The sequence below is a fragment of the Pyrus communis genome, chromosome 9, assembly GCF_963583255.1.
Source record: "Pyrus communis chromosome 9, drPyrComm1.1, whole genome shotgun sequence".
Lineage (NCBI taxonomy): Eukaryota > Viridiplantae > Streptophyta > Magnoliopsida > Rosales > Rosaceae > Pyrus > Pyrus communis.
The window spans coordinates 19,330,182-19,402,270 of NC_084811.1; the positions used below are offsets into that span (position 1 = coordinate 19,330,182).

Genomic DNA, 72,089 nt, shown 5'->3' on the forward strand with positions numbered 1-72,089 from the left:
TTACACCCTACAGTTGCTTCATGGCCGTTCGACGCATGGGGATTGGACGTTGTAGGACCAATTACGCCAAAGTCATCTGCAGGGGAAGCTTACATCCTAGCTGCAACAGATTACTTCTCCAAGTAGGCTGAAGCCATACCTTTAAGGGAAGTAAAAAAGGAAACTGTTGTTCGTTTCATCAAGGAGCATATCATCCACCGATATGGGGTGCCTCGCTACATTATCACTGACAACGGAAAGCAGTTCTCCAACCGACTCGTGGACGAGCTTTGCGACAAATACAAGTTCAAGTAGCACAAGTCTTCCATGTATCATGCTCCGGCCAACGGCCTCGCGGAAGCATTCAACAAGACGCTGTGCAACCTCCTGAAAAAGGTAATCGGCTGAACAAAGAGAGACTGGCATGAAAGAATAAGTGAAGCACTTTGGGCATATAGGACTACACATAAGACTCCTACCCAAGCTACACCTTATTCTTTCGTATATGGCGTAGAAGCTGTTCTACCGCTCGAAAGTCAAATTCCCTCACTAAGGATGGCTATACAAGAAGGCTTGACTGATGAAGAAAATGCAAAGTTGCGCCTTCAGGAGTTGGAAGCACTGGATGAGAGAAGGCTCGAAGCTCAACAACACTTGGAATGCTACCAAGCACGGTTATCCAAGGCATTCAACAAGAAAGTCCGCCCAAGGTCTTTCCAAGCCGGAGATCTCGTGCTGGCATTGCGTAGGCCTATCATTATAACTCATAAGACAAAAAGCAAGTTCACATCAAAGTGGGATGGACCCTACGTAATACAAGAGATCTACACCAATGGCGCCTACTTAATCATGGCAGAAGACGGGTTAAAGATCGGCCCCATCAACGGCAGATTTTTGAAGCGCCACTACCCCTAAAGCAAATGCACCACGCTCCTGGCCCGCAAGAGCATAAACTGTGTACGGCAAAATCATCAAAAAAAAAAAAAAACCATCACTCATTTGAACTACGTTATTACTTGATCTCTTCTTTGGAAGAGTACGTAGGCAACTTGAAACTTCAAAACTTCAAGTACAGTCACATCAAAATAAATAAATAAATTTTTTATTAAAGAAAGTCAATTTTATTACAAAAAAAAAAAAAAAAAAAAAAAGTGCATATGTTACTATGTATTAGAAAAAATATATATATTCTCTATCAAAAAAAAAAAAAAAGTACATACGTTGTTATGTGTTAAAAATAAATAAATAAATAAATGTATAAATGATAGAGTGGGTCTTTCTACACTTAAAATCCGTGCTGAATCATGGAAAACATAAGTCGAGATCCTCAAAAAGAGGAGCCCAAATGCAAGGCCCATCCCTTCTCAAACACACATTGTTTTGAGCTTGCTGTACAAGGAGCTCTGCTTCCTCCCCCCAGGCTCAGGCCCGGCCCTCAAAGCCCAATCCGCGTTTTCTGCTTCATCCACGCCATCGCAAGAACCCTCACCACCGAATTCATTCTCCACAGAACCTTCGATGTGCCTTCTACCCAATTGATCAGGGACTGTCTGATTCAGACCACCTTCGAGGAAGCAGAAATTCGAAGACGCCGTCGCCGCCCTGAATTCGCTGCTCCGCGACCACTACTCCTCCGCCTCTCCGTCCCTCCGGAAACTGTTCTACGGCGTCGTTTGCAGAGTCGCCACCGTGTTGAAGGGACTGAAAGCAACTGGTTATCCACATTTTATGGAGCAATTAGCATCTGGTGCAATAGCTGTTGAATCAAGAGTGCAGGTGGATGGCAAAGTTGTGACAAGTCGTGGACCTGGTACTACCATGGAGTTTACTGTTGCACTGGTCGAGCAATTGTATGGGAAAGAAAAAGCTGATGAAGTTTCTGGGCCACTGGTGATGCGGTCCAACCATAGGGATGAATATGTCATAACTGAGCTAAACCCAGTTGAGTGGACTGCCAGTGATTCCCCTAAAATTCTTGTACCCAAAGCTGTTGCACAGAAGGTGTTTGATAAAGAGGTAGTCCTCTCCACTCCCTGCCATTTCACCGCCCAGCCGATGACGGAGGAAGAGCACAAGCTTTTCTTGCTTGGATTGCAGAAAGTAGGGAAAGGAGATTGGAGAGAGATCTCAAGAAACTTCGTGAAGACTCGCACCCCGACTCAGGTTGCTAGCCACGCACATAAGTACTTTCTGCGCCGGAACAACCACAATCGCCGGCGCCGCAGATCTAGCCTCTTTGACATCACCACCAATTCACACCGACCCCACAAACCTGGTCCTTGAGCTTGCTCATTCCTCTTCTCAGCTTCTCAATCCCCAGCTTCCTGAAACTCGAGTCCACCGTCCCCTTCCTCTTCACCGCAGTCCAATGCTCGCGTTGGGACGTGGACGAAGGGTCACGGAAAGAAAGACACAGTCGAGCTTGCCACTCATCTGCAATCCGAGATGCAAATGTGGTTTCTGCAGTTTGTTGAGAAGGCGCTGGATGCCGGTTTTCGTGTGTTTGGAGAGTGCACTGCTAATGGCGGTAAACTGCCAATCGACTGTGGCTCCATTGCAGCTGTTCTTTCGCAGTTGAAGCGAGTGAACGAGTGGCTGGATCGAGCCGTCTCGAAAAGGAATGAACTGAAACAGGGTTACAAAAAAAAAATTGTCGACATTAGAGAAGAAATTCTGCGCAAGAGAAGAGCGGGGAAATTGCCAGGCGACACAACTTCTGTCTTAAAATCTTGGTGGCAATCGCATTCCAAGTGGCCTTACCCGACAGAGGAAGACAAGGCCAGATTGGTGCAGAAGGTGTTGAAAACCAACGTGGCGTCCCTCTGTGAACTTAACATGCTCAAGAACCTTACTGGGTCTGCAATGGCTGGAGCTCTCGGTGGCTTCAATGCACATGCCAGCAACAGCATCCACTAACTACCTCCAAGCTCGACTCAAGCTATCTTCGTTCTTCGTCCATGCTCTCCATTCTGCCCATCTACCCCAGTAAGATCTTCATGCTGCTGTATGGGCAGTTTGTCTCTCTCTAAGGTTGAGCAGCGCGGCCTTCTCCCTTCGATCATCGACCTCTGCCATGGCTGCTGCCTCTGAATGTGATCAACAAAACCAAAGTTTGTCAACTCACACCCAAAGACCTCATCCATCTTCTTGCCTCTGCTGCTGCATTTGAATTGGAGAAGAACTTCAACGACCGCTTTCAAACAACTAGCCGATCGTGAAGCTCGACGCTTTGCACTACCTCTGAGCACGGACACCCCTTCCTCCTCCGTCTTCTCTCGAACTCGGCCTGGGTTTTCACCCACAAACCTAGCCTTGCAGAGCACCATATATATATAAAAAAATATAATAATAATAAATAAATAAATAAATAAATAAAATAAAATAAATAAATAAAATAAATAAATAAACAAAATAATAATAAAGAAGAAAAGTATTAATGGTGCCAGGCGCACCGAGAGCAATTGTACAGAAAGAAAAAAAAAAAAAAAAAAAAAAAAAGATGATGCATGCTACTATTAGCAAGTCAAAAGAAAAAGGAAAAGGGGAAACAATGATGATATTGGGAAACAATGATGAAGGTAAAAAAAAAAAATAAAAAAATAAAAAAATAATAATAATAAAAAGGGGACACGCCAGTCTGGAAAGAAAAAGAAAAGGTGGAATCTTGGTGGATCAGCACCACCGAAAGCAAAGAAAAGAAAAAAAATAATAATAATAAAATAAAATAAAAAGGAATGATGATGGATGGCATCAAGTGAAAAAAAAAAAAAAAAAAAAAACATCTTGATGATATATATGTTTTATCTATATTTAGCACAATACACTGAATAAAATAAAGTATGTCCATTGATCTCCGAGAAATTACAAGTGCGTACAAAAAAAAAAAAAAAAAAAAAAAAGATGGAGCTTTCACAAAGGATGTTCACGTGAAGCCCCATTACTTAGCAAAACTCTAGGAGCGGGAAGCATCAGAGCGGGAGGCATCGAAGCAGGTGGCATCGAAGATAGATCATTCGAGGCCTCAATACTTGGTGGAACGCTGGATGACCCAGGAAAAAGGTGCCTCTGGAGATAAGCCGCAAACCTTTGACGGTCACTTTGAATCCGACCTTCAGATTCTTGCAGCTCATCAAGCTTCCTCTTCATGCCTGTCGAATAGTTATTTGCAAGCACGTGCAAACTTCTATTCTCGTACTTAAGCTGTTTGATCTCTTGCTTGAGATTTTCCACCTCTGCCATCAACGATTCAACTTGACGGGAGCGAGCAAGTAGGCGTTGGCCCATGTTGGACACAGAGCCCGCACACTGAACGCTGAGAGCTAGGGACTCTTGAACGGCCAACTCATCGGACCGTCCTGAAAGCAGCCTACTATCTTTAGGAGTGAGGAGGTTCCTAGCTACTATCGTAGCTGTTGTTGCATCCGTCATCATGGAGTCTTCACCTGTAAGAGGACCATTAGAAGATAAGAAAGACGGGCACCATACCTTAGCCTGACGCGGCGCAACTAGATCGCTGCTGAGACTCAAATCTAAGCAAAGGTTAGATGGGTTAGCCATTTTTCAAAGGTGTTCAAAGAGAAGGGTGGATGGAGTTAAATCTCAAAGGGCCGGAGACGATTTTCAAGAATGGGCAATCTTCAAAGTGTGCATGTTAGAGGTGATCGATACCTCTATAAAAAGCCAAGGCGACACGACCACCGATTCAAAAAACCGGAATTTCCTGCGTAAAGTTCGGCGACGCTCTCTCGGCTTTTCAGAAAACGCATTCAACTTTGTCAAAAGATCTCTGACAAAGTTGAAAACACGTGGAGGTCATCATCGCAACTACACACTTTTGCCGACAAGCGTGAAGTTCGGCGACGCTTTCTCTGCTTTTCAGAAAACGCGTGCAACTTTGTCAAAAGATCTCTGACAGAGCCGCATCCGCACTACTCCTTGCCGTTCAGAAATCGAAGAGGCGTTTCTTCATAAATCAAAGAGGCGCTAGCTCAGAAATCAAAGAGGCGTTCGTTCAGAAATCGAAGAGTCATCACTCTGATTTGCTGGATCAAAGCTTTTGTCGACAATGGTAAAAGAACAGTACCACCACTTGCTATCCCTATATATGTCGACCTTCATCTTTTATGGCAAGACAGACCTGCAAAAAAAAAAAAAAATGCCCAACTCTTCCTCACCTCTGAGGGCGCACTCCCAGCAAAGCCTCTCGAAATACTCAATTTTTTCTTCTTCCCCGAAGAAGACACCAGATGCCTGGAGTACAGATGAGGCAGGAGGAAACGGTAGATCGAAGCATGTGGAGACAAGCACAACAAATATATGTGCTGATTCATTCGCTGCTTCTTCAAAAGCAAAAGTATCTCATATCATCAAGGGCGAAAGCAAAGGTATCTCATATCATGCTTTTTCCCTGTCTTTTCCTTTGCCCTTGTTCTCACCTGCCAAGACAAGGACAGAGAAAGCAATATGTCGGAACCTCCACTCAAACTTGCACTGCCACCAAGAAGTGATGGTCCATTCAAATGCAAGGTTTGCATTCCACTCCTGCATCAGAGGACAAATACTACAAGAGAAGATGCTAAACTTGCATAAGGAAATACCACTTCTGCAAAGGGAGCAAGTAAGGCAAGTGAAAATGATACATCGAAGCATGTGGAGACAAGCACAACAAATATATGTGCTGATTCATTCGCTGCTTCTTCGAAAGCAAAGGTATCTCATATCATGCTCTTTCCCTGTTTTTTTCTTTGTCCTTGTTCTTACTCGCATGGCAAAGTGAAAGAAGCAATCAGCCGGCACTTGGAGTCAGTCTTCCGATCTGGAACCGACTGCCTGGAATCTATTCCCTGGTTGCTTACCTAGCGTTGCTCTCGAGTAGTCATCTTCAACGGTTGATACACTTCCAGAGAAGGGACTACTTCTGCAAATGGGAGCAAGTAAGGCAAGTGAAAATGATACATTGAAGCATGTGGAGACAAGCAACAACTGCATATGCTGAGCTATCCTCTAACCCTCTTCAATACGAATTGGAGAGATTGAACAAAGAAACAGAAAAAAGGAGTAAGCTCAGACCTTCGGGGGAGACCAAAAGAATCCTGCTGCCCAGTTCAAGAGTAGCACAAAGGAAAATCAACGATTGGAGGAAACCAAAAGAATCCTCCAGCCCAGTTCAAGATTAAGCCTGTGGAAAATCAACGATTGGAGGAAACCAGAAAATCTTCCAGTCGAACTCAAGATCAAGCCTCGATGGCCCTTGAAGAAATTTCCAGCCCAATTCAAGATCAAGCCCCGACGGCCCTTGGGTTGACATCTACATTAAGGGACTTCAAAACGCATCTTCTACACGTGACAAGCACATGTCTACGACGCACCTTGAAGTGGGGGCATTTGTAGACATCGAAATTTCGGTGAAATAAATGTTGACCAATAATTAAAATTTCAATGCTCACGTGTCACATAAATTTTACATGTAGCGTGTGACTCAACGAAAAATCGAAATAAATTGGAAAAGTCATCAAATAGGACACGTGTCAATACCTGGCAGAAATGATTTATTTCATCTGATTATTTAAATCCAAAAATCAAGTTTTGGAATTCTATAAATAGGAAGCCAAGGCATTCAAAAAAAGAAAGAAAGAAAGAAAGAAAGGAAGAAAAGAAAGAAAGGAATTTACATTACACCAAAACTTTGAAGCTTTGAAACTCTAAAGCTCTCAAGCAAATCTCGAAGGACCAAGAAAGCTATCTTCGTTCTTCGTCAAATCTGAAGAGAAGTGTTCATCATTCATCATCCGTTCATCCTAAGATCAAGCCCCAACGGCCATTTAGATCAACAACCTCAACAAATCCACACATCCAATCGTTTCTTTAAGATTAAGCCCAAAAGCCCTTGAAGATCCGCTCATCCATCAACCTTCAAGATCAAGCCCAAAAAGCCCTTGAAGAAATCCATACACCCAGCCTTCAAGATCAAGCCCAAAAGCCCTCGAAGATCCGTTCATCAACTGTTCATCCCTAGATCAAGCCCCGACGGCCCTTTGGATCAACAGCTCATCCACAAACCTACACCCTACGAAGATAGAATCAGAGGACCAAATTGCAAAGAGATTGTAACCCCAAAATCATTAAACACAAAAATATATATTTTGTACACGTATTCTTGTTTCTTGTTTCAGGAATTTTCCGTGTTTATAGTTTTGTTTTCGTTTTTTCTTTTTCTTTTTTTTTTTTTTTTTTGGTTCTTGAGAGGGTCTTCTTGGGTAAATCCAATTAAATTAAACAATCAGTTGAGTTTCTTCAGTACAAAAAAAGGCAAAATATAGAATATTTGAAAAGAGGGGAAAAGTTTTTTCAGCCTTCGAAAAAAGGCTTCTAGAATTCCAAATTCTCCTTTCAATAAACCAAAAAGGGGTTCCCAATTTCCTGTGTTGCTTAATAAGATAAATTGCTCTCCCAATCACCCTTAAAAACCTCACATCGGAGAGGGCAGTTTTATGTTTTTCGTCCCACCTTTACTCATGCATGTAAAAGGGATGTGAACAAAGAAATTCGCTCACCCAAACCAAGCATGACCCAGCTAAATAGTGTTGGAATGTGATTATGATAACATGGTTTGCACAATATGCGTAATCATGTGTGAAAGTACAGTTGTATTCAACGGGTGGAGAATACAACTCCTCTAAAAAGGTTATTTCATTTCTATATATTCACCAAATCCCTTTCTTATCAGAGCAATTCAATGCCAACGTACAATTGTTCTCACTCTCTTATTCATATCCTCACGCCATACTGTGATGGATATTCTAAACGAGACATCGGTTTCCTGCCCAATTTCCATCAAATAGTCACTAGTAGGAAAAACAACTTGCACAACGACAAAACAAGAAAGATCAACAATATACAAGAAGCAAAGTTATTAACGTATAGTACCTCAAATCCGCATTCAGATTACGAAAAAAATTATGATTTGCCTCGATGTCAAACAAACATGTCTACAGGAACTTCTCCGTGAGAGAACCTAAGGTCCTTGTATCGAAGCACCAAGGACAAAAACGTTGTCAATGCCTGAAATGCCTCACGTTTGTGAAAAGAAGTGCAACTCCATACTTGTTACAGCAGTCTATAGCATCCCCATCTCTAATGCTCCCACCGGGTTCTGTGATTACACAAACTCCGCTTTGGCAGGCTTCTTCCACTGCATCTTTCCATGCTGCTTGTAAAACGAGCATCATTCAGATTATTATAGAGGTACTTCCATGTATTTTCAGTTTAGCATAAGAAGAAAGTGATTTCGTTGAACTTGGTCTTGCGCTCCACTGTTAAATAACATAAATAAAAGTTGATGCATGATCTTGTAATTACCGAATGGGAAGAAGCCATCACTGGCCAAAGCTGCACCCTTAACCTCTTCTCCAGCTTTCTTCAAGGCTATTCTTAAACTCTCCAGGCGGTTAGGCTGCCCACTCCCCATGCCCAGCATGCAGTTATTCTGCTCATAAGTCAAGGATCAGATATTTGTCCGAAAGTGCAAACCCTCAAAATAGCCTACCGAAACTATATTAAATGTGAGGGCGCGGGGTAAAACAAAGAACGACAACCTTTGTTATAACAATTGCATTGCTTTTAACATGCTTGATGCACAACCATGCGAATTCTGCATCAGCAAGCTCACTTTCTTGTGGAGCCTTCTCAGAAACAGCTTTGAACTGTATATCTTGGGGGGTCAAATCATCCGAGTCCTGGGCTAACCACCCACCACCAACCTGTCTAGGTGAAAGCTTTCCCTTCTCATTTTTCCTTGCCCCAAGGATCATTAGAGTCTTTGATTTTCCGCGGAGGATTTCAAGCGCCTTCTTTGTGTACTTGGGTGCAACCACAGTCTCGTAAAACATCCGAGCTTCACCATCTGTCGGGCTTCTAAACTCTTGGATTTCCTTAGCAAGAGCCTAGAAACACAAAAAAATTGACTTATTTAGGAAACGGAGAAACTGCAAAACAGGCACATATATTACCAAGTTAAACTTCTGAAGGCTAGCCTTTCAGAATAAATCAGTTGGCATTCAAGTTCACCACGGTGCCAGAACTTGAGTGCAGTTCAACAGCGAACAACATTTTGGGAAGTGCATGGTAATCACAATCTCATTTCATATCATAAATTCAGGTCGGATCCCAAAACTCCAACTCACCTCATCAACCTCGATGTTGAACGATACAATGCCACCAAAGGCACTCACGGGATCTGCTTTGACAGCAAGCCTGTATGCTTCAAGAATATCATCACGTGAAGCTGTGTCCACAAGGATTTGTATGCTTTACAACTACACAGGTAGGACTCTGAAACTCACACAATTCCAAGCCGCATCGGCATCTAAATAGTTATTATATGACATTTCCTGCATGCGGAAACTAAAAGGTTTAAAGCCGATGAGATCTGGTTAATTTGTAAACATTCAAAACAGAGCCCAACAATTCAAATATTTTGCCTCCCACCAATTAGCATTCAGAATATCAGAGAACTCCAAACATGGTGCTACCATGCTGCTGTCAAAAATTAATATTGGAAAGCAAATATGTTAATGAACTCACTCCTTTCAACAACATGCTACTTCCAATGATTTGCATGTCCACAACAACAACAACAACAACAAAGCCTCATCTCACTAAGTAGGGTCAGCTATATGAATCCTAAAACGCCACTGCGCTTGGTTTTGTGCCATGTCTTCCGTTAGATCCAAGTAGTCCAAGTCTTTTCTTAGAGTCTCTTAGTGGGTGTATATTCCAATCTTGATCGATACTTTCAAATAAAAAAGTATCAAGGTTTCCTTATCAACCTAAATGCCACTAAAGATTCAGAAAAATAAGGATGCATGGTCATCACTATCAATTCCTTACTTTAAGTGGAGTCCAATAGCTAAAGGAAGATGTCTATCTTACCTTCCCATGGTGTCAGATATCAGTTGCAATACCCCCAGCATTCACCTCAGAAAGACTCTTGTCAACGTAGAATGCAGCCCTCTGATGAGAAGGGGACTTTTGAGCAACATAGGCACCGTTAAGCTCTGAAGGAATTTCTCTTGCAAAAACAGAAAAAAAAAAAAAAAAAAAAAAAAAAAAAAAAAAAAAAAAAAAAAAAAAAAAGTAAAAGAAGTTTGTCAATCAACGCATCCCATCACAAAAGGGCGACACAAGAAAATTAGTTTTAAGTACAATTTCAAAGAATGTACTGTCTATGGGGTCCAACCCCCCTGTTGGAAATTCAAATCAAAACAGGTTGTAAAATGTTGCTGCTAGCTGTTTGTTTCTTTCCAGCTACAAAGAACAAAGTCTCCTCCATGTGCTAGCCGAAAGGTGTTGAAAGACAGCAAGGAATGATGCAGAGCATGTGTATAAAAGTGTCTAGCAGCTGGTGCATATGTGAAAGGGTGTAAAGATGGTAATCACCATCTGTCGCTGCATGTGTGTGTGCCAGATTGTTCTAAGTTCATTTGATCTGTTTGAATGGTTGTATGTGTTGTTGTATTTTTTTATTTAAAGCACTTGAGTGGTTCTTTGCTGTTTGGAATGTATAAATAAGCCTCTCGTAAGGCTTTAAATGAGTGAGTGTATCATCCGAAACATTAAATCCAATTCCCATTTCCATTTCAGCTTGTAAGCTCCAAAAGAGTTGTAAACCCTCTTTCTAATATTTCAAAGTGTTTGTTATCCCCAAGCTTGTTATTCCCTTTCGTTTGTCCAATATTATTGAGAGTGTAAGTGAGAGGTGTGATAGAGTTTGTAAACCTATCACCCACATCATTTGGTGTTGAGTTAGTAAACTGTCAAATACCAACATTTGGTATCAGAGCCAGAATACCTTTCTGGCAAGTGCAGTGGCTATGGCGTCAAATCTAGTGCAACTCCAAGTTCCCGTATTGAAGAAAGAAAATTATGAAAGATGGTGTATCCAATTCAAAGCTTTGTTTGGATCATAAGAGTTGTGGGAAGTTGTCAGTGGTGGGTATGTTGTACCCACTGCCGAGCAAGAAGCCGCATATACTGCAGAACAAAGGAACACGTGTTCAAATGTCAAAGAACCGTATGTTCCCATTGAAGTTAAACACAAAGATTGGGAGTTGTAACATCGGTGAGATTGAAAATGAGTCGTGGAGATGGCATCTTCGTTTTGGTCATCTTCATTTCAATGGCCTGAAATTGTTGTCAAGTGGAGGAATGGTGCGTGGTCTACCCCAGATTGAAACCACACACCAAGTATGTGAAGGCTGTGTGCTTGGCAAGCAAACACGATTATCATTCCCTGTTGGTAATGCATGGAGAGTAAGGGCACCACTGCAGTTGGTGCACACGGATATATGTGGACCATTAGATCCCATGTCATATGGAGGTAATAGATACTTCATTACCTTCATTGATGATTTTAGCAGAAAAACTTGGGCTTATTTTCTTAAGGAAAAGTCGGCTGCCCTAAGAGTCTTCAAGGAATTCAGGGCATTTACAGAGGCTGAGAGCAACCACAAATTTGTGGCCGTGAGATCAGATAGAGGTGGAGAGTACACCTCCAATGCGTTCCAAGCATACTGCAAGGAGCAAGGAATTAGGCATCAAATGACTGCTGCCTATACACCACAGCAAAATGGGATAGCTGAAAGGAAGAATCGAACTATCCTTGACATGACAAGATCCATGCTTAAGGAGAAGAATTTGCCAAAAGAATTGTGGGCAGAAGCTGTAGCTTGTTCGATTTATTTGTTGAATCGATGTCCAACAAAGAGTGTCAAGAGGATGACACCACAAGAGGCTTGGAGTGGATACAAGCCGAATGTTACACACCTCAAAATTTTTGGATGTGTTGCATATGCTCAAGTTCCAGAAGCCAAGAGGAGGAAGCTCGATGATCGAGGTGAAAAGTGTGTGTTTGTGGGCTATAGTGAAGAGTCCAAAGCTTACAAACTCTACAACCCACTAACTAGCAAACTAGTGGTTAGTAGAGATGTCATCTTCAGTGAAGAAGAGACATGGAAGTGGAACAACAAAGAAGTCAATAAGGAGAGGGTTTTTCCCACAAACTTTGAAGAACAAGAAGTTGTACCACTAGTCGAGCTGCAACCTACTCAAATAGGCACAACAACTCCAGTGCACAGAAATGCAAGGAGTGGTCCTACATCCAGTGAGGAAGGCAGTTCATCAACTCCAGTAAGGTTAAGGAGTCTCACTGAGATCTATGGACAAGAAGAGGGAGAAGAAACAAATCTTTTCTGCCTATATGCTGATCATGAACCTCTATCATTCAATGAAGCTGTGGAGGAGGATCATTGGAAGAAAGCCATGGAAGAAGAAATCCATGCCATCGAGAAGAATGACACCTGGAAGTTGACAAAACTTCCACCAAATCAGAAGGTTATAGGTGTCAAATGGGTGTACAAGATCAAACGCACTGCAGATGGAAGTGTGGATCGGTACAAATCAAGGCTTGTAGCAAAGGGCTACAAACAGAAGTATGGAGTGGACTATGATGAAGTCTATGCTCCAGTTGCGAGACTTGACACGGTAAGATTGCTAATCTCTCTTGCCGCACATCATAAATGGAAAATTTATCAACTAGATGTCAAGTCAGCCTTCCTTAATGGAGTACTTGAGGAAGAAGTGTACGTGGAACAACCGGAAGGCTTCCAAGTACAAGGAGAAGAAGATAAGGTGTATCGTTTGAAGAAGGCTTTGTACGGCCTCAAGCAAGCACCACGAGCTTGGAACTCAAGGATCGACAACTACCTTCACCAAAATGGATTTCAGAAATGTCCATACGAGCATTCAGTTTACATGAAGAATGGTGAAAAAGGGGAGTTCTTAATTATTTGTCTCTATGTAGATGATTTATTGTTTACAGGAAACAATGAGGCAATGTTTCATGAGTTCAAGCAATCAATGTTCAGTGAGTTCGAGATGACTGACAATGGATTAATGTCATACTTTCTTGGCATAGAAGTGAAGCAAGAAAGTGATGGCATCTACATCTCTCAACAAAGGTACATGAGAGACATATTGAAGAAGTTCAATATGGACAAGTGCAACACTGTCAATACCCCAGTCGCAACTGGATTGAAGCTGTCCAAAGGAGGAGAGGGTGAGTTTGTAAACTCAACAGTGTACAAAAGCCTCGTTGGAAGCCTAAGGTACCTCACAATCACAAGACCAGACATAGTTTTATGGTGTTGGACTTGTAAGTCGATACATGGAAACACCAAGGGAGTCTCATTGGCTTGCTGTCAAGAGAATTCTAAGGTACATAAAAGGTACTCTAAACTTTGGTCTATTTTATAATTTTGGTGAAGATACAAAATTATATGGCTATTCGGATAGTGATTGGGGAGGTGACCAAGATGAAAGGAAAAGCACAACTGGCTATGCCTTTTTTCTAGGTTCAGCAGCTTTCTCGTGGACTTCAAAGAAGCAGTCAATCGTTGCCTTGTCATCATGTGAAGCCGAGTATGTAGCTGTAGCCTCAACCGTGTGTGAGGCAATTTGGTTAAGGAATCTGTTGAAATCAGTGTGTCATTCACAAGAAGAATCGACCTTGATTCATGTGGATAACATTTCAGCCATCAAGCTTGCTAAGAATCCAGTCCAACATGGAAGGAGCAAGCACATCGATACCAGGTTCCATTTTCTGAGGGACCATGTGAAGCAAAAGACAATTGAACTTGTCTACTGTCACACCAGGGAACAAGTGGCAGACATCTTCACAAAGCCATTGCCAATTGAATCATTCCGGCTACTGCGTGAAATGCTAGGAATGAAGGCGTTTTGATTTGAGGAGGTGTGTTGGAAATTCAAATCAAAACAGGTTGTAAAATGTTGCTGCTAGCTGTTTGTTTCTTTCCAGCTACAAAGAACAAAGTCTCCTCCATGTGCTAGACGAAAGGTATTGAAAGACAGCAAGGAATGATGCAGAGCATGTGTATAAAAGTGTCTAGCAGCTGGTGCATATGTGAAAGGGTGTAAAGATGGTAATCACCATCTGTCGCTGCATGTGTGTGTGCCAAATTGTTCTAAGGTCATTTGATCTGTTTGAATGGTTGTATGTGTTGTTGTATTTTTTTATTTAAAGCACTTGAGTGGTTCTTTGCTGTTTGGAATGTATAAATAAGCCTCTCGTAAGGCTTTAAATCAGTGAGTGTATCATCCGAAACATTAAATCCAATTCCCATTTCCATTTCAGCTTGTAAGCTCCAAAAGAGTTGTAAACCCTCTTTCTAATATTTCAAAGTGTTTGTTATCCCCAAGCTTGTTATTCCCTTTCGTTTGTCCAATATTATTGAGAGTGTAAGTGAGAGGTGTGATAGAGTTTGTAAACCTATCACCTACATCATTTGGTGTTGAGTTAGTAAACTGTTAAATACCAACACCCCCCCCCCAACAAAACAAAAAGAAAACCCACCCGTCCCCATGGTCTTTGTACCCCCTCCCTCTCTCTCACCATCCCCGAAGGTAATTCCTCGCGCTATATCATGAACATCAAAATGGTGCATTATTACAATCTTCTTGATGAAACTCCCTCTTCTCTCTTAAAGGTCATTTTCCGCTTACTCCTAATTCATTTTTATGAATCTAAAATTGTTTGCTCAATAAATTGCATCCTACTTGACGATTTGGCATGTTAATTCTGACTCTAATGTCTACTTAGATATTAAATTCACAAATATGTAAATAAAAGTAAAGCTATAATCCTTGTCTTATCAAAGTAAATTTATAACTAAAAACATGACCATCAAAGACGTAATACCTTCAGAAGTCTGCTTCCAAAGCCATTCTGAAACTGCAGAATCATAAGAAGCAACATGCTGGAAAGCCTTCCATGCAAGCTTCCTTCGGAAATGTTGATCATCCTTGTCTCCCTTAAGAAATTCTAGAAGTGCAAGATAGTCTTCTGAATCAACCACCACCAAGACATCTTTGTGATTCTGTTTGACAAACATATTTAACTTGGAACATCAGATAAAGATAATGAGACAAATTTAGGTACTACTAGTGATACAAGGATTGTGTTTGAGAAAGCAGATTATGGGCGATATATTGAACAATAAAAATAAAAAAAGATGTCCCAGCATTAAACAAAAATAAGCAGTAATATAAGGATCGTGTTAAAAATGTATGTCACATTCCCTGTTAGGCCAAAAGCAGAATCGATATGTTTCATTGTTTCTCGGATCAATATGTATCAAGATTTCTGCAGATGGTGTTGGATTGAATACTAGCACCAAGGATGCAGCACAGAGTTCATATCTAGATATCTACTAAATGAGATTCACTTGGATAAATAAAACGAGAGAATTACGAAATAGCAAGTTCAATGAGAATATTTGGTTCATGACAATGATTCTGAAAAGCAAAACCTATTATGATTTATAAAATTATAGAACAACAATATGCTACCATTTCCATTCAGATAAACAACCTTTGCAGCTGCTCTTTTCATGGTAGGACCACCAATATCTATATTCTCAATTCCGTCTTCAAAATCTATTCCTCCCTTTGAAGTAACTTTGTCGTAAAGGGGGTATAAATTCACCACAACCACATCAATTGTACCTGTACAAATATTTTGAAGTAAATTATTATTGTTACAATATATTCACACAAAGAGAGAATGAGAGAGTGTGTGTGTGTGTGTGTGTGTGTGTCGTGCAAGCATGGTAAAAGAATTCACAGCAGAAACTCACCAATTCCATGTTTACTAAGAGCTTCCATGTGATGCGTTTCGTCTCTTCTAGCAAGAATACCCCCATGTACGTTAGGGTGTAAAGTTTTTACACAACCATCAAGCTGTAACACAATCTTAGTCATGTTTTAATATGCATAACAGAGTTAATATGCCCAACATTAAATATTTCATAAAGTGATGGATGAGATACGTAATTTCCAGAGAAAAATAACTTGCCTACCATCTGTTTGGGCCCAAAATAATATTATTGGGCCGAGTGTAAGTTTATGTTCGGCCCAAAGCTGTTTCAAATATACTATGGGCTGCCTGGTGGTCTCGGGCCATTCAACAAGGATGGTCGAGTCCTATCACAAGAAGGAGTAGTTCAGATGAGCAAAGGGGTCAAAGAAGTCCTAGTGCAATTTGGATTCTCGACCAACAATGAACATGGCCTCAAAAAGGGGGTGAGTTCAAAGTCCTAATAGGGGTAGGATTGGTCGAAGTAGAGTTGGAACAGAACAAGAAGTCCCAATCCAGATATGATTTTGACTCGATCTCAAGGAGGATTTGGTGCTATAAATACAAGACATCATGCAACAATCGAGGGACCTCCAATTCAACACACAATTGCCCTGCGCAAACTTCTCAAACACCTTGAGATTTTTTTATTTTCTTTTTCCGCCGACACATCTTCAGTTTGGATAAACAGCACTGTGTAGGCAACCGAGGAACACCTTCAGTTTGGATAAACAGTATTGTTGCCGTAGAATCAGCCGACCGCGAAGCACCTTCAGTTTGGATAAATGGCACTGCATCGAGGCCGACTGGTTATCTATCCAAGTCTCGGTCGAGAAGGGTTTCCAGATCCTTATTGGCAGAGGTTATCTTATTAACCTTTTCGTGAAGTAAGGTGTTACGAGTTACGACATTCGACGCATTAAACGCCGAGTGGTTTTATGATTGGACCGAACCACATTAAACGCCAAGTGAGTTTCAGAGTTCGGCATTCTGAGGGCCGAACCACATTTACCATCAAGACACACATTACCTTTGAATACTTGTGTCCATATAGTTTGGTGTCGATTCGACGTGCTTATACTCTCACGAATATAATCACCGTGACCGAATCTGACGCCGACGATTCATGAACTTCGCAGAACTAGTAACCTTGTCTTCAGGCTCGAGAATCCAAAGGTCGAGATTTGTTCCTTCCTCGGCCGCAGTCGCAAGATCAAGAAGTCAGCAGTGCACTCAACGCAACATCAACAAATTTTACTCCTCAGCCGAGCTCAGCCGACGAGTTGGCAAGCCCTGCATTCAACCGAAAGATGTAGTTAGCTTATTAGTTTCTCGGCCTGCGCATCACGTAAGCTTTGTAATTTTTAGGGTCAACATTTTGGCACAACCATTGGGACCCAGTGCTAAAACTACGAAGTTCATTTTATATATCAAGATTCCAATCCGGCTCCACGTAGCCGATTGTACGAGCTCCTAGAGGAATTGAAAAAACACAATGAGGAACAAAAAAGATCTTTGGAAGTGGAAAAAATTCTTCGTGGCCATACAAAGATGCAAAAGTCATTCGCTTACATGTTGAGAATAAAAGATCCTATTACCCTGCAAGAGCAATGGGTAAACGAAGACAAGGCTCGATTTAATACCTGGCTAGATGGAAAATATTTTCCTTACGTTTTCGACTACAAATCGACTCCATTTGAGGATGGTTGGTTGAAAAGATCGGGGGGCAATTTTCCGCTCCGGCCGTAATCAGACATTGGCTTAAGAAAATTGTTACTTTGGCCGAAGAACAAAGGCCACCTATTTTTTCGGTCGAGACTGAAAATATGGTCGGCCAAGACCTAGGCCTCCTATTTTTTCGGTTGAGGCTGAAAGTGTGGTAGGCCTAGAAGAAAATGTTCAAGTTTCTGAGCCAAAAATTGACTCAGAAAATAATTCGTCAGAAAAGTGTTCTAATTAGGGGTGGAAAAATTTCCCAAAAATCCCGAACCGAACCAAAAAAATCCCGATCCCAAACCAAAAATTTTCCAAACCGAAATTCCCGAAATTTTCGGGATGCTATCCCGAACCGATCTCAAAATTTCGGTATGGGATTCGGGATTGGCTTCTCGATATTTCGGGAATCCCATACCAAACCAAAAATATATAATATTAATTATTATATATATATATATATTATTCTTTTATAATTGATGCTAGTAGTTTCTAATTCATGCTCTGCAACCTGGAATGCCCTACACCTTGCATATTTTTCATGTTTTGTTTGATATTCATGTGGATTTTATTATTGCTGCTGCCATGGCTGATGATTTTAGAAGGCTTGATTCTTTTGTCTCTCAACATATTGCAAAAAGGGTTTAATTAATTTGAATTTTGACTATGATAAAAACAGTCAGGCATGCCAGTGTTCAATTAAATGGTAGTGTGAATGAAATGAAATTCCTAGTTCATGAATGTGTTCTTGAATTATATATTTGAAGAACAATTCATAATTTCATATTTCAATTTGGGATTCCCGATTTGTCCCAAAATCCTGAAAATATTTTGGGATTCCCGAAATTTGGGATTTCCGAAAATTTGGTTTGGGATTGGTCTTCAAATTCCCGTCCCGAAAAATTTTGGTTTGGAATTCGGGATACTAGTTTCGGTATGGTATCCCATACCGAACCACCCCTAGTTCTAATGACGAACAAGACCAATTCATGGTTTCAGTTGAACAAACCACACCAATCGATATGATTATTGGTGATAAAGCAGATATGGAGCAATCTCGTTCGGCTCAGTTGTTCGGGTTAAAAGCCGAAATTGGTGAAATTATTATGCATGGGGGGCATAATAATTGTCCAACACATTCGGCGGCCGAAAATGAAAAATATTCCGCCGAGTCAAAAATAATTGGAGAAAATTCTTTTCTTGGCCTAGAGCGAAATCAATTTGAGAATTTTGATGTAAAAAGATCTCGGCTCGGAATAAAACATCGTTGGCCTCTTCCACTTTATGGTTCGGCCACTTTTATTTTCGTTTGCTAATATATATATATATATATATATATATATATATATATATAATGAATAAATTATTTTCTTAACCATTCGGTTTTTCAGCCGATACCTAAGAAAATAAGGGGGGGTGACAAGATGGTGTGCTGGGCTGAAGGATTGGAATTTTAGTGTCGAATGCATTTTTATTCGGCGGTGGTTTCTCAGTAGTCCTCGGCCACATGGCTCGGCTGATTTTCACATCTTCTAAATCATGTGATTATTGATTATTGGTGATCTTTGGTAGACTCCTCTTGGCCGAAACCCACAACTTGAACGACTGTTAAGATTTGGTATCCTCGACGGTTAAAAAGAATATTTGTAGCATGCTCTACACCTATCCATCTATAATCAACAGGTTAGACAGAAAATGTTCGGCAAGGGAGAATTAGTTTGGAAAACTGTGCTGCCCACAGGAATTAAAGACCCCAGGTTCGGTAAATAGTCACCGAATTGGGAAGGGCCGTTCGTCGTACATAAAGTTCTCAGCAAGGGGGGCATATCATCTTAGAGACCGAACCGGTTTAATTCACAAATTACCAATCAATGGGAAATTTTTAAAGAAGTATTATTCGGTCACGTGGGAGATGCAAGAATAGTTTATTTCATTAATAAGCTCGCAAAAACGAGTATACAAGTACAGATGGTCGATTCATTTATAGCTAAATGTCCCTAAGGTGAGGAGTGAATGAGAGTTTCAAGAACAGCCTTCAATTCCAACCACCTCACCTCACTCATCGTGACCTCGGCCTGCCGATTCCTCTTGTCCATCTTCAGCTGCTTGACATGCCGCACACTAGCCGCATATTCAGTCAAGCAAGATTTACCACTAGACTCGAAATCTCTTGCTAGCTTGAAAGCAACTCCAACCTCCGGTTTTGAAGTTCGGTAATTTGACGATCGAGGTCGGCTAGCGCTTCCTTTTTCGTCTTAAGCATGTCGACCCGTGGACGTAAAGTTTCTTGAACAACCATCGCAGCTTTCAAGTCGTCTTCGGCCTGAAGGGCTCTCTCGAAAATACTGAAATATTCTCGAGTTCGTTCCAGAGTAGAAGATACTCGAGTAATGGCTTCATTGCTTAGCTGACCATCAGCCGCAAGATCGTTCAGATATGCCCCTACGGAGTCGAGGCCCTAGCATTCAAGAATTTGTGACGTCGAAAGGGACAGTAGTTCCTGTAACTTGACGAAGGCATCTAGTTCGACCGTTGACACGGAAGGTTTGGTTACGGTCGTTGAAGAGCCATTCGCTCCCGATGTAGTTGCAATCAAGGCGTCAAGCTCGACCTCCCATGAAGGCTGCACAGAAAAAGAAAATTTGTAAGCAAAAGGAAAATTATAAGGAATGCATAACAGAGGGAATTTGTTTCTAAACCTGCCGAGAGAATACTTCAGCCATGTTCTCTGGTTCATTGCTCGAACCTAGAGAACCTAGGAAAATGTAGATAACGCCCTTCGGCGCATAGAATTGTCGGTGAAATGAACGATCGGACACTAACATTTAATATTTTCCTGAGTTCAAACGCGTTATAGTAAAATTAATGAAGAAAGGGGATTGATCCTTACAAAAGCCAAGGTAACTTCTTGTGGAGGAATGTCGAGGTTTTGGTCTTGTGGATGGAGCGGCATTTCCTCCGTTGCCTCAGGCTCGACCAGGGGTATTTTCCCACGATCGGCCACAAGAGGATCCGGTTGAACAGCCGCCTCGACCACGGGAGGAAGATTGGCAGAAGGAAGCTTGGTTGGTCGAGGGCGACTCACCAGCGGGATCTCATCACCCTCGTCGTCATCATCATCCTGAAATAAAAAGTTGTTAAGACTTGTAAATCTAATAAAATGAAGAAGATCACTAGCGACATAGTCATACCTCTTCCAGGATGATTGCTGACTGTTTTGGATTTTTGGAAGAAGTTTTCTTCACCGATGAAGCCACATCCTCCAAGATTGGGGCAATGACTGGCCTCAAAGTTGTCGCTTCCTCGACTGGCGGAGCAGTGGCTGGCTCAGTCGACTTCGGAGCTATCGTTTTGTCAACCAGCGAGGCAGCTGCTGGTTCGATCATAACTGGAGGGACGGGTCGAGCTTTGGGCAGCTGGCCAATCAGAGATGGTTGCACGACCGTCGAAGTGCGTACGGTAGGAATAGAATGAGAAACATTAGAAGTGGTCGTTCCTGTCGACTGACTAGAGATGACATGGATTTCCCATTCCCCTTTCTTTGCCAATTTGTTGACACGTTTTGAAGGACGAGGGGCTGCACCTGCCGTCTCAGTCTCCTAGTGAGCTCATTTGCTTGTCTTGGAAGAAGGGATTAATTTTTTCTTGGCCGTGACTGAAGCCACCACTTATACTGTTTTCAGCACTCGACTGCTTGAGAAAGTGAAACCAAGTTAATAAAAATTCGAATGACGGTTTACAAAGAGGAGGTAAAGGTAACCATATATCTTGAGTTGTCCCTTTGGTCTGGAGAGCAAGAGCCCTATTTGGTCGGTCGTTGCGGTCGCTAAAGATCTTGTTAATGACCTCTTCGACTGGAGCGCTAAAAAAGTTCTGGATATACTCCTCCCACCTATCACCGAAAATGTCAGTACTGAGGGTTTCTGGAATAATTGGTCGAAGACAGAACTTTTGGCATCGTTCCTGAAACTCCTTCTTGGCGTCCGTACATTCCCTCTCTGAAAAACTAGATAGGCGTCATCGGCTTAGGAGAGAGTGAGAGGATAGAAGAGGTGTCGAGCAGCCCTGGAGATAGCCGAGCTGTCGAGCGGTGAAGTGGGGGTGGTATACTTCCTAGCCTGCTCGATGAGCATTGCAGCCGAGAGGAAGGTCGTGGGTAAGCATGAACGATCCCCAGGATTGACGGAGATCAACATCTTCATCTGCATTCCATGCAGATGTGGAAAGGTTGATTGACGATGGATATTCTCGACGGCGGCAAATCAAGAACTCATCGTTGGAGAGAACGTCGAGGCTGAAGAAGTATTTAAACACTTCTTCGGCCTGGTGAGGATGTCGGCTGAGAGGCCAGTTGAAGATCGAGTGCTTCAGTGGGCGAGAAATTGACAATCTCTGGCCGAAGGGGAGCAAAGTAGACCTACAACCAGAGTTGGAAGACCCAAAGGGGGCCGTTCTGGTGTGGATCAATCTTGTGGAAGGTCATCTCGGTCAGGCAGCGCAAAAGATTAGCAAGAATGGCCAGGCTAAGCGCCAGTGTATGTCCGCTAGCCAGGGTTTCGGCTACCGGCATGTTTTCAACCAAACATTTATTGGACTTGGTACAACAAATAAATTTGTTGTACCACTAGAAAAGGAAAGCCTCGTGTTCTTCCTCTCGCAGGTTTTTTTCTCCTCGGCCGGCAAAGTGAAGATAAAGGGTGTTGTAGTTGAAGAAGTTTTTGTGTAGTTTCTGAACTTCTTCCTTTGAAAGTGCTTGACCTTTTCCGCTCAGCGCTTCGAGCTCCCGTTTATCAAAGAGCACCTTCAGGTCAAGATTTGACGGATACCCAGAGAGGGTGGCGTCAACTGGTATACCAAAGGGAAAAGTCCCCAAGATGGCAATAACGTCGAGAATAGTAAGACCAACAGGGCCAAAAGGGAGGACCATAGTATTGGTGGCCGAGCACCAGAAGCTTGAGGTCGCGATAAGAAGCTCTTTGTCCATGACAATTTCCATGGATGAAAGGCGAATGGCGTCGTAAATGCCAAGAGCCTTCCATTGTTCACTGAAGATTCTCTCTATTCATGCAACCCAAGTTGCCCAGGTTGCAGTGGTCGAAGGCCAGGAACTTTGGGGTCTTGCCAAATCCCACTTCAACCATTCAAACCCTTGCAGTAAGGGTGTTAAGCATTGATCCTTGAAAAGTCAGGTGATGGATGGTGGTACTGCATCTTTGAAAAATAGAGCAAGGATCCGGTGAGTGGTGCTCATATCGCTTTCAAAGCGTATGGTCTTGATTGAGCATCGATCAATAATCTTCTTGCATTTGTTGCATTCCTTAGAGAGCTTAGAAACGAAGGATGCCATCAATGAAGATTCAAAGATTCGTCTGGGTCTAAAGAAGGTTTTTCAGATGTGAGCTTGAAACTTTATGGTTTTGAAAAAGAAGGAATGGCGAAGGGAAGTTCAAAGTTTCTAAAGGCGTAAAATGCGAATGAAGGAAATTCAGGTATTTATAAGCATTTCAAAAGAAAGATCAAACTTTTGATCTTCAAAAGCGTTAGATTTTCAAATTTCAGGGCGAAATCGACCGGGAAAATCCCTAATCATTTTGGATATTTTGGGACTCTCCAAAGATAGGATCGAGCTTTCCATGGTTCAAGGACGTACGATTGCGTGCTGCGGTGGAATCAATGTATTAATGTGGAAGAGACGTTTTGGCTGGCGCATGTTTTCGAGGATCATGATTGAGGGCTGCTAGGTTAATCAAGGGAGTGAAACACGGCAGGACGTGCAGGAGAATTTGGGTCGTGTGATCACACTTTATAAATGCACTCGATGGATGAGACGTGTGAGGCTTTTCGTTATCCCATAGGTATCTCGTAGAGTTCGCTTCTTCAAGGTCGAAATCGGCTAAGGATTCTTGGCTAAGGACCTCAGAAGCAAGGGGGCAATGTTTGGGCCCAAAATAATATTATTGGGTCGAGTGAAGGTTTATGTTCGGCCCAAAGCTGTTTCAAATATACTATGGGCTGCCTGGTGGTCCCAGGCCATTCAACAAGGATGGTCGACTCCTATCGCAAAAAGGAGTAGTTCGGATGAGCAAGGGGTCAAAGAAGTCCTAGTGCAATTTGGATTCTCGACCAACAATGAATATGGCCTCAAAAAGGGGGTGAGTTCAAAGTCCTAATAGGGGTAGGATTGGTCGAAGTGGAGTTGGAACAGAACAAGAAGTCCAATCTAGATATGATTTTGACTCGATCTCAAGGAGGATTTGGTGCTATAAATACAAGACATCATGTAACAATCGAGGGACCTCCAATTCAACACATAATTGCCCTGCGCAAACCTCTCAAACACCTTGAGATTTTTTTTATTTTCTTTTTCTGCCGACACATCTTTAGTTTGGATAAACAGCACTGTGAAGGTAACCGGCGAACACCTTCAATTTGGATAAATAGCATTGTTGCCGTAGAATCAGCCGACCGCGAAGCACCTTCAGTTTGGATAAACAGCACTGCGTCGAGGCCGACTGGTTATCTATCTAAGTCTCGGTCGAGAAGGGTTTTCGGATCCTTATTGGCAGAGGTCATCTTATTAGCCTTTTCGGCGAAGTAAGGTGTTATGAGTTACGACATTTGGCGCATTAAACACCGAGTGGTTTTATGATTGGATACTCCCAAGTGAGTTCATCTCTTATGGAAAAGCTGGATGATCAGAGTTCAGCATTCTGAGGGCCGAACCACATTTACCATCATGACACACATTACCTTTGAATACTTGTGTCCATATAGTTTGGTGTCAATTCGACGTGTTTATACTCTCACGAAGATAATCACCGTGACCAAATCTGACGCCAACGATTCGTGAACTTCGCAAAATTAGCAGCCTTGTCTTCAGGCTCGAGAATCCAAAGGCCGAGATTTTTTTCCTTCCTCGGCCGCAGTGGCAAAATCAAGAAGTCAACTGCGCACTCAACGCAACATCAACAAATTTTACTCCTCGGCCAAGCTTGGCCGACGAGTTGGCACGCCCTGCATTCAACCGAATGACGTAGTTAGCTTATTAGTTACTCGGCCTACGCACCACGTAGGCTTTGTAATTTTTAGGGTCAACACCATCTCATGGAAACAAGTAAGTTCTCCCACTTTAGTTACTGACAGTCCAGCACTTTCTAAAGCAAATGCCGTTCCTCCTGTCGAAACAATTTTATATCTACAGTTTTCGAAAACAACCAAATTTAAAGGAATATGGCACTTGCCAGCCACTTAAGTGGAGATAAGTGTTTTCTATTGAAATGAAATTGAAAATATGTTATATAGACTTGTATGTAACTATTGAGAGTGAAAATCTTAAACATGACATGACTATTTTCAAGCTGACTAACAGGTAAAAGACAATGATTTACAACAAGAGCTCCCTAATTGAAGGTTTCTTTGCAAAAGAAAATAAGGACACATTATGAAGTAATGATCCTTAAAAAACTGCGGCAAATGTAACAAGATTTTAATAAAACAAAGTAGGTTCCTCAAATTAACCCAAGTTCTGAAGGCCATTCCCTAAGACAGCAAGATCCTTCTTGTCTGATAATGATATCTGAGCCTGCCTATTACCTGAAACAAAGATTTAATCACATGAATCACAAAAAATAAAGAAGAAAAATAACGAAAGCAAGAGAAACCAAATTCATATAGCACAGACATGCATACATAGGCACATATACAACCATCAAACTCACACAAATTCTCTCTTGGAAGTATATTTTTTAATAAGATAAATATATTGCATAATTATCTTTTAAAACACAACTTAAATTTTAAAAATGGCTAACTACATTTTTCACATTTTGCACCATGCGGTTTTGTAATTGTTCAATATATATATATTTTGTCTCTTTGAACGTCTAAACCTCAACTAGATTGATGAGTGTTTTTGTCAAAGTGGTGCAATACATTTGCCCCCTATAAACGTCTCACGATTACCATGTCATCAATTTTTAATGAATGATAATCCGACCAAAGAAAAATTGAAACTTCATGACCTATCTTGAATACCACCCCCAACCGTCGAAAGGGCGTGAAATGTAGTTAGCCCTTTGAAAAATCGCACGACGCAACAAAATAATCAAACCGGAGACGGAGCGAGGGGTTGAGAGTCAGGGTTTGTAACTGTAAGGGTCTCCCCAGCCGCTGCCATGACTTTAAGTGTTCTGCAACTTGAGTGCAGCAGATATGAGCTCCTGCCTGAGCAATACTGTATCCCACAAAGAGGGAGACATTGCATATATCCACAAACACACATGAGATAAATAAATGTACACACACACACACACATACCAGAAGACAAGAAATAGAGAAATGTGGTCGGGGGAAACTGAATTTCATAACGTTAAAGAAGAAGATTGGTGTTCGGAATAATACAGGAGGTTGTGGTGGCGGCCGCGTTGGGTGTTGTGGCGGCAGGAGCACCAGCCAGACAGCCGAGCATCTCTCTTTGTAAGAGAGAGAGAAGAGAGAGAGAGTGGGAGTGGTGTGGTGGATGGGTGGCTTTCGGCAGCAAACGGCAAAGGCGACACGGATTCTCTCCGGAACTCTTCCAGACCAATCAATATCCACCGTTCTATACTGAGCATGCGGTCATATATAAAACTGGTTTTTCAAGTAAAACTTCCTAAACGACGCCGTTTTGCTCACCTTTCTCTATCGTCTCACACCTGTTCTGGCTGCTCGCTTGTCTCCCTTTTTGCTGTAGCAACTTCACCGCCCCGCCCACTCTGCCATCCCACTCCCAGTAGTTCCTCAGTCCCATTCTTCCCAGCGAGCCAGAACCTCCTCCTCCTCCTCCATTGAGTATACTGGGGCAAAATGTTTGGTATTTCGTACGGAGAGCTCTTTCTCCTCATCGGCGCCACCACTACTTTAGTCGGTGCACACAAACTCTCTCTCTCTCTCTCGAAAGGTGATCTGGTTTGATGTGTTATGGGTTGCAGGACCAAGGGAATTTCCTAGAATTGCTAGAGGAGCAGGGAGGTTAGCGGGTCGATCAATCAGGTACGTTCATTTAGCTCGAGGCCAATTCGATAATGCCATGCAGCAGTCTCAAGCTCACCAGGTAAGGCACTTTTTCTAATTACTTTAACCATTTATTCCTGAAAACAAAAAGGGATTAATTGTTTTAATATATTAGGTTCATAAAGAACTTCAAGATGCATCATAACTGGAGTCAATTCGTTACGAAGTTCGAAGTATGTCACTTATGAATCCGGGTCCTATGACTCGAAAGCTGATGGATAATCCTCAATTCCTGGCTCCTCCTGAGTAATGGTATTATGCTTAGCACCCATACATTGTTTCCAAGTTATGTTATGAGTCTCTCGTGAGTATTGTTTTATAGGCTTTCTTGTTAGGAGCCGGCATTTCTCTAGAGAAGGCGAAGGAGGACGTGAAGTCAATAAATTCCGTAATGAAGGTTTGAATAATGCACAATTCAGTTCCTTTTTATAAAATGGCCCACTTTGCATCAGCTTGAAGTCCTTGTACATGTGTTTTTACGGGATAATACTTTCGGAACCCCAACTCACCTAACTTTCATAGTCAAGCAACTTCATATGCAAATTTGGCCAAATCTGATGCTGTGAAGATTCACTCTTCGAACAGCAGAGCAGAGAAATAGAACCTTAATGATGAAAGTGGTCTTTTCATTCTTCTCCCACTTTCAGCTGAAAGCACTGGGATGATACCAAATCGCAAGGGTAATAGTCTACTAGGTAGAAGTTAACGATGTTATCATTATTTTGCGGTCATACTTTAAATTTTCTTATGTAAAGACTTACTCGTCTGTATTCCCAGATTATCTTGAGTTATAGTGGTCAGATCATCAGTTTGTGCGCGGCACACGTATTCTTGATTTCTTATCTATACCTTGTGTGGTTATTCAACAAAGGCGTTTGCTCATGGTTTTAGACGAGTTGTATATGGCTCCCATATCAAATTGATTTTCAATTGCCGGTGGTTGTATCTGTGTTGTTGAGGCCCCACTTGGTGCCGGTGGGCTATTGGTTTAAACACGTCATATGATTACGCATGAAAATTTCCTTGAATTCAATTCTTGATTGCATAGTATGAAAAATCTTGCTACTTTTCTTTCTATAAGCCTTTCTCTGACCCACGCACGCAATATTTACACTTGTTTTATTGTATAACTGAACACGCCTTAGATTTTCCTGAGAATTTGCAAATAGTTCTGCTTTTCATCTTCGATGTAGATGTCCAATTGAATAACTAGTGGTTGTGGTGACTGATAACATTAAAGGATCAGACCTTGTGTTGGAAGCAGTAGTTGAAGCAAAGGTAGCACGTAACGCCAAGGAGTTCTTTTCACAACCTGAAAATCAAATACAGGGAGCTGAAAAGTGAAGAGGTGATGACACTTTAAAAAAAATCTTCATCACTTCGTTTATGTAGGGGCAAGGAGGGTCTGAGTTTGGTTTTTCTTTTTATTTGTATTAACAGATTTTTAGGTTTGTTGGGATTGTTGAATTGATGGTTGAACTGAATTGGGATTTGGCTCATTTATTGTATTTAAGTTACTGAATCAGGAATAAGCACTTAGAGAGATAAAAGTCGATATAATTGCTTTTTGGGTTTTGTTTGGATTGTTGTATTGATCATACACTGAATTGGTTTTGGTTTGGTTCAATCTTGTTCCCATATTGAATTTACTAAACAAAGCACAATCATTGAGAAGGTACAAGAATATATGTAATTGCTTTGTGGATTTGTTTGGATTTATGTTTAATTGAAGTGGACTGATGATGAATTGAATTGGGTTTTGTTGGATTGGTGAGGAGCAGACTCTGAATGGAGGGGTACGAGAAAAGGTTGAACTGGCCAAGAAATTTTATCAGCTTTGGGGATAACAAGAAGAGATATGAGGTGACCCTGCTTGTCTGAGAGTTGCTGTTGAGGGTAGCTTGAATAGCCTTAGTGTTGATACTATTGGTCTCTAGCTTTGGATTGACATCTGTGTCCCCAGTGAAGGCACGGTATGTTTCTTGAGTTTTAATCTACTTTTGTTCAGGAGTTGAATTCTATTAGGTTGATAACGTCATATTGATATAGTTTCCATTAAATTGAGAAAACAAGAGACCTGTATGTTTTTTAAGAATTATACTTGAGTAGAACCAATTAATATCACTGCATGCGTTTGCTTTTGCAGAAATTTAGATATGATCACTGCATGCGTTTGCTTTTGCAGAAATTTAGATATGACCAGAAAAGAGCATTCTTTTGCTGGAACTTGAGATAGTCTAGAGTCCAGAACTTTCAATGTTTTGAATCCCGAATTAACCAAGGGGCTTAACAGCCCACCATCATCTAGATTCAAAGTCAAGGTGTTGTTCGGATATTGATCGTAGCAAGCATCACTTCCTTCATTGGATGGGTTCAGGCTTGCTTGTCTCGCTCTCATATTGGAAGGCTAGGTTTGGAACCCTCTAGGAACTGAGTCGCCAGAAAGATCTCTTCTGTGTTCTTAGTGAACCAACATGATTGACTGCTAGGTTCTATTATCCCTCTTTAGCTAAGTGCATATTCTTATATCCAAATTAGTCAGTTTATGTAAGTAGCACAATTAACTTGTAGGCAGCAGCTGTGCCACTGTACTTGCAAGACTGTTCCTCTCTCTCTCTCTCTCTCGTTTGAGCACTTGGCATGCATGCATCACGATTCCCTTAGTTTTAGCGGTACTTGTCATTTTGGTAAAGTCATTTTAGTCTTGATGCTTAAACATTATGTGGTAATTGGTTGCTGTATGAACCCAGGTACCAAGCTGAAAACCTAGAGCATAATAAAACGTTATTCGAGCGGATTAGTTGATGTTGCAGCAAGGAAAGGGTGCACCCAATAATCCCCATCTCAGCTAGCACTAGCCTGGGTTCATCACCGACGGAATGATGAGTGTCCTATACCCGGAATCACCGAGATTGAGACAGCAAATATTTTGTATTCAAATTTCATCATGTTGTACGAGTACCAAAATCTTTAGCTCTTTTTCACTTAAGAGATTAATTGTTTTGACTGCGGTTTTTAAGTGTGTTATTAAACCCAATTTTATGCAAATTTCATAGTTTCAATCAAGATTAATTGCCATTACATCATTCCAAATTTCTAGTTTTCCTTGGGAAGCAAGTTTGGCGACTTTGACGATGGAGTATTAGCCTTGCGACAACACTTTTTTAAAAATATTTTTGGAACCAATCCTTAGTAAATAGGCAAATGTATCTCGGAAAACAATTGAAGTGCATGAAGCACATAATTGGTGCTTCTTGTAAGAAGCACTTTAAGTGCTTTTCGAACTTAAAAACATTTTTTTCTAAAAGCAATTTCAGTCATTTGCAAAGCACTTCCAAAAGAGAGTTAAGGAATGATCAGATTAATATTATTATAATAGGGTTGGTTTGATTTATTTCGTTTTAAGTTCTAAGTTTTTATTAAATATAAACAATGTTGCAAGCTGCTGCATCATCAAGATTAACAACATAATGCCACGTGAAAACATTAAAACACGTAACCTAAATGTAATTATATGCATCATATTCAAATAGAACAAAACGTAAATGATATAACGGCAATATAAGCGTCACAAAATAATTATACGACGCTATTTTGGAAAACTAAAATATAAATACGACTCGTAATAAAGTGACACAGGGCGAATACTGGTCCTATTCCTTTGACTGGGCATCCAATAAGATTGATAAATATACTGATACAAAGAACTTTAGTAACATGCGTCGTTGAACATGTTTGGTGTGTTGGATCAAATATATGCATTTTGAATGGGAGATGTTCCACACATATCGCATGTGATCGAAATTCTTTGCATTATATTCCAGTCTTCCTCAACCTCCTCTACCTCTATTACTCAACACTAACTATAGTACACAACAAATATTCCATGATCTATCAGCAAGAGCCTAGAGGATTAATGTAAAGCTAATTGTGTACAAAATTAATTGCTAACGGTAAAATTCTTTTTGCCTTTTGTTCTTTTTAGTTTCGGTCCGAGATGTCGGAGAAAACCAAAATAGGAATTTATCTATGCCCAAGTTGAAGGAGAATTGGCTGTAGCTTAGCTTGGTTGTAGCTTAGCTACAGTCATGAAATGGCCCTTCGATATTACCATATTTACAATAATGCTAGCCAAGTGGGTCTGAAATTTCTGATTTTGTTTCCTTTAGCCAAGACAAACTCTCTCCTTCAATCTCTCTCACTTGGTTCGAAACACCTTTTTTCTCTTCTCGTTTTTCTCATAAGTCCTATTTGGGCTGGAATAATTAAGGCCCAGACATTCAAAGCTATTGGAGCCATCGGTATTTGATTTTGGCAAAAGCATTATTTAAACAATATGATGTAGCAGCGACTAGGCGGCAAACCTACAATGATCATGGTTGGGGGAATTTTGCAGAGAAGGTTTTGCAAGAAAATGTGGTTTTCAATGGCAAAACTTGTAAATAAAAGAAGATCAAGTGTGAACTCACCCCTTGCCGAAGACAGTCACATCAACCACTTGACAGAGAATGAGATTAAGCCAAAAAAGGGAGGGTAATCTAAGTGAAAAAGAACTTTATAAAAGCAATTGGGAATTAGTAGGAAAGGACACTCAACTCAACAAAAGAACTCTCAGCAAACACTCTTAAAAGCTCTATCACTTTCTCTATATTCCTTTAGTAGTCAAGTCATCCCTTCATAGCTAATAGCTTTGCTACACTCTTTGTTGTATTATTGATTTCAAGTTGTATTCACATAGTATTTATCATTTTGTAAGCCAATTCATACTTTGTTGCCTTTAAGAAAGGTGCACGACACGCCACAGGTTTTGCCCGACAAGGTTGAAACTTTGCCCGAACTTCAATATTTGTTTTTTGTCGTACTAAATACTGTTTTCTTAACACTTTGCCTTGTTATTTAAGTTGGTTTTCAATGGTTTCAAATAGTCTATCTTTCTAAGTTATCATTTATCTCTTTGCACTAATTACTTTGTTTTTTCCTTCCTACGCAAGTAATCTTTATAAACAGTTATTTTTACTGAACTTGAGCCTGATTATGGGCATATAATGCAAATCAAAAGTACTTGATCAAAAGGCATAGAAAAGAACCTTTTTATGAATTTAACCCATCCACCTTTGAAATAAGAAGTTGCGAGTAACGTGTGGTGCAAGAATCCAACATAGTTCTGTTTAATAAATCACATCTGTTGGAGATTCAGAAAGATGAACGATTCAAATTGTTGATATTATGTTCAAATTTTTACAGTTAATGAAAATATTGCTCAGAGTTTATAAAGTCTTTAGAAACTATATAACATCAACTCATATTTCGATTAACCGTAAAAATCAGAATGTAATATCAATGATCTGAACCATTCATTTGTTTACATCCGCCAAAAGATTGTGTTTTCAAAAAAGAAGTCTAAAAAATGAAATTGGGTGAGAAGAATAGAGCATAAACAACAATCAATGGTTGAATATGAATCTAGGATTTATGGATTATAGTTTCGAATTTTGGATTTGCCCCCTTCACAAAAGCTGTAAAGCTTGCCCTTACGAGTGATTATATATATATTTACATTTTTTGCACTTCTACATCAATTTATTAAGTTTGCACTCAAATAAAATTCACTATTCATGAGGGTTTCGAGGGTTTAAAAAATCCAAATGACAATGTAACGATCGTCTAAGCATAGATGCTGCAATCACGAGCGTTTATATATCCTTTCACATTTTTCATAATTGTACATTAATTATTATGAATTTTTATTTATTTTGAACTCCCCTAAAAACATTATTCATGATGGTTTGTAGGGTTTTAAAAGTTCAAACGATAATGTACCCATCATTAAAGCAAAGAGGATGCGATCATGAGCGTTATACATATTTTTTCACATTTTTCACACTTGTAAATTAATTATTATGATTTTTTTAATATGTTTTGGTATTTTAAATTGCTTTGGTATTTTTAATGTGCATTCTAAGAAACTAGTTTCAATGATCCAACCATCAAACTTGCTTGTATATACTCCGAGATCGCATACATAAAAAAATCGCAAAAAAAGAAAACATTCAAAGATTAGGTAATAGACGAAATTTTTCGACAGTTATAAATGAAAATTTTGGATTTAACAGTTATTTTAGCCCCAATTTTGATGTTTTTTAGAACTACACTCCTTGGCCCTATAAGAATACAATGAACTAATTCGATATTCAATTTGAAATATTTACACTAGTGGATACTTAATCAATTTAAAATACATAGTTATTTTTTACGACCCCTAGTTCCTCTAGCAAATACACAATCACTTCCAACAACAACTAATCACCCTCGAAAAGAGAGAAATTACTACCGACAACCACTTATTGCTCTCGGAAATAAACAATTACTTCTGACAATTTAAACGCACCCTCGAAAAAATATAACTATTACCGATAGATACAAGTTTCGTCGTAAATAAATGTGGCACCAAAATTTCCCTAAAAAAAAAAGCTATTTTCGACGGCGATGTAACCTTTTTTCCAAGGGAATTTTGGGTGTTGAAAATAGTAAACATCTTGTCAACATATTTTCGACGGAGCATAATTTTTGGTTGGAAATAGCATTTTTTACCAAGGGTATTTGTTGGTCCTCGGCAAAAGTTGGTCGCAAATGACCATCTTTTTTGTAGTGTTCAAAGCATAATGGTCAAATACATTTACTATGCAAGGGACTTCAAAACACATCTTCTACACGTGGCAAATACATGCATACAACGTGCCTTGAAGTGGGGGCATTTGTACACATTGAAATTTTGATGAAATAAATGATCACCAACACATTGAACTTTGACATGCCAAGGCATGAGCCACGTGTCACACAAATTGTACACATGGTGTGTAACTCAACAAAACCAGACAAGTCATCAAGGATATATGTCAAAAATTGGTGGAAATTAATATTTGATTTAATTTAGATTAAACAAAATAATTAATTTAAATTAAAGCAAATAGAAATGCCAAATTGGGCAAGATTGATTATTTGATTTTATTTAAATTAAATAATTGATTTATTGATTGATTGATGGAAATAAATCACGAACCAAACCACAAATCAACTACAAGTCCATCTGTAGGTAAAGCTCAGAAAGTCTATAAATACAAGGACCCAAGGCAAAAGAAAGGATCCAAAAAATCATTCATGCCCAGACGCTGCCAAAGCTCAAGCACCCAAATCCTCAAACAATCAAAAGAATTCAAAAAGCTCTCTGTGTTCTTCACCAAATATTTGAAGAACCACCAAACACCCCTACACGTGCCGATTCCTCCATTGCCAAGATCCAAAACCTTGCGGCATCAGTTCATCCAAGATCAAGTCATCGGGACATTAAATCAACAACACTACACACCATACATTTTGAATTTCGAATAAGAGGGTCCAGTTGTAAAGAGATTATAACCCTAAATTTACATTAATGCAAATATTTCTTTGTACGCATGCTCTCTTGTTATTTGCTACAGGATTTTCATCTTTACAGTTGTGTTTGTCCTAACTATTAAAGAAAATTATTAGATGGTTTTTTTTGTTAAGATTCAAAATTTTGAACCATTTTCATTAGCTTTCCTTGAAATCATATGATTAAATGTAAAGGTACTAGCCGTGTCAACACATGCCTTTCCTCTGAATGTTGGATCAATCCATCAATCTAATTACCATCTTTATCATTTCATCATTCTCTTCGGATTGTGACTCACCATTCGCCTTTTCATTGTCTTTTTCAAATGATCACAAAGATCCAATTGCCACATATTGGGTAAATTACACAAAATTACCTCAACTATAGGTTGAATTATAATCTCATATCTCATGTTTTAAACATTGCAATGTCATACCTCAACTTATGAATTTGTTACAATGTTAGACCTCCGTTAATTTTTCTGTCAATTTAACTATTAAATGCTGACGTGGCAGAAAGGGGTCCAACTGAAATAAAAAAAAAATTATTTATTAATAAATTATTTATTTTTATTTAACCTTTAAAATTAATTAATGTAACCATTAAAATTAATTAAAAAAACCTTTGGAGGAGGACACAAACAACACATCTCTTCTTTGAGGAAGACCAATCTTTCCAGCCCTCCCCACTGTAGCTTGCGCCGCCTCTCCTTAATCAAACAACACACATTCCACAGTATCGTCACCGCGTGCTCCGTCGCCGCACTCGACACTTTCAGCAGCCTCTACATGATTCCCGACACGCACTTACCGTCCTTGCATATCTTCCCCCACCCTCCTTCACTCTCGACACCATTTCCAGCACCTTTAACCACTGTTCTAAAAATCCCCGCCTAGGGCCGCCTAGGTGCTAGGTAGCTGGCCACTACCCCGATTAATGCTTAGGCGTTTGAAAATTAAGAAATGGCACCTAGACCGACTAGACACCCGCCTAGCTTGCCCAAACATGCCTAAGCACCTGCCTAGGTTGCAACTTACTTAAACAGAAAATAGATAACTTTCATTTTCCATTTTATTTTTTACAATAAATTATTAAGGACTTGTTGTATACTTAAATGAACATACATTATATACTTGTTCCCCGTGTTTTCATTATGTTTCAATACTTCATAATATGTATATATATATATATATCATTCTACTTTGTAGTTTATGATGAAAGTATATATATTTTAAGTATAAACAAACACTTATATACAAGAAATATAATAAATTTACTTAAATCCGCCTAATCCGCCTAGGTGCTCGCCTAGGCCCTGCCTTGCCGCCTAGGCGCTAGGCACTAGTATGCCGCTCGACTAGCGTCTAGCATCTTTTAGAACCTTGCCTTTATCGCTTCCTCCACCATCGCCATCGTGGAATTTGGGTCCCACGTTAACTTGGACAGTAGTTTAACTGCTCCTAAATGTTTAACTCTAACCTTCATTCTCTTCAAGGTCAACAGGGTAATCAAGCAAGAGAAACTCGCTTCAATGTCCATCGGGTCCTCACTGAAATGGATGGTTTGTCCAAGTCCTCCTTTGTGGCATCAGTAATCCCCAAGAAAGATTGGTCTCATCCCTAATCAACACCGTTTTGACCCGGTCCAACTTCAATAAGCACACCGGTTCAATCAACCCGGGGAGAACTTCATTATGAATAAGATTTTGCAATATGGGTTTTCTTATAAGCTTGTAAAAAAATGGGAAGAGAGAAGCGAGGAGAGAGGAAGATGGAGTGAGGTGAGGACGAAGGAGACCTCGTATTGAGGAGGAGAATTTTTTTATTAATTTTAATCGTTAAATGAAAAATTAATAATTTATTATTAATTAAAATAATATTTTGCTTCAATTGGGCTCCGCTCCTACCATGTCATCATTTAACAGCTAAATTAACAAAAAATATAACAGAGGTTTGACATTGTAACAACTTCACAAAATTGAGGTATGACATTGTAATGTTTTAAACATGATATATGAGACTGTGGTTCGATCCATAGTTAAATAGTTTTGTGTAATTTACCCCCACATATTTTATAACTTAACCATCATACACCTCATTAAATACGTATAGGCATGGTTCTTCAATTTCAAATCACCACACGTGTTTGAGATAATTATTAGTCATTACACAACCCGAAGTTGTAGGAATGACACATCATCATAAGTACATTCACGTGTAGGGATTGAGATTGGTATATTTTTCATCATTGCATCTCTTTTTGTATTGGTAGGATAAAGTCACATCCGAATTCATTCACTTTAGAGACGCTATCAAGTAAATTGTTTGATTCAATCGTCTCTTTCTAGATTGGGCCACATAGGCCTTCAACTTTTCCTCTCATATGTGTAACAACATACTAGTCTAGGGCTATAGAGAGACCAGGAATAGTCTTGAGTTTTTTGGAGCTTAGGGCGAACGCTTAAAATGTCTTTTTTTAGATACACGAGTATATGGTTAAAAATAAATATTTAAAGAGCACTAAAACTTAGTCAAAGTTGGGAGGCTAGACCCTCATGCCCATATTATTTCACTTGAAGAAAAAACATATAATAAGGAAACATAGTACTTAAAGGCCGACGATCAAAAGCAAAATTATCTTGCATTTTTTTTTAAGCAAATAACTTGAACTGATCATTTCCATGTTGATTAACTTTAAGCTAAATGTTAAACCAGCATATTGTCGAGCCTTATGATCACACCGTCAAGGAATATTTTCTTAATCACGTTCCTATTGTTCATAAAATTGAAAGTCCCACCTTTTCACTTTTAACAGAATCAAGCTAATGAGATAATGAAGATTACATTAATAAAAGATTACTAAAATGAAAGTCCCACCTTTTCACCTTTCCAGTCTAACTTAATAAAGGATTACATTCTTAATCCAATAATGATTTACAAAAACAAAGACAAAAAAATGAATTTTTTAAATTACCAACTTAATCCAAATGATAATTGCACTCATAGTTTTGATTTGTCAACTTAAAAGAAAACCAATCTGAAGAAACCCAATCTCCCTCGCAAGCATCTGAACCCTGGCAGTTTCTCTGCGCTTCCAATACAAATAAGGATACTGCGGCGGCGGCGTAGTGGTGACAGTGACGGCACAGAAGCACAACAACCAGAAGGAGCTGCCATTCCAAATAATAACCAAAATCCAGTTGCTAAATCACCTAAAACTTAGAGCCCAAATAAAGAAAACGACATCGGAGATTGCAGAGAGAAAAGTAGTAGCAGTAAATCGGCTGATAGAATCGCTGCAGTTGCAGCCATTAGTAACTTAAAAAAAAGCTCATCAATCAAATACACTCAGCAGAAAAGCACTTATGGACGGGCAAAGCAAATGATAGTAGGCGTAGAAATGAAACGGTAGAAAGTGGGTGCAAACAAAGACGGGATTAATGGGAGAAGAGTAAAGTAATTAGGGTATTAAAGACCGAAGTGAAGGTCAGTGGTCATTAGAGTTTACGGAGCGTCGAATATACGGGGAACACTGTAGCAATTTTTTTTTATGTCTATATATGTTCAAAAAAATTTGGTGCCCCCATTAGTTTTGGGCCCTAGACAAAAACCGTGTTAGCACTAGGCCAAGACCGGCCCTGAGAGAGATACAGTTCGACCGAAGCCTACAATAGATAATCGAATATGATATGATCCCCCATTACGAATTAACCAAGCAGAACCACTGCTAAGACCACTGATAGGCCGTAATCACCCCATGCAGATTAACCAGGCGTTATCACCCCTAAATTACGTATACCCATACCTAGGTAATGAGGATCGCCCAATGCGGATTAACCAGGTGCGATCCTAGGGTTGCCCAATGTGGATAAATTAGGTTTAACCTTGAAACAGTATGGTCCCCAATGTAGATTAAATAGACGGGACCATTGATGTACTACTGCTACATGGTGCAAATTTTGATTCGACGTCACATCACCCCATGATACTGGGTTAGCGGTCCTTTGCTAGCCCTCACAGTTCATAATCCTTTGAACTATAACATAGATATTTTTTTCGATCATACTATAAGGTAAACATAATATAGCACACACATTTCCATAAAATATTTTTTAAATTCATGTTATATCAACATAGTATATAACAAGGAAGTTTCATGGGTAATAACTATATAACAAGGAAGTTTCATGGGTAATAACTATGTCACATAATATTAAAATCACTCGCTTGAGTCCTTCACATTTCTAGATCTATCGACACCGCTAAAAAAACCTAATAGATTACACAAAACCCCACTTAGGAAACTTAGTAAGACTGACACGTAAACCAAAACCAAGTGCCACTTGCATGTAATTTGAGACGCACGCCAATCGGGAACAGCATGTCATTGTGATGAGCGCAGGTTGACTAAAAAGTCAACCATCGCATTAGAATAATTCAAGCCACGTTGACTAAAAAGTCAATCGTCGGTCAAAATAGGCCCCACTAAGACCTACTCCAACCCTTGGAGTAAAACTCAAATTTTAAGTTCTAAATATATCCCAATTTACTCCAACCCTTATAGCAACTCCAACGTTGCAAAGGCCCCCTAGGGCAAGTCACTATTGAATAGCCTCCAATGAACAGTAACTGTCATTTGCATATCTACCCCTACACTGAATAGTCATGGCAATAGGCAATAAAATATTAGTATGTTTTATTTTATAAAATAATAAAAATATTTTTATTTGTAATTTCGGATAAGATTTTTAATCGTTCTCGTTGCACCACGTGTCATTATCTGATAAGATAATTTTTGGTGATGGATTTCGATAAGATATTTATCCAATATCGCCATGCCACGTGTCGTTACCTTTTCAGAATCGAGGAGGATAGATTTCAATAAGATATTTATCCAATGCCAATGAGCCACGTGTCGTTACCTTTTCATAATCGTGGAGGATAGATTTCAATAAGATATTTATCCAATGCCAATGAGCCACGACAGATTTCCGATAAGATTTTTAACCAATCATGGGGCACCACGTGTCACAATCTATTTACAATCTTTGAGGATAGATTTCGATTAGATTTTTAACGAATGACGGCATGCCTCGTGGCATTATCTACAATCTAATCATTTCTTTTTCCTCCATATAACCCACCATCCACCCTAAGAAATCACACACCAAAATCAAAATCTCTATCATTATTCATAGTTTCTGCTTCCTTCTTACAATATCTTCTTCAAGGATGTTGTGGGAAATCGATGAGCAAGAGAAAAAATTGTTTAAGTAAGGGGAAGAAATGTTCAATCTCCAGGTGGGTGAAAATGTGATGGAAGAGGATAAGGAGCGTAGAATGAGAGATGACAAAGCAAGAAGCCAAAGAGCCTCACATTATTGTCGAATCATCCAAAATGTGGCTCAGATTTCCAGGCTCAACCGTTCCGAAAACCTTGATAGAAACCGGCAATGACGAGGTACAGATCTCTTGGACGATTATTTTGTCCGTAACAATGCATTCCCTGATACGTACTTTAAACGTCGTTTTAGAATGGAATGACATTTGTTCAACAAATCATGATTGCTATTTGCAACCATGATTCTTACTTTGTGCAAATGAATAATACTTTTGGTGTTATGGGTTTCCTTCTTGAGCAAAAAATTATTGCTGCCTTGTGGATACTTGCATATGGAGCATCTGCAGACCAAGTGGATGAGATAGCAAGGATGGGGAAATCAACCATTCTTGAGTCCCTGATGAGGTTTTGATCCACAATCGAATATATCTACACCGCAGAGTACCTCCGGAGACCAACTGAGATGGACTTGCAAAGGCTTCTGAAGAAGGCCGAGATGTGAAGTTTTCCTGGGATGATTGGAAGCATCGACTATATACACTGAACCTGGAAAAACTGTCCAAGTGCATGGCAAAGAGCTTATGAGGACAGAAAATGAGCAAAAAGTATTATTTTGGAGGCGGTGGCATCATTTGATACATGGATTTAGCACAATTTTTTCGGTGTTCTGGGGACTTAAAATGACCTCAATGTCCTTACTCAATCCCCAGTGTTCAACGATGTCCTGCAAGGAAAAGCATCAAGTGTCATTTATTGGGTCAATAGATGTAAATACCACGGGCCATACTACCTAGCAAACGACATTTACCCAAGGTGGTCATCGTTTGTCAAAACAGTGCCATGTCCGCGAAGTGCAAATGAAAAACACTTTGCAAGCTATCAAGAGGGGTGTAGGAAAGATGTGGAGCGTTGCTTTGATATCCTCCAAGCTCGTTGGGCGATTGTTAGGGGTGCTGCCAGAATATTTGATTTAGAGTCGCTTTGATCCATCATGATGACGTGCATCATTCTTCGCAACATGATTGTGAAAGATGAGTACAATTATGATGCCGTTGATGAATATGAGCCAGACACGATGAACAATTCTAGAACACAAATATATTGTGCTCATGACGCCATCGAAGAACTCGTGCAACACAAGCCATTACAAAGGGATGGACATTACAATGAAAGGCTCATTCAACGATATACTGCACTTCAGGACCCATATATGCACAATGCCCGGTAATTTGACTTGATAGAGCACCAGTGGGAATTGAAACAAGCTGAAGAAACTTAAGTTCATTTAGTGAGTTTTTTTTTATTTGGTGTGTTTGTAATTTTATTTGGTATGTCACAATCTTGTTGAGCCCTTCTTTCTTCTTTTAGCTCTTCCCTTTCTTGCCTAAGTAGCTCTCTTTCTCTCTCATTATCCTGAAATAATCTCTCAGTAGCTGCAACTTTTGCCTCATCTCTAGCCTTATCAGCCTCAAATTAATCATTTCCTGCACCAAAGTCAATTCACCTTGGCAAGCAAGTTTTTCCATATATTTTCCATAATCATTTTTGGAAGCACTCCCTTTTCTCTTTGAAGCCTTCTTACATGGATGCCAAATTGGATATCGGGTCGACCCCGACGCTTGTTCAGGGGGCGTTTCCGGCACTTCGGGCGTAGAGTGTAGATAGGTGTTGCTTATGACAACTTCTGGACCGACAGGCACAACTCTAAATTTAAGACAATCTTTGACAATATTCCAACATTCACACCGGGTGAATGATTTATTTTTGGTTTTGGCATTATACCAAGCTTGTGCTTGAAGTGTCTACACAATGAAGGAGAAGAAATAATTATAATCAACGTAGCTAATCTAAATTTGGGTATAGTATAAACAAATAAATACTATATTGTTGTTACCTGATTTGCTAAATTTTCCCCACTTCAAAGATTAGAACTAGTTTGTGCCAAGGCGTCTCTCAAAAAAGTAAACGATTGGCTGAGTCTTCTCCAATGACTGGATATTGATTCTTTGGTTCTTTTCCCACCAATTTTCTCAAGATAATTGGTATGAATAAGACTCCACATCTCTCGCAACTGCATCTCATTACCCGTAATCGGATCATTAGTAACTTCAACCTAGCTAGAACACAACGTAATATCTTCAATAAGCGTCCAATTCATACCTGCATCATTAGTCATTTTGTTCGAAACCAATTGGATTGAAACTTTGAGAGAAAGATTGGAATATGGTTGAAAGTATTTGAGAAAATATGAAATTGTGGTTGAAACTTTGAGAAAATATGAAATTATGGTTGAAACTTTGAGAAAATATGGTTGAAAGTATTTGAGAGAAAGATTGGAATAAGGTAGAAGATAATGAGAAGGTATTTATAGAAAAGTAAAATCAATTTTTTTAAAAATTTAAAAAAAAATTCAGATTTTTTATTAATTTTTAACATTTTTTATTAACTTCATTAATTTCTGCCGTTGGATTTAAAAAAATTTGAAATCCAACCCTCTAGATTGTGCCACGTGGCACAATGGTAACATTTCAAAATTTTTAATGTGATTTTTTTTTAATTTATAAAGGCGAATAACGTGGACCGTTGATCTCAAATCCAACGGCTAATATTTAGGAAGGTTTCAAATTTTTTTTACCATTGGAAATCCAACAGTCTAGAACAAGTGAACATTGAAATCCAACGGACTAGAAAAAGCCACATGGCCACCAACGGTAACATTCTGTCATCTGCACCACAGGCCCCAGGCTTCTGAAATGTTGTCAGGATGCGCCCCCATGCGCACGTGTTGTGCACGCGCCTGACGCAAAAATAATAAAAAGGTCGCTGACGCCACCCTGACGTCAGCGTTGCATCATCTGGCCCTCAGGCTCCTTGGCCACCAATTCGTGTCGAGCCTTTCACTCGGGCCCCCTCCCTCCCCAATCGCCTGCATGGGCTGGAGGTTGTTGTCGGGGCGTGTGGTTCTTCAAAGTAGCCTATCCATCGGGCTCCAACATACGATGGAGCTGCTCTTAGGCCAAATATGAGTTTTGACCCAAAACTCGTTTTTTAGGCTAATTTAGGTCAGAATCCCCCCTAGGTTAGTGAGCTAACCCCCTATATATGTGTAATTTTTTTAGTTTTATATTTATAAATCCATTGAATCAAACAGCTAAGATCTAATATGATTAAAATTCAATTGTAAAAAAAAATAAAATCTAACGATTCAAATTTAAATCCAATGACTAAAATATTTTTTTTTTCATGTGTTTCATATTCTTTCATAGTGTTCCTCAAGTTTCATGGTATCAGTTTAGTGGTTTTTCAATATTTATCAAGATCTAAAAATATTTAGATTAAAATGTTCATAAAATTAAATTACAATAGTGTACGTAAATTTTTTTTTTTTAAAGTTACTTTAAGAAAGAAAAATTATTCTAAATTCATTCTTTAATTACAATAGTCTACATAATTTTTTTTTTTAAGTTACTTTAAGAAAAAAAATATCCTAAATTCATTCTTTAATAATCTCGGGCTAAAAATTTAACGCGTAAGGGTTAGAGCATAAAAACTGTTTCTGAGTTAAAAAATTTAGGTTTTAACCCAACGGTTGGAGATATTCTAAGGTCAACAATCCTAGGTTATTCAATCCGAAAGATCTACACATCAAATTTCCAATTCGTAAATTCCTAAGGGCATCAATATGCTTCCACAACAACATATTACAAAAAGATCACAGTCGTAATTTCCAATATTGATTTTTGAAACCTATATTTATAGCATTTTGTGGATTAATGATGTAGAAGGCAGATTTTTGTATAAACTTGGAACCGATGGGAAAGGTAAAGCTGTTTGATTGAAACTCAACTAAGAATCTCAACGGTCCAGAGTCCAGACAGCAGCATAGCCATGTAAATCCTTGGGTACTTTGACTTTTGACACATTCATGAATTCTTAGAGCAACTCCACCCCTATCCACTTTGCGCCAGCACCCAGCCCATTTATCCACTTAATTGAACAGTAATAGACCCAATGAACAGTAATAGGCCAAAACATCTCCACCCCAAAAAAAATGTGCTGGCACCTAGTCTAAAAATGCGCTGGCACAAACGATCTCCACCCCTACAAAATGTGCTGGCACCCAGTCCATTTAAAATATTAAATAATTTTTTTTATAAAATAATTAAAAAAAAAATAGTTTTAATTTCGGATAGGATTTTTAACCAATCTCGTCACGCCACGTGTCATTATCCGAACGTACTATTTTTTTAATAGATTTCCGCTAAGATTTTCAACCAATCCCGACATTCACACAACGTAACATCTTCACTGAGCTTCCACGAAGTCATTTTTTCTCTCAAAGTGTACAAAATATTCAAATGTAGAAAGTGTAGAAAGTGTAGAAAATATTGAAATATGGTGTAAGGTGGAAGATGAGGGTTAGGTATTTATGGAAAAAAAAAATTAATTTTTTAAAATTTTTCTGTATTTTTTTAAAAAATTTTGACATTTTTTAATTAATTTTTAATAAATTTTAATGTTGTAATTAATCTGGACCGTTGGATTTGAAAAATAATCAAATCCAACAACCAACACGCCGCCACGTGGCCAACGGTCAAATTTCTGACCGTTGGGCCTTTTTTTTTTTTTTTTTTAATTTTTGGTGAAAAAAACGTGGACCGTTGATCTGTGATCGTACGGTCCAATTTAAAAGTGAAATTGAAATTTTTTTTAGCGTTGTAAATCCAACGGCCTACATAAACTAGCCGTTGGAGATCCAACGACTCTGAGGAGGGCCACGCAGCCCCTTCACAGACGCAGCCCACTTGCCCTGCACCGCGGGCCCCACTGCTGCAGACGCTGTCGGCTACTCGCGCTTTCCACCGCGTGTGTTGCACGCGCCAGCACACGGACCGGCCTCTGGGTCTGTCCATTTTGGGCTGGCCTCTTGACTGGCACGGGCTGGGTGCCAGCCTATTTTCCGGGCTGGAGCTGATGAACACAGTGCCGGACCATTTTCTTCACTTGGTGCCGGGCCATTGAAGAAGGGCTGGACTTGCTCTAGTGCCCAAGTAAATCCAAGTTGTAGATTACTTCCACTTCTAAGATAGATCTAAGAGGAAGGCTAACCCGCTTAGTTTAGTTATTAACTGTCCGCAAAAGCAGTTCTAAAATGCTGCACTGATGTGTTAGAATTTACTATGGATCGTTACTTTAATGGAGGGAGGCACTGGTGGCTACTTGAAATGACCGCTTAATTATGATTCTTTTGTGGTGTGATACAACATGGAAGTGAAACTGATCTTACCCAGGTGAGAAATAAGCTGAACGAGAACTAGGGAGATCCGCTGGAAGAATATGTTGGCGTGCTTGTTTCGCAACCTTGAGCTACAACATTGGCCACAAAGAAGATCCCTACTTTGGCACTGCAGTAACACATCAAATTTTGAGAATTTTACAATTATAAGCAAAGCTGTCTTTGTTTAGACTAGAAGAGCACAATGTGATGTAAACCAACTAATCGCCCGGATTCTCTATCACTCCTACGTCAGTTGTAAGAAATATCTTTGGCTTGCTATTGCAGGAAAAAAGATGCTGCCAGTCCCAATTGAAAACAGAATTCATCTTAATTGGTTTGGTTAATTATATTAGGCCGTTAATACTAATTTTGACGGACTCAAATTCCCGGCCAAACCCTTGCAATCTTTGGGAAAAGTGTTTTCAAACAGGAAAATTTCAGATTTTGATTGGAAGAATGCAGTTAGAAGTTTAGAAGAAAGTAATACTAATACCTTAACTGAAACAAAAGCCAGTTTGAGTCTCCTCTAAATGAAAACACCTTACTTCTATCTTTCCACTGTCCACATAAGACCTGCAAACATAGTCATACGGGGGTGCGATTAGAATTCAAAGTGACAAATCAACTTCTAAGAAAGATTTCCAAATGATGGACAACAGAAAACCATGACGAAAAGAGAACCAAGGTAACTTACATTCTGCAGTTAACTTGCAAATTTTGAAAGAATTTTTCAAAATGCCCTTAACTTGCAAATTTTTTCTCTCTTCTTGGTTCCACTCTAGTTTTGTGACTCTGAGGATTATTTTGTAATATTCGTTTTTCAATCTTCATTCAACAGGTTATAGCTGCTTTCACTTTTTACTATGGTTTAGTGATATTTCTCTTCACTTGTAAGTGAGAGGTTTTAAGTTTGATTCTCACTAAAGACAAATTAGAACCATATTATTGCTAGCCAATTATGAGACTTAGCCATTCCTCAACCTCTTAGACTAACACACCCCGCCCTACCAGAACTCACACGAGAACTTCCCGATGGGTCACCCATCCTGGGAATGCTCTTGCGGGCTATTCGCTTAACTTCGGAGTTCCCATGGAACCCGAAGCCAGTGAGCTCCCAAAAGGCCTTATGCTAGGTAAGGATGGGAATAAACAAAACCGTGAGGGCATAGTCGGGGCCCAAAGCGGACAATATCCTGCTACGGTGGTGGAGCGGGCCTGGGAAGTGGTCCCCCCCCCGGGCCGGGATGTGACATAGACGATCTCCAACGCTTGAGTTAAAATGTAAAATTTTTGACCTAGAAAATTTAAATTTTAACCGAGAACAGTTTTTTTGCTCCAATCCTTCTGGGTTAAATTTTTAGCCCGAGATTACTAAATAATGAATTTATGATAATTTTTTCTTAAAGTAACTTTTTCAAAAATAAAAATTATGTGGACTATTCTAATTTAATTTTATGAACATTTTAACCTAAAAATATTTAGATTACGATAAATATTAAAAAAATCATTAAACTGACACCATGAAACTGATGGAACATTACGAAAGAATATGAAACACATGAAAGAATTTTTTTTTAATTATTTTGGTGGTTGGATTCAAATTTGGACCAATGGATTTTTTTTTTTTTTATTTACTGTTGGATTCGATCATATTAGATCTTAGACGTAGGATTCAATGAATTTATAAATATAATATTAAAAAAATACACATATATGGTGCCCCAGCCCGTTAACCCTGGGGAAATTCTAGCTTAAATTTTGCTTCAGAAATAAGTTTTGGGTTAAAACTCATATTTGGCTCAAGGGTTAGAGGCTTAGACCAACTCCAATGGTGGGCTAAAAGCCAAATTACCCCCCAAAATTTCCTTCCAAACCCACTCCAACCCAAGGGGAAAATTTGGGTTAAATGCTAAATGCTAAACCAAGACCAAATTCCCCCCAAAATTTAGCCCATAAATTGGAGTGGACTCCACCTAATATTTATCGGAATTTAAATTTTTTTAGATTAAAATGTTCATAAAATTAATTTACGATAGTCTACATATTTATTTTTTTTAAAAAAAAATTAATTGAACAAAAAAAATAGCCTAAGTTCATTCTTTAATAATCCGAAGCTAAAATTTTAGGCTAGAACGGTTGGAGCAAAAAAGCTGTTTCTGGGCTAAAAACTAAATTTTTCGGGCTAAAATATTTGGCTTTTAGGCCAACCATTGGAGATGGTCTTAGAGCAAGTTTGGTGAGTTTAGAACCTTAAATTTGAGTTTTACTCTAAAGGTTGGAGTAAGTCTTAGTGTGGATAATATTATTTGTTAAAAAAATATATATAAAGGGTTATCGCTACTAGCAGAAATTTTTGACAATAGAAATGTTAAGAAGACTCATAAAATGAGATGTTTGTGTGAAAAGTAATACTTGGCTCTACATTTTTTCAGTAATTGTGACTCTTTCTATGTCTTTTAAGAATACATTACTTATTATTTATCTAACAATTTGATGTTTGTGCGGAAAGTAATTGATAAACTTGATAGCTTTGCACTAATGCATCAACTTTTTGCCTTCTTCAGGATATTTGAAGCAAAGGAGATTATTAGACGTGGTGCTAAAAAAAGGTAACACATTTTTCTTTTTATTTGTTTTTTTTAATCATAATGCAATGCAATTATGTCTGCTTTAGGTTTAGTGTTAGAATTCCAATCAATGAACTAACAGATGGTTAAGACGGTCATTAAGTTTAATTTGAATATAACCGTAAAGAGGAAATTAGAGTAATTGTCCATGAACTTTTAAACGATTAAAGCTTTGGTCCTTGAACTGAAAATTTGTGATTTGTGGTCCTAAACTGATTAAAAGTAAAAATAACCGTGGGATTCAGTGATTGAGGAAACTCCAGTACTTATTGTCTAATCGTCCCGCTCTTGAGCAACCAGCCATGGTTCACGCCACCGGAAATCGGGTTAATTAAGAGTTTCGGGCCCTTCGATTGCCTTGAAGTATCTAGCTATAGAATCTGGTTTTAACCTCAAAAACGTTGAATAACCTTGTTTCATTCAACTTTCGTGGACGTGCTATAAACCTGGTTCTTAGTAAGGTACCCCTGCTTGTTCAGATATCCATGTCCGTCGACCAAGCGTACACCGGTTCTTAGCCAACTTTCTTGCTGTCTTTCTCAGTTAGAGTTTCTTGAGTTGGATGCCGCCGGAGCTTTCTACAAACAGGATCATGTGTTTCCTACATTAACAAATCTCGAGCAAAAGAATGAGCAGCAGCAGCTGGACTAGGAGGCCGAGGATTTCCAATGGCATTCCAAACCCAAAGAGAAACACTGCAACTTCTCAACACCCTCCTCCTGACCCTCTGAACTGAAGATTTGCAACTCTTTTTCGGTCAATAGCTCTGGCACTCAACGTCTCCATAGAAAATCTCAGGTCAACTACACATCATAAACTTTATTTTTGTAGTCTTACATAAGTCACTTCAGTATATGCGTCAACCTGCGACTTGCAGTTGCGATTCATCCCAGTAGAACCATCCACGCATCAATTATCTTAGGTCAGAATCAACTGGGATGGATGAAGTTATGTACCTGCACCAAGAACACACTTCTGACCGCATGATAATTAAATCCCTATGCTTGAATCACGTTATTTAAGCAACGGAGCAGACATTTTAGATGAAACAGATGAAGTAACTATAAAAATTTCAAAAAATAACATAATTTTCCATTGCAATCCTTCAAAATCAAATCAGATATATGTTGCCTGAATGGTCGGCCCTAAACAGAATCAATGGACACAAGACTGGTTTACATGGGAGAATAAAATTTCGGGTTAGGTTAAAATAACTGCAGTTAGTTGTTAATGGGCAGCTGCAAGACTAGTTACATTTCACGGTCTGTAGCATGAGAGAACTGAATCGCGGCAGAGACGCCAATACTCTTTGTAGGAGATTAGCATCCACGGAAATATTGGAAGATCAGTTCCGATTGTAGATGGAATCCTGGAACCAATTCAAAGAGTTTAAATTTGAAAAGCCAGGAAAGAACGGTCAAATTTGAATTCAAATTTCAACTCACCGTCTGCCAGTGAGGACTCCATAAGCTGCAGTAGCAACCAATGTCCGAGGTTTCCCAGAAAGAAGCTTTTTGTAGTGAGGCATGACTATTTGTCCTGATATGAATATTCCATCAATACAGTTAGAAGAAAAGTATCAGACATAAATAGGTATACTTTATCACTTCGACAGTACAATGCATCTTTCAGCTCGTTATCATGAATGCACGTTCTGCATAAGCATAAATTCATGCATATAACACAATCTGCATAAAACTTCATTTGGAATTAGCTTATTAAAGCAATGCTACAGAAAACGCACGTGCACAGGTAAACAGAACCTTGCGACAATGCACTTGAATTATTGAAGTTTTAAAGCTTTTAATTTTGCATGGTCCTGACTCCTGATCGACTTAAAATGAAATATTTCAAAAGCAAAGCCCAAGTAATTGACGTGAAGCTTTCAGACCTTCTGAGATACGGTAAACTACAGAAACATCATTAATGCACCTAAAAAAAGATCAAGCTCTCACCTACAGTCAAGAAGTTACTATGGAGAAATGAAACCACAACAGAAGATCTAGTGAGGTCCTTTCCGGTCTGCAGTTTATCTGATGGTGAAATAATACCCTTAGGAGAATCAATTCCACCACTCCAAACAGACACTATTTCAAACCATATCCCAGTTGGAAATCTTCTCGGCCTAACCAACCAAAGGAAAATTTTGATATATGGTGTGGCATGGATAACAGATATGGTCACTTCAATCAGTACACAGATAAGGGTGATAGTCGTGTTCATAATGGTAAAAAAGATGTAGAAAACAGAAGTTGTCGGTAATAGAAGTAGGAGTGGTGTGAACAGAAGAGATCCAACGATGTGTTGCTTGACAGTGTAGTCATAGCTATCTAATCTCTGACGAAGAGGATTCCACTTTCGGCCCCTGAAAAACATTCAGCAAGTACATGAGAAACTAGATGTTACAAAACAGCAAAACAATTACTAAAAAAGGACAAATTTTACTTATACCTTCACCAGCTATATACAATTGAAATTCTATATATCAATGAATTGAGAGAGGTGCACAACAAAAAGGAAGCTTCTCTCATAAAATAGCAATTCACGTCAATTAATTATAACAAAGTTATCTTCACTACACCAAAGACTAGCACATCTTGTATGGGCGTACAGTGTACATATTTATACATACAGACATTAGTACATACATAAGTATATCAACAGATAAATGGATATAAAAAGCACAGCAATCTTCTAGATACAGGATGTTATGCCTACTTATATTATAAAAGGAAATATATGAGAAGTTAGTGGATCCACAGATTTAACATTTTAGCTTGCACGAAAATGACGCTGCTACGGGAATATGGGGTTTCCAATTTCATTTTTTAGCATTATGGGCATTCTTATCGCAGATGACAGCTGCATATATGGAAAATCTAATACGACCATACAATCAAACCCCTATATAAAAGCACAGTAGCCACTAGCTAGGCAAATAAAAAGGTCAAGGTTAAACCAACGAGCAAAGTTCCGCAATGACATAATCAGGGAAAGAACTGCCTCTTGGAAGGTTGGCTGTGCTTCTAAATCATGCACATCCCTTTGTTACATTTGCAATCGAGGACAAAACAACTTCATCTAATAAATTAACTGAGTGGTGATGTGGCAAGGAGGTAGATGTCTCTAAACATACCTATCATATAATTTTCACGTTGCCAGACAGAGTCAACATTTTGTCCTGGATTGCAAATGTAATCAAAATACTAGGGTACAATTAAAACATATTTAAAGTACAGGGAATTGGAAAATGGGCTAAACTGCAGGAAATACAAATGTAATTTGACTGAAGAACTATGTATTAAAGACCTACAAATCCAACCAACAGGTGCTGAATACGCATATGACGTGTTAAGGAATAGAAAATAGGTTGGTTAGAAAAATGACCCTATCACATGTATACAATACCCAAAGAAAACTGAAAAAGAAAGAACAAGACATCACCAAGTAATACCTGAAAAGGCGCCACAGAGCTGCTAATGCCTGTATCTGAGTTGAATACAAAAGTGATATCAACCAATGAAGAGTAGACACATGCAACGTTGCTAGTGCAATCAAATCGATTATCAAAGCAGCAGGTATAGTCACCCCAAAAATGATTCCTGATATAGCAAGTCCTCTAATGAAATAAAGAAAGTGGGACCCCAAAAAGATCCAAATGGTAGACCAAATCTGGATAGCAGTTAGAGAAATCATCCCAAGAACTCCTGCCAATTCATTGTTTAACTTAAAACCTGCAGGTACCCCCATCAACCAAACACAGCCTGAGCGCAATAATTCATTCGTCATGTCACTGGAAAATTTCAAGATCCATATGCATGCAGATTCTCCATGATACAACAGTACCAAACCAAACAAGTTTCCCAGAAGTACATCAACAGCTAAACTTGACCACACGGAATGCTTATGCAATGCGGCTTTCTCCGCGTATTCCACACTTGATGGCAACCTTTCAAATCCAGAATAAGGTGATGAAATAATTGCAATTAATTCAAAGAAATAAGAGCCTACTACCAGAAAGAAAGAAACAAATGGAGATGGAACAAAAAAAACACAAGACGAAACAGACTCATCAGTAAATGTCTATTGGAGATAACAGGTTATGTGTAACACAAGAAAAGATTAAAGGGTTATTGTCAATGCAGTGAAGAAGATGATGGAAGAGATCAGGTGGATGGGCCAATCATGGTCACAAACAAACCTAAATCTCAGCCTACAAAAGTACAGATAAAAAAACTCTGAACACTTGCAGGGTACAAAATTTATAAATAGGAAAATTTCTTATAAACCAAACTGGAGTGAAATCTAATAACATTTGGATTTATAAATTTTATCCAAAATTAGAATGCAAATGAAAGGGAATATAAAGCCCAACTTATCAGTCAGACAACTCCACAGGATTGAAAACATATCTCATATTTGCACTTGAAATTTCATCTTACCTCATGCCATTATCTTGAAGAACGATTGGCCAATACAAGATCTGAGAACCACGGATTCTGATATTTATCCTTGAAATGCTGAATACCTTTACTAATATAAGGTCTATCCAAGAGTCTGATGCATAATTCAGAAGTCTATAGAGAAACTGAAGAATGACATAGAATAAAGTGGATAATGAAGCCACAGACATGGCGAATAGTTGCCATACAAAGCCCAGAAACCTGAAAAGCCACAGAGTAACCATTTAAATACCGCAGATAATGCCAGACATAAAAAGGAGAGCAGTAGAGAGGCTAAATGTGTAAATAGATACATGTAAACAGTAGAAAAGCACACAAAAGACGTCTTGGGACCTAGGCATCTCTCAAAAACAATTTCAGCGGTTGCGGAGCTATTAATTGCCAGAATGACTGTATCCTGCATTTAAAGATAATAAATATTGTTTCAATATATTAACAAAGATATGTCTTAATCTACAAAAGAATTCTCACAAACTCTTACCAAATCAAGGAGTTGCTGCTTTTGGTGAAGTTCATCAACCCACTTGGGTTTTCTCAAAGGTGCACTCACTTTCTCAAACGAATTCGAAGGATGTAATGAGAAATGGTGGGCACCATAGGCGGGAGTCTCGTACAAAATTAGCTAAATCTCATCAAACCAAAAACAGAATATTAATCACCAAAAAATAAACATGAGAATCAAATATAAAAGTTAACAGCTAAATTAAGTCCAACACATGCCATTTAAGCATTCATGACTTACATACGTGGACATCACACCGAGAAACGATTTGCCCATTCCAGTGAATGTGATGCAGTTTCGGAATCCAAGTAATGTCCTTTCCAACTTGTTCTTGAGGATCACACATCATCGTAATCCAATAACCGTTTCCCTCAAAACTTTCCCTACATTGTTCTACTAATCCACTGAGCTTGTGGCACCCACAAGAAGAAGAATGAGATTGATCCTCTTCTGTTTGAACCTTAAACAAATGACCCACTACACACAACATAGAATTATCCTGTAGTAACACAGGCATCCTTCCGTTCACGTCGCAAAGAGTTCCCTGAAAACAATATATGACTTCAACCAATTTCCCAAACCATACAAAATAAGCAAAAAAATCAAATGCATCCCGAAATTCGATCAAATGCGGTAACAAATAAACAGATTGAAACCGACCCACATAAATTGCTGCTAAATTTGATTGAAATATGATTGGCATTCACTCATTGAAGAAGTTTATGTACCTGGAGGCTTGATTGAATACCACAAAGGGCGAGTTCAGTGCAGGCGAAAGCGACGACGACGTCAAGAGAAGACGGAGAAGAAGAAACGAACCAACCAAGCAAGAAATTGGAGGATGATGATGGTTTGCTCAATGAGAGTTGCTTTGGCCACCAAACCCTACATCTCCTTCCCATCGTTGTGGAGACAACACAGATGTGGGTAGAGACGAAGACGAGGTGACGAAGACACTATTTCAAATTTTGATGTAAAAATAATAAAAACACAGAGAATAAGACCTTCTTCAACCATAATAGGCTAATTGCCAATTTCCCACCCACCACCCCCCGGGCCCCACCCCACGCACAAAAGCCAAGCCTACGCAAGTCAAATCTTTGGCTAAAAGCTAAAAGTTAAACCCTACCCAAGCCAAATCTTTGGGCTAAAAGCTAAAAGTCAAACACAAGCTAAATTCTTCCTAAAATTTAGCCCATGATTAAGTGTGGGCCTCATCGAAACGAGTGAAACCCGACGTCTGTGCGCCAATCCCCCGCACTCGCCTGACGCGAGCAATGCGCAACCCTTCAGACAAACAAGGCCCCACCCACGTGGGCCTGTCGGCCACCTTTCCCAGGCGGCCCAACGGCTACTTTGATTCGACGGTCGCAATCAACAGGCCGTTGGTTGATCCAACAGCTTAGATTCAAATATATATATATATTTATTTATATATATATTTATTGAATCCTACGGCAAAGATCAAATATAGTCAAATCTAATGGTAAAAAAAAAAATATATATATATATATATATATATATATATAACGGCCCAAATTTAAATCTAACGACTAAAAAAATTATCTAACTCAAAATTCACCCAAAAACTCTATAAATACCTATGTGTTTGTTCTAACATCCACACAAAACTCACTTTTCTCCTACAATTCTTCCAATTTTTCTTTCTACCATTTCCAAATTTTGTGTTTATACATCTCTATCATGATTTTCATATTCCTACATAGTGTTTCATGAGTTTCATATATGGATTTAGTGATTTTTAAATATTTATCCGAATTTAAATATTTTTAGATTAAAATGTTCATAGAATTAATTTACGATAGTCTACATAATTTTTTTTAAAGTAAATTTAAGAACAAAATTAGCCTAAGTTTATTCTTTAATATTCTGGGGCTAAAATTTTAGCCCAAAATTTCCCCTTGGGTTGGAATGAGTTTGGGAGAAAATTTTGAGAGGTAATTTGGCTTTTAGCCCACCATTGGAATTGGTCTAAGAGGTAATAATACTTTTGATTAAAAAGAGAGGTAATTTCTTTTCCTTTTTCTTTTTCTTTTCCTTTTTCTTTTCTTTTTTCTTTTCCTTTTCCTTTTCTTCTTTTTCCTTAACTTTTTTTCACATTGGGGTTCCCTACTCCAAAAAAAATCATTTATGTATAAGCCCTCCCATTAATTAAATAAATTACGTTGAAATTTTAAAAACATCTCCAAAGAATATATTCAATAAGTATTTGCAGAACAAAAGATAGTGATAAAAATGATAAAATTTGACAGCAATCTCTAGTCAATCATGGTCATACCACATAATAATTGGCATTTCGGTTAGAAAACGTTAATGCTGTATTTTTTTACTATTATTGTTGATGTGGACTTTTTTTATTCCTTTTTTAAAGATGCTTTAAAACAATCTCTCAACAAGATGTCAAATTTTTCACCCGATATATTAAATTTAAACTATTGTTAATTGTATTATTTAATTTTCATAATTTCAATTAGTATTTTTAAAACAAAAGATAATAACAAAAATTATAAAAAGCATTTATTACCCACTAAAAATAGAAGCTGTCAAATTTGACAACTCTCTTTATTGCCATTCCATGTCATGCCACATAAGAATTGGCATTTCGGTTGGAAAACACTATTGTTGTCCTTTTTTACTGTTGTTGCTAATATGAATGTTTTGACATCTCCTTTGAAGATACTCGTGTTCATATTGTTTATCAAGCATGCGTTTCGATTGGCTTATAACTTTGTTTGGTCAGTCATTTAATACTATAATATAATGATATTTATCTCCACTTATAAGTGTAATATTTTAAGTTTGAATCTTGTGAATGATACATTTGATATCATCATATTATGATTGACGAATTGTGTGACTTATTTCAAAATATGCACCCCTTAATGTGAATAAGAAGCAAGGAGAGGAGGGAAGCAAGAAATGCTTCATTTGCAGAGTTTTTTTTTTCACAATGTTGTAATTTGATTACATTTCTTGTTCCATGGGATTTATAAGAAGACGAAAATGGTGTCAAAAGTCACATGGGGTTGGGGAGGAAGTGGGCGAAGTTGAAAAAGATAGATTCGAATAAGGGGTGTGAAGTTTGAATATTTCTGTTGGGTCAAAATGATCTAATTGTAGTTAGTGTTCTAAAATCAGCCTACGCGCTAGGCAATGAAGGCCCGACTTGATTTTGGGCAAATTGTTTTGAAAAAATTGGTCTAGAACTAGGCGGTCCTAGGCGGGCCAGGCGGTCCCAAGCAGTTTTTTTTTATATTTTTTTTTATTAATTGTGTGCTTTTTTTCTTTTTTGGTTTCATGGTGGTATACTTATGGAAATGGTGTGCCTAATTTTCAAATGATGAATTTACTACAAGTTCATCCAATAGTGAAACAAATTGAAGCACTTTTGAGGTGATACATACAAAGAAAATAAATAAACTAGATACAACAAGGTTAAATAATCTAGTCTATGTCCAATCCAATGCAAGGATCATGATTCATGAACAAGAAGAATTTAGTCTATCATCCAAAACCTCTCATTATGATTATATGCTTGATGTTTATTTGAATATTGAACATTTTGGATATTTATAATTTGTGTATTTTTCTACTTCTATTTTTGCATTTTATCGTTCTTTTATTATCTATACAAGTATAGTTTTTTTAGGTGTAAATAAACACTTATGTACAATATATATAATAAATTTACATAAATCCGCATAAGCCGCCTAGGCGCCTGTCTAGGCCCCACCTAGTTGCCTAGGGGTTAGGCCTCTACTCGTCGCCAGACTAGCGCCTAGCGATTTTTAGAACTTTGATTGTAGCATCACTTAAAACTGTAACAGTTGCTGCAAGTGGCCCTCTACCACAGTGGTGGAGAGTAGTGTTGCCCTTACACCACGGCTTGACTTCAAATCTCGTTGATTTCCTAATCTAATCTAACAAATATATCGTTTAACAACAAAAAAATAAAATAATAAAAAAAAAAAAAAAAAAACCCCTTTAACAGTAGCTTCCCGCCTTAGACGATGCTTCTTATTTTTCGAAAAAATTAGTTGGAATTGCTATAGCTATTTGAGGATGCTTCTGATTTTCAAAAAGTTTTGAATTGTTATAATGTTTGGTTAAGTTGTGGTGGGAGAAAGTGGAATCAAAACTTCGGCTGAAAAGCAGAATTTTCGAGTTTTTCAAAAAAAAAAAAAAAAAAAGAAAAAAAGAAAAAGCATAATTTTCGATGCTGTCATTTGCGCTTCTGCTTGAGGTCTTTAATGAATTTTTCAACGTTCTCTTCTCCTACTTTTATTTGTCATTATTCTCTCCCCGTACCCCAGCTTCACTTCCCTCTTCTTCAAAATTTTCACTTACAGTCCTCTCCAAATGTTCACGCTTATTCAAGTGGAGTTACTTTCTTTAGATAACGTTGATTTTGAGACGATTTATTCTCTTTTCAATCTTCCCCTTTCCCTTTAATTTCTATGGTTCAACAAATTTCATATTTAATTCAGTTCAATCGTTCATAAGATCTACTCAAATCGTTAATTTCTCGAACATGTAGTTAAGTGTTTTTGGGCTCATTTGAATATGCTTTTAAAATGACTAAAACGCTTTTAGAGAAAATGTTTTTGGATCTCAAAAACACTTGAAGTGCTTTCTGCAAGAAACACTAGTTATGTGCTTCTTCCAAAAATCACTTTTAAGTATTTTTTTTCATGATTTACTTGTATTTTTACTAATAATTGAATTCAAAAAAAGTTGATTTGAAAAATAATTTCCTACTTCTTACTCTTTCCCTCCTAACCTTTTTTTTATTTTCTTTCAAATGTTTTATATGTACACACATAGTGTCCATCTACTCTAAAATAGTAGTCATTTTTACTAATAAAATGGGAGGGTATGATTGTGACATAAACCGTTTTGTTTGGCAAGAACTTTAGACATTTGCTCACCAAAAAACAAAACTTCAGACATTTGCTGGGTTCAACTTATGCCATTACTTGGCAGGATATGTGTCGCATCCGCGTCCTTCTCATACGACCATGATCATATCCGGTATTTACCCTAACCGACCAACAAGCCATGTGTTGCCGATACGCGAATGATGTGGAGCGGATAAACCAGAACCAGTCTGGTCCCACCTCGAAGGAACACGTAACCAATTCTCCAAAAGAATGTTGGCCATTTGATTAAACAGACAAATTTCTAGTCCGCAAATAGAGCAGTTCCTGTGCAGGAAGTACCTCCGAGCAATAGGCAATTTAATCCCTTTTAGTGAATTTTAATTATTTTTAATAAATAGTAATTGTCTAAGTGTATCTCCATCATTAAACTACATATCCCAAACAATTCGTATTAAAATATAATTTTTTTTATTTTATAAAATAATAAAAATATTTTTACTTTTAATTTTAAATATGATTTTTAACAGATCTCATCATGTCACGTGTCATTATTCGAAAATACAATTTTTGAAAATATTGAAATATGGTGTAAGGTGTAAGATAATGGTTAGGTATTTATAGAAAAAAAAAATTATAATTTTAAAAAATTTCTTCTATTTTAATTAATCTAGACTGTTGGATTATAAAAAATAAAAAAAATAAAAAATCAACCGTCCAGATTGCAACACGTGGCCAATGGTAAAATTATATTTTTATATTTTTATTTATTTTTTAAAGCAAAAAAGATGAACGGTTGAGCGAAAAATCAAACAGTTCAGATCGTGTCACCTCATCTAGTCGTTTGGACAGATTTGAAATTTGTTTACCGTTGGAATTCCAACAACTCAAAAACTTAACGGTTGAAAATCCCAACGGCTTGGAAGCAGCCACATCACCCAAACCCATGGTTACATTGTTTTTGAGGGTAGGATATTTGCATTTTAACTTGGCACGGTTTTAATTGGTGAGATCCCAAACCAGTCAAGAGTCAACGACCAAGAGATTTGTTACCGCGTGACACCGATCAGGCAATCAACGGCTGGTAACTGCTCAAAAATCAAGGAGTCCGTACAGTGGAAAATAGTGGCATTCGTTGGGTCGGAGTACCCGAACCTCAGGTTCAAATTCCAAACCAGCTAGGCTCGGATTTCTCTCACTATATAAACCCCCTTCCCCTCTCTTTCCCACTCACACGTATTTATCGCTATCTGGTCGGACCCTTTACCTGATATTTCGCAGCCTGATATTTTCCTCTTCGCTCGAAGCCTCGGAGGAGGTACTGAAAATCTTTCGAATTTTGCGATTTTTATTTTCGTTAATGGATCTGATTAGGTGTAAAATTATTATCACCCCTGTTTGGTTGCTGAGAAAATGAAGGAAAAGAACGAAATTGGAATCTTGATTCTTTGAATTAGGTTTTAGTGTCCGAACAAAATTAAGACCAGAAACTGGTGATTAGGTAAAATTGAGCGAATGATTTAGCTGTAAGGGTTTGGCTTGTTTTTAATTTTCTGATTGGTAGATCTGGTTCTGTTTGGTTGTTGAGAAAATTTGGGAAAATGCGAAAAGAAAACTGAAGATTTTTGGGAAAACTTAGAAAATCTGGTTTATTTATTTCTGTTTTTTTTTATGACTGATTAGTTTGAACTGGATTTCTCCGATGATGTTGATCCAATTCTGGTAATGTGAAAGTTTGCAAGTTCATTGAATTTATGATTTTCAATTAGCTGCTCAGGTGAAAATCCTAGTTTATATTTCCAAGGAATTAATTTCATTGTCGATCTGTGCAAGTTTAGATTCTCGTCAGTGTGCTTGTAAATTAAAAACTTTAGAAAACGTTTTCCATGGATTAGTGCATTGTTCTCATTTACTTGTGTGGAACTTGAAAATGACAAGATTTCGTGACTGATTTACTGTGTTTTTCCGGTGCAGTTGACTTGCGCTCGGCCAAAGATGGCACTGGTTTCCGGAGGATCAAGGTTGAATCCCAATGCCCCTCTCTTCATCCCTGTGGCTCTGCGACAGGTGGAGGATTTCTCCCCGGAATGGTGGCAACTGGTCACAACCTCCACATGGTACCATGATTACTGGCTCAGTCAACAGGGTGAGGATGGCTTCTATGATAATACCCAGAATGAAGTTGACAATGTCGCCGATTTGCTTCCAGAGACCTTTGATCTCGATGTTGGTGATGACTTCTCCAGTCTAGAAGAATCTCAGTTTGAAGAGTTCCTTCAAATGTCTCATACTGAAGGTAAAAATGGTAAGAACAGATACTCTGAAAGATTGTAGATTTTTGTAAAATGGAATGAAAGACTTCAATGCACAAAACGGAGCACCGTTTTGTGCGCAGTGGCGTTGTAGGATTCATATAGCTGACCCCGTTTAGTGGGATAAGGTTTTGTTGTTGTTGTTTGGAATGAAAAACTTTTAAGTAGTTTCCAAATATGCTGTTTGATTGTTGGACACAAGGTTTGTTTTGGCAGCGGGGTTAGAAAAGAGTGCTGCGGTCTTGAAGAATTTGAAGTCACTGGAGGACAGACATCCTAAATCCCCGGTGGAGCCGAGGAAGTACGCTGAGAAGCCAGCAAAGCATGTGAGCCCGAAATGCAGCCCCCGTTTCATCCAGCAGCCTCGTTGAAACTTGAAAGCAGCTAGCCTCCCTTGTGTAGTTTAGCCGATGGCAAAACCGAGTAATTTGTAGTTTCTGTAATTTCTGTATAGAGCGAGGCTGAAACACTTGCTTCCATCCTTGTTCATTCTGATGCACCTTTCGTTCAGTTTACTAAAAGTACCCTTGGGGTAAGAAAGCTGTAAAAAAATGTTTTAAGTTTCTTAACAAAACAAGTAAAAAGTAGAGTTTCTAGTTCCTCTGGTGTGTCGAAACACAATTTTTAAATCCCGGCCAAAGAAAATTATTATTATTAAGGAGAGGGGAGGGTTGAAAACTATCACAATAACGAGAGGAGGAAGATGTTTAAAACACCGGCTGTACGCATCGGTGGAGCTCTAAACCACCTCTCCACCACCACCTGTCGGTCAGATCATTCAGGGATGCCTGGAGGAGCCTAACGTGTACTGCTCTAACCTCCAGAGGGTCCCGGGATCACTTGGTTCCCTATGTGGATCCGCTCTGCACGTATATATTTCAAAGACAAAGCGAAAGAGATTCTTTCCGGATCCTTCTCTTCAAAATCCAGGGATCAAGTGATCCGAACCTTTGAAATTTGATTCAATGGCTAAAAGCAAAGAAGTGAGTAAAATCTTTTTACAACCAAGTCAGCCTAGTCGTTTGACTTTTGATCTGTTGAATTTTGTGCTAAAAGTGTGAGAATTTTGTATATTATTATTCCACACCGTTTTGGAGGCAAATATAAAGAAATTACAAGAGACTCTATGTGGTAATTATACAATCGTAGGAAACCCTAACACAAAGTAAACTAGGAAACCCAATTGGGTTAGGCCGCTAATGCTCAAGTTAACATTTTGGTCCTACCTTATTGAACGAATGCGTGGGGCCCGCTGTTGTCTTTCAAAATCGTAAACCCTACACCTTAAACCAATAGGATTATAAGACTAGTCTTCATCCTGAAAGCAACGACAGAGCTTGTGCATAGAACTAATGTCAACCTCTACAAGTACATTCCTATCAGCTTTCATATGCACAATCTTTGTAGAAAGATATCTACTGCACTATCCCCAGTGAAGAAAAAGTCAATTCTGTCGAAGGAACATGTTTGATCAAGATGAATGTATACCTGGAATCCCCCAAGCATCTCTGATTCTTAAGCTTCTTGATTACGGGTACATGATCAGTTACTTTCTGTTGGATATATGTCAACAATCTATGATAAAATTATATATGCTAATAAATAATTAATGTGAATAGGAAATTAAAAGAGTATGAACAAAACAAAAATATAAAACAGACAATTTGAAGATCGAGGTTTGCGTACCGCAATGTCCTTGAAACAAAAATTTCATCCCTACTCAGTGCTTGTAGTTCTACAGACGTCTGCTTCACCAGAATTCAACGATCAAGTTAGAATTTCAGCATCGGAAAACTTAACTTCTGGCTAATTTATGTGTGATTCTCTTAGTAAGAAGATTTAGGAATGTAGAAGAAGAATTTGATAATTTATTTGCTCTAAATGTCATGCAGATGAATGTATATATAGTGGAATTATGCCTGTTCGCAACAGGTATGAGAATGAGATGTGACTGTTGGGAGACATCTCTTCAGAGAGGTCCTGTGCTATCTGTGTTTTTCCATTGGCTTCAGACTTCATCTGAAAAGATGAGTCTGTTCAAAAATAATTTAATTAAATTCAAAATTAATTAAAAAATAATAATTAATTAAAGAATTTAATTTTCAGAGCCCAAGAGCCCCAAGGCCCAAGGCATATCTTTTGATAATTAATTATATATTAATTATTAATTAATTATCAATTAATTAGTACACCCTAAAGCCCAACCCCAAGGTTGAGCCCAATTTCATTCTCAAAGGTCCATTACTCCAATCACTATCTATAAGAGACAATGGAATTTCTACTCAAAATTTCCAATAATACCCCACATTTAAATGCATATATAAATGCAAATGTATGACTAGGCTGTCTAAAACTGAGAGAGAATAGACATGATATGCATCGAGTGAAGTGTCTTTTGGACTTGAACTTACCCTAGTGAAAACATATCGGGTTTACTTGGTGACGCATTGGATGTGGAAGATCTTGAACTGTTCACTGCAGTAGTAAACCAAGACAATATGCTACACACATATCACGTCTGCAACATGTCAATTCATATGGTTGTGTTCATTTTGATCCTGAATAGATCCCGGATTTCGTAGGAGCTTTAGAGAATTTAGCCATTTCAATTCTCATAAATGCGGCCCCATTTACTCCTATATAGGTGACATTAATTAAGAATAGTCTGTCATATTCCTCTTGATAACAAGATATTAATGTCATTAAATGTATAAAACATAACCCCTCAAACTCAACAAACAACACACATTTTATCATAAGAATGGGTAAGTTGTGTGTTCAACTTTTGAATCAAACTCAACCAGTTTGCCTATTGAACCTAGACCATGAGATCTCCAATCAGCTAGGTTAGGTTTCCGCCCAGTTCGATTCATTGAATTGGCTTGAGACCTATTCCCCTCGATCAAAATAATATTTGCTCTCTTGGTAGGCCTTTTGTCAAAGGATCAGCTATATTTTCTTTTGACTTTACATAATCAATGGATATTATTCCATTGGAGATCAACTTCTTAAAAGTATTGTGCCGACGCCTGATGTGTCACGACTTGCCATTGTATACATGACTTTTGGCCCTTGATTGCGCGGCCATATTGTCACAATGTATACATATAGCAGTTACAGACTTTGGCCACACTGGAATATCCTCTAGAAAATGTTTGAGCCATTCGGCTCCGTTGCCAGCCAAGTCTAAAGCTATAAACTCGGAATCCATGGTGGAACGAGCTATACATTTCTGTTGAGAGGATTTCCAAGATATTGCTGCACCTCCCAAGGTAAAAACATATCCACTTGTCGATTTGGATTCTGTAGTGTCAGAAACCCAATTGGCATCACTGAAGCCTTCTACAACAGGTGGATACTTTGTGTAGTATAATTGGTAGTTAAGTGTATTTTTCAAATACCTTAACACTCTTACTAAAGCATCCCAATGCGCTTGTGCCGAATTACTTGTATATCTACTAAGCCTACTTACTGCATAAGCTAAGTCTGGCCTAGTTGAATTCATCAAGTACATTAGACTTCCAATTAATTGAGAATATTCAAGTTAAGATATGGCATTGCCTTTATTTTTCTCCAACTTGTATCCAGCAACAAAAGGAGTTGCAGTCAAATTGACCAAACCTTCATAATATTTTTTCTGCATAATGAGATTGTGTAAGGACATACCCTTCACTATTTCTCTTAATTTGAATTCCTAAAATGACATCGGCTTGACTAAGTCTTTCATGTCAAAATTTGAATTCAACATTTTCTTTGTTTTGTTTATTACATCCTGATCGCTTCCCATTATGAGCATATCATCCACATACAAGCAGACAATAACTCAAGTTTTATCATTGCTCTTAATGTAGACACATTTATCAGATTCATTTATTTTGAACCCGTGTGTCAACAAAGTATGATCAAATTTCTCGTGCCATTGTTTTGGTGCTTGTTTAAGTCCATATAATGAATTAACTAATTTGCACACTTTGCTTTCTTGTCCTTTAAGCACGAACCCTTCAGGTTGTTCCATGTATATTTCTTCATCTAGTTCTCCGTTTAAAAAAGCTGTTTTACATCCATTTGATGTATATCAAAGTTGTATACAGCCGCAATCGCTATTCACGTCCTAATTGACGTTATGCGAGAAACTGGAGAATAGGTGTTGAAATAATCCAACCCTTCCTTTTGGCGATAACCTTTGGCTACTAAACGTGCCTTGAATTTATCAATGGTTCCATCCGCCTTACGTTTCTTCTTGAAAATCCATTTATGACCAATTGGTTTACTACTGGGAGGTAAATCAACCAATTCCCATGTGTTATTTTCCATAATGGATTCCATTTCACTTTTAATTGCTTCCTTCCATAAAGGAGCCTCGAAAGAGGTCATTGCTGCTTTAAAAGTTCTAGGTTCATTCTCGGACAAGAAAGCAATGAAATCTGGTCCAAAGTTTTTAGAAACTTTGATTCTTTTTCCTCTTCTTGGTTCCACATCTTGGACACCAGAAGAAGAGGCTTCATCATGACTATGATCATGAACCCTCTTTGTATTAGAACCAGATTCCTTTTCTTTGTAAGGAAATATATCCTCAAAGAATTCTGCATCCGCTGATTCTAATATAGTGTTAACATGTATGTCAGAAATCGATGATTTTACAACAAGGAACCTATCAGCAGCACTATTATTTGCATACACAATCAATAGTTTTAGGTCCTAGTTTTGTTCTTTTTGGTAACGGAACTTGCACCTTTGCTAAGTAACCCCACACTTTAAGGGTCTTATAAGTGGGTTTATGTCCTTTCTATAGTTCATAAGGTGACTTGTCAATCTTCTTTAGAGGAACCTTATTCAATATGGTATTTGCAGTAAGTAAAGCTTCACCCCACAAACTGTGTGGAAGCCCTGAACTATTTAACATGGAATTAATCATATCTTTGAATGTTCTAGTTTTTCTTTCGGCAACACCATTTTGTTGTGGTGTGTATGGAGCCGTTGTTTGATGTATAATTCCATGTTGTGCACAAAAATCTGAGAAGGCAGTAGACTCATACTCTCCTCCTCTATCGGATCTAAGTGCTTTGATTTTTCTCTCAAGTTGATTTTCAACTTCGGCTTTATATACCTTAAACATATTCAAAGTTTCGTCCTTGATATGAATCAAATAAACATAGCAATACTTACTGCAATCATCAATAAAAGTGACATAATAATTCTTTCCTCCACGAGTTGGTGTGGATTTAAAGTCACAAAGATCATTATGAATTAATCCAAATAATTCATTTGATCTTTCCAGAATTGAGTTTCTCGTTTGCCTAGCAAATTTTGATTCAGTACATGTTTCATACTTATGATTAAAATCAATTTCGAATTTAGGTAACAATTCTAATTTAACCATTCTATGCATGAAACGAAAATTAACATGTCCTAATCTAGCATGCCAAATATTAGAAGACTCAACAATCTAAGTAGAAGCGTTTATTTTACTAGCATCATCAATGACAATTACATTGAGTTTCACGAGGCCATTAGCCGCATAACCCTTTCCAACAAACATCCCACCCTTGGTAAGTACAAATTTGTTGGATTCCATTACAAGTTTAAAGACCTTAGCAATCAGAATAGGTCCAAAAACCAAGTTCCCCCTCATTTCAGGAACATGCAGCACATTCAGCAAGGTGAGACTCTTTCCAGATATGAATTTGAGTACCACTTTGCCTTTGCCCTTCACCGCAGATGAAGTAGAATTACCCATATACAGTTTTTCTTCGTGGGCAGCAGGATGGTATTCAGTGAACAGATTTCTATCAGCGCAGATGTGCTTGGTAGCACCATTATCCATCAACCATTCACCTCCATTTGAGACCATCTTGACCTCGGACACAACAACAACCAATTCTTCATTGGTGGTTGCCATGTTAGCATGGTTGTTGTTGTTTCTGTTGGCATGATTTCCATCCTTGTGATGATAACAATCTTGTGCTTTGTGACTAGATTTGCCATACACATAGCATGCGCCCTTAATCTTCTTCAGATTCTTGCCTTTTGGAGCAAGGGCAGATTGTACAAACTGCTTGGTTTCAGAGCCTTAATCTTCTTCGGCTTGGCCTTGGAGTTTCCTCCCTCAACATAATTTGCATTGGCTTCAATGGCAGCAAACTCTCCAGAACGGTCTACCTTTCCGTGGTCTTCTTCCACTCCTAGCCTCGAATCAAATCCTCCATATTCATCTCATGATGCTTGTGCTTGAGATAAATTTTGAAGTCATTCCATGAAGTTAGCAACTTTTCGATTATCGCCCTAACTTGGAAATGCTCATTGATCTCGCATCCCTCGGAGTGCAGTTCATAGATCAATTTCTGGATTTCTTCGACCTGAGAAACAACAGATTTTGAATCCACCATTGTATATTTGAGAAACTTACCGATAACAAATTTCTTTGAACCGGCATCATCAATCTTATACTTTTTCTCCACGATTCCCACAACTCTTTCGCTGTCTTGCATAGAGAATAAATGTCGTAGAGATTGTCATCCAAACTATTCAGAATATAATTCCTGCAATAAAACTCAGAATGATTTCAAGCTTCAATTGCCATGACAGTCTCTTTCGTCATTGGATTCTCATTAGACTTCAGAGCTTCTTCCTTGACAACATGAGCGAGATTCATGGTTGTCAGGAAAAACAACATCTTCTGTTGCCATCTCTTGAAGTCTAGCCCTTTGAGCTTCTCAGGCTTTTAAGAAGCACATCACCATTCATAGACACAAATTGTTGATCCATTTCTGTTTCAAGATTGTTGGATATATGTCAACAATTTGTGATAAAATTATATATGCTAATAAATAATAAATGCGAATAGGAAATTAACAGAGTATGAACAAAACACAAATATAAAACAGACAACTTGAAGATCGAGGCTTGCGTATCGCAATGTCCTTGAAACAGAAATTTCGTCCCTACTCAGTGCTTGTAGTTCTACGGACGTCTGCTTCATCAAGATTCAACGATCAAGTTAGAATTCCAGCATTGGAAAACTTAACTTTTGACGAATTTATGTGTTATTCTCTTAGTAAGAAGGTTTAGGAATGTAGAAGAAGAATTTGATAATTTCTTTGTTCTAAATGCCATGCAAATGGATGTATATATAGAGGGATTATGCCTATTCGCAACATGTATGAGAATGAGATGTGACTGTTGGGAGACATCTCTTCAGAGGGGTGCTGTGCTCTCTGCGTTTTTCCATTGGCTTCAGACTTCATCTGAAAAGATGAGTTTGTTCAAAAATAATTTAATTAAATTCAAAATTAATTAAATAATTTAATTTTCAGAGCCCAAGAACCTCAAGGCCCAAGGCCTATCTTTTGATAATTAATTATATATTAATTATTAATTAATTATCAATTAATTAGTACACCCCAAAACCCAACCCCAAGGTTGAACCCAATTTCATTCTCAAAGTCCATTACTCCAATCACTATCTATAAGAGACAATGAAATTTCTAGTCAAAATTTCCAACACTTTCTCCATATAGACTCAAACTTGCGCGAGTATAGAAAGAATTAGGTATCTCAAGAAGAAAAAGAATGGAAAAACCAATAAGTTGATTACAATGTAGTAAGACATAATGCAGTATTGCTACTTTTGTTATCGACATTCGACACTAACTAGAGTTAATAGGTTCTACTATAAAATCAAATGGTAATATAGGAGTAGCTCAACCTCTTCTTTGCAAGGTTTCTTCTTTCACCAATGTGGGACTATTTTACCTTCACCGATGTGGTGGTGGCACTCTTTTACCTTCACATTCTCATACGCTCCCTCACATATGGCGAATTTCAAGCACGTGTGGCTGTTGGGCTTTGCACATGGGCCAACCTACTCTGATACATTGAATGGAGATTGAGGTTCCATCATAAAACCAATTGGCAATATGGGAAGTAGCCCAATTTACTTATTATAAGCCCATGCAAGGTCCCTCCCCCCATCAAAGTGGGATTCATTCTTAACACACCTCCTCACGTGTGGTGAATTTTCAAGCCTAACACATGGAAAACACAATTGGGTGACTTAGAGTGCATGTGACCATTTGACTTCACACGTGGGGCAACCTGCTTTGATACCATGAAGAAGTTGAGGTTCTACTATAAAACCAATTGGTAATATGAGGAGTAGTCCAACCTCTTATAAGCCATTACAAGGTTTGTCCTTTCACCAATATGGTACTCTTTTATGCGAGACCTAACCCACGAACAAGGCCGACCCATGCTAAGTGCGAGTTGGGCAACCGTTCGGAGCCCCAAAAAATTGGGGGTACCAAAATGATTAGAATGGTATATTCATATATGTTTTCATAAGAGAATAATTTTTTTTTTTTAAAAAAAAATTGGTTAAATAACAAATTAAGTTAACTATAATTGGTGGTTTTTGTTGTTTGAAATTAATGAGGATGTCTTGGGTTCAAAACACATGTGTGTTTATTTACTTTCCATTTTTTACAAATTTCTTTTCATTAGAGTACAAATTTATAAAGTTTGGCCAAATGATAAATAAGTTTGACCATAAGTGGTGATTTATGTTGTTTAAAATTAACAGTGATTTATGTTGTTTAAAATTAACAAGGAGGTGATCCGTCCCGGGAAGTGATCCGTCCCGGGCCGGGATGTGACAACTTCCCAGTGGGTCACCCATCATGGGAGTGCTCTAGCCCCCTTCTCGCTTAACTTTGGAGTTCCGACGGAACCCGAAGCCAGTGAGCTCCCAAAAGGCCTCGTGCTAAGTAGGGATGGGAATACACATTTAAGGATCACTCCCCTAGGCTATGTGGGATGTCACAGTGTAGCTGTAAAAAATCATCAAAATCGGACTTAAAATAACCATTAAATCGTCATTTTTTGTTGATAACCGTCGAAAATTTTTGTCCCGTTACTTGATCTCAGAATGTTTGTTTTTTTTCAATTTTTTGCATATACGATCTCGATTTATATACAAACATGTTTGACGGTTGGATCGTTGAAATTAGTTTCGTAGAATGCGTATCCCATCAAAACGATAGATTCACTAACACTTAAGAAATTATTCATACTTTCATTAAGTATAACGTAAGATTTTGTGGTATCCACTAGTATAAATATTTTAATTTGAAGATTGAATTCATTCATTGTATTCATATAGGGTCAAGGAGTGTAGCTATAAAAAATCATCAAAATTGGACTTAAAATAACCGTTAAATCGTCATTTTTCGTTGATAACCGTCGAAATTTTTTGTCAAGTTACTTCATCCCAGAATGTTTGTTTTTAGCAATTTTTGGCGTATACGATCTCAAATTATATAAAAACATGTTTGACGGTTAGATCGTTGAAATTACTTTCGTAGAATGCATATCCCATCAAAACGATAGATTCACTAACACTTGAGAGTTTATTCATACTTTCATTAAGTATAACGTAAGATTTTGTGGTGTCCACTAGTATAAATATTTTAATTTGAAGATCGGATCGAATTCATTCATTGTATTCTTATAGGGTCAAGGAGTGTAGCTATAAAAAATCATCAAAATCAGACTTCAAATAACCATTAAATTGTCATTTTTCGTTGATAACCGTCGAAATTTTTTGTCCCGTTACTTCATCCCAGAATGTTTGTTTTTTACGATTTTTTTCGTATACGATCTCGAATTATATACAAACATGTTTGACGGTTGGATCATTGAAATTAGTTTCGTATAATTTGTAGTTTTTAGGGGTGTAAAACTGTTAAATTAATATATAATTATTATAGTTTTTAGGGGTATAAAACTGTTAAATTAATATATAATTATTATTATTAGGGGTATAAAACTGCAAATAATAAAAAATAATCGTCCTTATTTCGCATTAATACATATGATTCACAACAGGTACCTTGCGTCGAAATAGGCTAATATTGCGTCGCATAAAACCGACGTAAGGTTAACATTGTGTCGAAATAGGCTAAGGTTGCGTCGGTTAAAACTGACGCCAAGTCTGACACAGATGACATATGTCGTCGGTTAAAAGCGACAGGAAACAAGAAAAAAAAAAACAGAAATATAATTTTATTATACGATATCATAGCATACAAAATGAAACAGAGTCTAATTAATACAAAAAATAATTAGTATATTTATTCCATGTCATCATCTGTTAGCTCATCGTCGGCATTGGCATGATTAACAAACCCGGTAGGCAACGCTAATGATTCAAGAAAGGGAGTCTCTTCCACGCCAACCCTTGTATGGAAATTTTCATTATCAAGAATTCGATCATCCAAGTTCGGCATGGCATAATCATCAATAGCATCACTATCCTCTAATACGTCAAATAAATCTCTTGGCTGAGTTCGAACAACTACGTGCCAATCTTTTTCAATTGTGTCCTCCACGTAAAATGCCTGTAATGCTTGTGATGCTAGTATGAAAGGATCCTCTTTAAATCCCAATTGATTGAAATTCACCATAGTAAATCCATATTGATCGGTCTTCATTCCTCGTGGACTTTCACTATTAACCCATTCGCACTTAAATAACATCACAACTCGACCCCTATCTCCTGCTTCAGTAGGACCACAATATTTGACCTCGAACATATCTACAACTCTGCCATAACAATTCACTTGCCCAATTGCTCCAGGAACATTTGCAGGTACAAAGACACCACAATTTTTATTCTTATGCTTATCATCCACAGATTTTATACGAAATCTAAATCCATGAACAATGTGACTTTTGTATCTACTCACAACCATACTAGAATAATTAGCTAGCCAATGCAAGTCTTGAGATATCAATGTGTCATTAGCATCATATCTTGAATTCATCTGTAGTAAGTATGAAGATAAAAATTGACAGAATAACTATAAACATGTTATAATTAAAATGCAAAACAATAAATAAATAATATGATTGTTATATCAATTCACATGTTACTTGAACCATTATGGAAATTCTTTCTTGCTTAGCTCCTTAATTTGTCGCATGGTTAACCTTTCTCGACGATGTTTAGTTTTCAAGAATTCCTCATGTTGCCTACATAATTATGTCCAATTTAGATAATTATTTTTTCAAAGTTAAGAAAACCAATAAAACATTAAGATGTATGATTAAACGTTCTTACCTTCTAAATGGGCTAACTTCATCACAATTATTTAGAATGTATCTATGGCACTGATCAAGAACATTTAGATCGAGCTCCGCATTTTCTCCTGAGCCCATATAACATCCTTTTGAGTCAAAAATTGATAACCCACCAGATACTCCACGTCCAATACCATCTTCATTTCGGCCCCTACGGGTACGACGAGACTCAACGTCTCTAAGATACATGGAACAAAAGGACAAGCACTCATCCACCAAATATGCTTCAGTAATAGAACCTTCAGGACGACCCTTATTACGAACATAGCGCTTCAATGTTTGCAAATACCTACAATTATAAAACGAAATACAAATTATTATAATTATTAATTAAAATTATGACTACAATTGTAAAAAGTTTATAAAAATTTATTCATTACCGTTCAATTGGATACATCCATCTATATTGAACAGACCCTGCAAGAGCTGCTTCATCTGCCAAGTAAACTGGGAGGTGCACCATTATATCAAAAAATGCAGGAGGGAATATTTTTTCAAGTTGACATAATGTCAAGGCAATTCTTGAATTCAGTTGCTTAAATCCTTCCTCAGACTCCTTCTTACTACACAACTGTCTGAAAATTGCACTCAACTCTAATAAATTGGAAGAACGAATAAGAAAAGTGCAAGAGAAGAAAAAGAAAACACAGGGGAGAGGATATAAAGACCATTAATCTGTCGCTTACAACCGACACCGGGTTTCAAAATATTTAAAAAAATAAATTATATGTCGCTCAGAACCGATGCAGGCTTTAAAATATTTAAAAACAAGAATTAGTGTCGCCTAGAAGCGACACCCATAATTTATGTCGCTTAAAAGCGACACTATTTTATTTAAAGTGACGCCAGTACTTAAAAATACTAAAATATGTGTCGGTTATAAGCCTAATTTCAATGATCCAACCGTCAAACATGTTTGTATATAATTCGAGATCGTATACGAAAAAAATCGCAAAAAACAAACATTCTGGGATGAAGTAACAGGACAAAAAATTTCGACGGTTATCAACGAAAAATGACAATTTAATGGTTATTTGAAGTCTGATTTTGATGATTTTTTATAGCTACACTCCTTGACCCTATAAGAATACAATGAATGAATTCGATCTTCAAATTAAAATATTTATACTAGTGGATACCACAAAATCTTACGTTATACTTAATGAAAGTATGAATAAACTCTCAAGTGTTAGTGAATCTATCGTTTTGATGGGATACGCATTCTACGAAAGTAATTTCAACGATCTAACCGTCAAACATGTTTTTATATAATTTGAGATCGTATACGCCAAAAATTGCAAAAAACAAACATTCTGGGATGAAGTAACTTGACAAAAAATTTCGACGGTTATCAACGAAAAATGACGATTTAATGGTTATTTTAAGTCCGATTTTGATGATTTTTTATAGCTACACTCCTTGACCCTATATGAATACAATGAATAAATTCGATCTTCAAATTAAAATATTTATACTAGTGGATACCACAAAATCTTACATTATACTTAATGAAAGTATGAAAAAACTCTTAAGTGTTAGTGAATCTATCGTTTTGATGGGATACGCATTCTACAAAAGTAATTTCAACGATCCAACCGTCAAACATGTTTTTATATAATTCGAGATCGTATACGCCAAAAATTGCAAAAAACAAACATTCTGGGATG

General features: G+C 38.2%; 2 protein-coding genes and 2 pseudogenes across 4 annotated transcripts; 2 read left to right on the top strand and 2 right to left on the bottom strand.

Annotated features, from left to right (window-relative positions):
* Nucleotides 1-8,011: 8,011 nt before the first annotated feature.
* Nucleotides 8,012-26,189, bottom strand: LOC137744466 (uncharacterized; annotated as a pseudogene).
* A 56-nt stretch (nt 26,190-26,245) lies between these two features.
* On the top strand, nt 26,246-27,796 carry LOC137744717 (uncharacterized; annotated as a pseudogene).
* Nucleotides 27,797-48,127: 20,331 nt separating this feature from the next.
* On the bottom strand, nt 48,128-53,037 carry LOC137745988 (N-acetylglucosaminyl-phosphatidylinositol biosynthetic protein gpi1). 2 transcript variants are annotated; one of them, XM_068486029.1, is made up of 9 exons: nt 52,805-53,037; nt 52,321-52,620; nt 52,056-52,196; nt 51,868-51,971; nt 51,554-51,775; nt 50,566-51,060; nt 49,067-49,476; nt 48,557-48,650; nt 48,128-48,480 (listed from the first exon to the last, which is right to left on the bottom strand). In XM_068486029.1, the coding sequence occupies exons 1-9, from the start codon at nt 52,976-52,978 to the stop codon at nt 48,369-48,371; spliced, it is 2,052 nt and encodes a 683-aa protein (XP_068342130.1). In that variant the 5' UTR covers nt 52,979-53,037; the 3' UTR covers nt 48,128-48,368. The 2 variants fall into 2 exon arrangements, with proteins under 2 accessions (XP_068342130.1, XP_068342131.1); XM_068486030.1 differs by lacking the exon at nt 52,805-53,037 and having other exon boundaries at nt 52,317-52,475.
* A 5,168-nt stretch (nt 53,038-58,205) lies between these two features.
* Nucleotides 58,206-59,886, top strand: LOC137745052 (protein EARLY RESPONSIVE TO DEHYDRATION 15). Of its 2 annotated transcripts, none has more exons than XM_068484914.1 (3): nt 58,206-58,292; nt 58,949-59,279; nt 59,503-59,886. In XM_068484914.1, the coding sequence occupies exons 2-3, from the start codon at nt 58,970-58,972 to the stop codon at nt 59,655-59,657; spliced, it is 465 nt and encodes a 154-aa protein (XP_068341015.1). In that variant the 5' UTR covers nt 58,206-58,292; nt 58,949-58,969; the 3' UTR covers nt 59,658-59,886. The 2 variants fall into 2 exon arrangements, with proteins under 2 accessions (XP_068341015.1, XP_068341016.1); XM_068484915.1 differs by having other exon boundaries at nt 58,949-59,270.
* The last annotated feature ends 12,203 nt before the right edge of the window (nt 59,887-72,089 follow it).

Excerpts from the sequence above, each read along its gene's own strand:
- LOC137745988 (XM_068486029.1), bottom strand. The coding sequence starts at position 52,978 with ATGGGAAGGAGATGTAGGGTTTGGTGGCCAAAGCAACTCTCATTGAGC. Across the intron at positions 51,972-52,055 it reads AGCAGCAACTCCTTGATTTG|GATACAGTCATTCTGGCAAT; the intron begins GTAAGAGTTTGT and ends CTTTAAATGCAG. Across the intron at positions 51,776-51,867 it reads TGCTTTTCTACTGTTTACAT|GTTTCTGGGCTTTGTATGGC; the intron begins GTATCTATTTAC and ends GTGGCTTTTCAG.
- LOC137745052 (XM_068484914.1), top strand. The coding sequence starts at position 58,970 with ATGGCACTGGTTTCCGGAGGATCAAGGTTGAATCCCAATGCCCCTCTC. Across the intron at positions 59,280-59,502 it reads TCATACTGAAGGTAAAAATG|CGGGGTTAGAAAAGAGTGCT; the intron begins GTAAGAACAGAT and ends TTGTTTTGGCAG.